The following is a 69,998-nucleotide window of genomic DNA, read 5'->3' as shown; positions in this document are numbered from 1 at the left end:
TAAATATCTCCTCAATATATGTTCCATTCTATATGCATCCGAAGAAGTGGGCTGTAGCCCACGAAAGCTTATGCTCTAATAAATTTGTTAGTCTCTAAGGGCTAGTCTACACTTACCGGTTAGTTCGACGGCTGCGGATCGAAGTTCCGAGTTCGATTTATCGCGTCTGGTCTGGACGCGATAAATCGAACCAGGAAGTGATCCCCGTCGACTGCGGTACTCCAGCTCAGCGAGAGGAGTACCGCGAAGTCGACGGGGAGCCTGCCTGCCGCGTGTGGACCGCGTCTGAACCGCGGTAAGGTCGAAGTAAGGTATGTCGAATTCAGCTACGTTATTCACATAGCTGAATTTGCGTACCTTACTTCGATTTGGGGGGTAAGTGTAGACCAGCCCTAAGGTGCCACAAGTACTCCTGTTCCTTATGTCTGTATAGATGTAGTTGTGAAATCCTCACTTCTGTATTGTTTTGTATGTTTATTTGCATGGTCTCTGTCTGGTTCTGTGATTGTTTCTGTCTGCTGTATAATTAATTTTGCTGGGTATAAACTAATTAAGGTGGTGGAATATAATTGGTTAGCTAATTATGTTACAATATGTTAAGATTGGTTAGGTAAATTTTAGTAGAATGATTGGTTAAGGTATAGCTAAAAATATTACTATATAAATTAGGGGCAAACAGGAAGTAAGTTGGGATTTGAAAATAAGGAAAAAGGAACTTGGATTTAAGCTTGCTGGAAGTTCACCCCAATAAACATCGAATTGTTTGCACCTTCGGACTTCAGGTATTGTTGCTCTCTGTTCATGCAAGAAGGACCAGGGAAGTGTGAGAGTGAAGGAATAAGCTCTCTAACATGGTTCATCGGAGATCAGGGCAGAAAACAACCCCTCTGGAATGTGCAGAATTAAGGTGCTCACTGAACACCACAATACAAATTACTCAATATCGTAACCACCCCCTTCCCCCCTGCCCCGCTGAGATAAAACAGGTAACACAGACATGAGTCCAGCTTAGCCCTTACCAGCAGTGTTCGCTTGCAGGATCCACCCAGAGTGCAGCAGAAAGCCCAGGAGCAAAACCAGCCCCCATGAACCTTGCCAGCCCATCTCAGCGCATCTGCGGCATGTCCTGCCTGCACGGCCTAGGAACAGGAGTCTGTCTGCTCTGTGCTGGTAGTCGCCTGCTGGGAGCCCGCACCCTCTGTTTGCTTTAGCAACATGGTTTCCTGGTTTGCTTCACTTTCCTGGTTCACTTCAGGTGGATTTTTGTCCTGGCACCTGACCCTGAAAGCAAGTTGCTTTTTCATGAAGCATGTCACGCCCTGCCACCAGATGCAAAAGCAGTGCAAATGAGGGAAGAGCGAAGTTAGATTCACCTGTGCCCAGAGGTGCTAGGACCAGGGGTGCTGTGGGTGCGGCCACACCTGCTGGCTTGAAGTGGTTTCCATCATATGCAGGGGTTACAGTTTGGTTCAATGGCTCTCAGCACCCGCCCGCTATACAAATTGTTCCAGCTCCCCTGCCTGTGCCCTGTCCCTTTAAGGACTGAAGGTCTGAGGGGACCAGGAGACCGCGCTGGCTGGAGCAGCAGGGTGTGTGGTGCTTTGAAAGGACACACAGCAGCAATGGGGCTTTTGGGGTACTAAGTTTAATCAAACGCCAGGTTTAAAACCATCCCTGATCTGGGTGTAGCACTGACACCCTGCGCAGGGCCCTCCTGAGCCACCCTCCAGGTGAACTTCCTTTACAAAGGGCTGAATGAAGAGGGGGATGAGTGACAGCCCCCCTCCGCACAGCACTAATGAGCCATGGGGTGCGTTTCTGGACACATCAGTATCCCAGTATGTGCCCAGCATAGGGTGACCAGAGAGCAAATGTGAACAACCGGGGACAGGGGGTGGGGAGGGGGGGTAATAGGAGCCTAGATAAGAAAAAGACCCCAAAATCAGGACTGTCCCTATAAAATCGGGACATCTGGTCACCCTAGCCCAGGGTGGCCAGTTACGAGTGACTGCAGCAGCAGGATGGGAGCCAGGAGACCTGGGTTCTTACTCGAATTCTGCTACCAAGGCCAGGTCTATGCTAAACACTATTCCTGGTCCAATACTGTGCCAATAGCGCTTATTTCGCTGTGTACGCTACAGCAGCTCGAGCACTTTTTGGTCAGTATAAAAGCTGTGTCTGCACTAGAAAGGTTTGCTGGTCCTTTTCTGATGTAGACAAGACAGCTCACTGCGTGACCTCAGGCCTCAGTTTCCCTATCTTTAAAATGTTTTGAGCTCCTCAGCAGGGCTGGTTGAACATTTTCAGTCAAACCTTTTCTTTGCTGGAAAATTGGGTCTTTGACTCAACACAAATTTTCCCAGGCAGGATCAGTTTTCCTCGACAAAAACTTGATGATTTGCTGGGACACTGAAATACGTTGGCAGTTTTCAGCTGGAAATTATTCGGTTTTCAAAGGGTTTGGCTGAATATTTTCGGTTTGGGGCAGTTTTCGGCTGAATATGTTCCATGTTCAGTTGCCAAAAAATCCCCACAGTTTTGGTTTTCAAGTATTTTTCAACAAAAAAGTTTGAAAAATTCCACAGGGAATAAAACCCACCAACCAAACACACCCCACATTTTCTGATCAGCTCTCGTCCTTGGATAAAAGGAGCAACATTCATGCAAAATATTAGAGGAAGTTCAGAGAAACTCAGCAAAGGGACTGAAGGGACCAACTTATGGGGAAAGATTAGATCTGAGAGCATGTCTCTATGACAGTCTTCTGCCAGCATAGCTATGTTGGGGTGATCTCCACCCTGAAAGCTGTGCCAGCAGAAGTACCTGGTGTAGACACACCTATTCTGGCAAAACCGTGCTTTTACTGGTCTAGCTTGTTTCACTTGGAGTGGGGTGGGGTGGAATAAGCTATGCCAGCAAAAGCTCAGCTTTGCCGGTATAAGCTGCATCCACATTGGGGTACTTTGGTGCTATCATGGTATGCTGGTATAGCCACGCCAGCAAAACCCTGCTAGTGTGGACATGGCTTGAGCCTTGAGAAGCATTGAAGGGAGTTGATGAGACTCAGGTACTTTGCGAAACCCGTCCTAAAAGAATTTGCTGTTGGCTGATGGTTAAAGGGAAGGTGAGAGCCACCTTCCTGCATCTGCAGGACTAAACAGCAAGGAGAGAGCATTGGGATCAAGCAGAGCGATGAAGCCTGGGGTTGAACATCGTGTAGATTTCCAAGCTGGGTGCTAGACCCTGGGAGAGCCAGCGAAGAGGGGGATGCTCTGTTTAGCCAGGACAAAGCAGGGAAGAGGCCTGCGTTGAGCAGGGCAAGGGAGGGCGGGGGCTTATTAAATAATATGTGCTGTTTCCATCTCGACTGTCCTTTTAAAAGGGGACATGGAGGAGTATGAGATCCCCGGACAAAGTGCATGCATGACACTGGCTTGGTACTCTTAATTCCAGTCACTTGATTACCCAGCCATCGGGCAATGCCTCTGGCAGACACTGCGGGCAGCTGTGGCTTCTCCACACACGGGGGGCGAGATCCTCAGCTGGCGTCACTCAGCTCAGCTGCAGTGAAGTCAATGTTACTGCGATCTACGCCAGCTGAGGATCTGGCCCCGGGTTTGCCCAGTTTCCGTGTGATTCATTGATCAGCCCTGCTGCTGGCAAACGCCCATGTAAACATTACACAGCTGCCAGTAATGGCTTGTTGCTCCGCCAAAGGGATTAGCAGTAAGGACTGCAGTGGAGCGGCCTTACAGCGCCACCCCGACTCCCCCGGCCCGGCCCTGCCTTGCTCCCCTTCCTCCCCACACCCCCTGCAAGCAGGGCAGGCCTTATTCCGCAGCCTAAGGGGAGCTCAGCTTCCTGTCCCACTGCGGGCGCTGAGCCCCGGGGAGCCTGGCCCCGAGTGCGGGCGCTGAGCCCCGGGGAACCTGGTGCTGAGTTCTTTGGGGGACCTGTCCCCTGGGGTTCTTTCTGGGGTGCTCCGTGACTGCGGAAGCTGCAGGGTGCTGCCAGCAAAGCCGGCTGCAGCCTGTAGCTAACCAGTGAGCCCAGCCTGGCGACTTTCCCCCCAGGTGTTTTACCGACATCACTTCCCCAGTGTCCTTCATGACTGAAAGCTGCTGTTGTGGCCAGAGCTGTTCCTTGCACAGGTTCCTCATTTCAACAGCTGATGACAACCAGCGCTATACACAGGACACCTCCCTGGGCTGCTGGCACCACTTTCATGCTTCTGGCCCCCAGGCAATCTGCAGCCACCGCTCCACTCCTACTGGGTTTTTCCCCCCCTCTATTTCCTCTTTCTCCTATTCAGACCCTGTAACATGCAAAGTGAGATGCATTGGGCGCTCGGCCCATCAAGGTCATTGGTGGAGGTCAGACAGCACCAAAGCGCCGGAATTGCAGGGACGTTTGGGTCTGGAAGCTGCTCCTCGCTTTGTGGCTGACCCGTCGCTACTGAATGGACTGAAAAGCCAATCTCCGGCCGTTCTGGAACTTTGGGGAATGTTCAGAACCTGCTGCAATTCAGATGAGGAAACTGAGGCACAACGCAGCGAAGTGACTTGCCCAAGGTGATGCAGTGAGTCAGTAACAGACCTGGGAATAGAACCCAGGAGTCCGGACCCCCACTTTCCTGCTCTATCCCATGGAAAACAACCCTCCCTCCTTTTAAGGCCTCTCAGGTTCCTCATTGTAAGCACAAAATAATACATACCCATAACAAAGAGCTGTGTTTATGTTTGTGTGTATCCAGGACATAAGGTACGGCCCTTGGACAGATCTTCTCAATCCCTAAGAATTCTTCCTGGTGATGGTCACATCCTTCTTGGTATTTTTATAGCAGTGTCCGGCCCTGGCTCTCTCACCAAAGTGGGCCACTGTCAGTCTCTCTAATGTACAGCTAAGGAACCTGAGGCAGGGAGAAGTTGAGGGCAGCATTTTCAAGTGGCCTCTGATTTGGGGTCTGATTTTTTTAGGTGTACCTCCTCGGGTGTGACTGTCAGAGGTGCTGAGCACCTGCAGCTCCCAATAGAAGGTCAGCCCCTCTGCAGATCAGGACCAAGATGTCATAAGGTGGTCACCAAAAACGGAGGCTCTCCAAATCAAAGGCCACTTAGGATCAAATTGTCCAATGGATTTGCTCGGGGTCACACAGCAAGCAGGACCCAGACCGCCTGCTACCACACCTGCCATCATGTTTGTATCAGTTGCAAGGGAAAGAAAAATCATAAGCACCTGGAGTTGGACTTGAGGTGATGGAGTTTGGTACAGACTTGTGCCCCAGTCAGTAAGAAGAAAGTAGCACGGCCCAGAGTAATGAGAACCAACCGGGATTAGGAGCTGCAGTTCCTCTGTCTGCCCTCAGAGCATCTCTCTCGCTCTTCCTTTCACTCTCCCAGCTCTTTCTCGGAGTTAGCCGCCTGATTTCTCAGAAGTGAGCGGTGATTTGGGGATGCCTTCATTTCTGGGTGGTCAACCAAAGGCAACCTAAAGGTGGCTGGATTTTCTGAACTGTCTCCCTTTCAGATGTCCCAGGTTGGGCCCCCACAAACAGATGCACCCAAAATCACTAGTTCTGTTAAACTGTGGCCACCATAAATGCTCACTGCTCTGTTTTCAGACCCCACAGGCGATGCCAGGAGGCAGGAGACCAAGGGCAAATGAAGCAGCGCAATCCCGTGCTTTCTCTCTGCCCTTAAATCTAGGGTTACCATATTTCAACAATCAAAAAAGAGGACGGGGGGAACCTTGCCCTAGCCCCACCCCCATCCTCTCCTTCCCACTTCCCGCCCCCTGACTGCCCCCTCAGAACCTCCAACCCCCCCGCGCTCCTTATCCCCTCACTGCCCCCTCTTGGGACCCCTGCCCCTAACTGCCCCCCAGGACCCCACCCCCTATCTAAGCCTCCCTGCTCCTTGTCCCCTGACTGCCCCCTCCTGAGACCCCCCACCCTAACTGCCCCCACCATGTTCTCTGTCCAGACAGCGGAAGGGCAGAGGGTTGGTCCCACACCGCACAAGATGTGGCAGGATCCAGTTTTAAATTTACCCCCTGCCCTTGCTTCACTGAAGGGGGGAGGGGAGAGTTGCTCTTGACTTGTGTGGGGTACCAGGGAGTGGAAGCCCCGACCCCGCCTGAAGTCACTGGTGCAACCCCTCCCGCTCCAGCGGGGGAGCTGCACCTGGCCCCAGGGGCTGCAGGGTCCGCCATTCCCGGAATCTCCCTCCCTCCTGCGGGAGGCTCCCTTGTCCCGCTCGCCGCCTTGGTGGGCGCGATGCGGCAGCTGGAGGGGAGGGGAGGGGAGGAAACCCCCCCGGTTTCCCCCCCAACAGGCAGCCTCCTTTGTGAGGGCTCGGCCCTGACGTGCTGCCCTGCCCGAGCTGAAGCCGTGCCGGGGAGCGTCCGAGGGCTGCAGGCAGCGCTGGAGCTGCCGGAGGATGAGTCGGAGCCGGCCCCGCACCAGCGGGCTGAACGGGGAGTTGTCCCGGGAGAAGTTTCCCTGCAGGCTCCACTCCGGCCGGCAGAAAGCCGGGAGCCCGAGGGCGCCCATGCTGGCGGCGCCGCAGGGAGGGAGGTTACGGACTTGGGTGCCCAGGGAAACTTCTCCCGGGACAACTCCCCGCTCAGCCCGCTGGTGCAGGGCCGGCTCCGACTCATCCTCCGGCAGCCCCGGCAGCTCCAGCACTGCCTGCAGCCCTCAGACGCTCCCCGGCGCAGCTGCAGCTCGGGCAGGGCAGCGCATCAGGGCCTTGGCACTCGCCACCTGGGGCTGGGGCCGGGGGGTCCTGGATGGGTCCGGGCTCAAGGAGCACCCAGCTGTGAACGTGGCGCCGAGCTCAACAGAACCCTTAGCGGCTCCTCGGCGAAGAACCTCTCAGTCCCTGGGACGGGCGCTCAGAGGCTTGCTCCGGCAGGGTTACCATACGTCCATATGCTGGCGTTTTTTAGATATTTTAAAATTCCTCCCGGACGGCCATTTAACAACTAAAAAGCCGGACATGTCCAGGGAAATCCGGACGTATGGTAACCCTACTTTAACCTCAGCAGGGCCTGACTTTAGTTCAGGCCTTAGGCCTTACACCAGGCCGCATGTCTCAGGCTCTCTTTCTACTACCATGGTAAAGAAATCTGAAGTCCAGGATTCACAGTAACCAAATTGAGTCCTCTCCACCCAGTCCAAACAATGCAAAAATACAACTCTCAGCCCCCTTCATCCTCCATCCCCTATTCCATCTGTCGGCTACAGCCACGGCATCTTACCTCCCCAGGGGAGTTGTGCCCAGTGCCCTTGGCTTTGTTGCTCAGGAGAGAAGTGAGTGTGGCGCCAAGGGCAGCTCCCCCAACAAATTCTTCCAGCACTGCGCCGTCCTTTGCAGTGCTGCTAACATGCAGACAGTTTGGGTTCTGCTGCATTGCTTATTTCCGTGATTTAAAGGACACCCCAAGTGCTGCAGCAAACAGGTTAAATGATTCACTACGTGATACCCTTACCAGTCGCTTAGTTATCTGGGAAGTGGTACAACCTCAAAGGATGGCCCTTAACTTCAGTCGGTCTCATAACTCTGGAGATGTTTTTCCATCTTGCTGTTTGGTGTGAACTGAAAGCAGATCAAGCCATGACCGTTTTCTTGCAGACTAGGATTGCAGATAGCAGCTCCCTGGACATACGCACCCAGAACACCATTTTATTTCTACGCAGCTCTGAAAGCACTCATTTGATGCTAACCTGATCATAGGGCAGACTCAAGAGAGCTTTGATCAGTTTTGGTAGATGTGCCGAATGCTTCTCCTGTGAACCTCTTTTGTTCAACACAAACACTTGCCTCCACCACACAATGAACTCAAACAATAGTCTGCCTGAAACGCATTCCCCTCATAGACCTTATGGCCTCAAGGGACCATCATGATCCTCTCCTCTGACCTCCTGCACATCTGCAGGTCACAGAATCTCATCCGCCCATTCCTGCAATAGGCTTAGAACCTCTGGTTGGGTTACTGAAAGGCCTCAAATCTCCATTTAAAGACTGCAAGTTACAGAGAATCCACCCTTTACTCTAGTTCAAACCGGCAAGTGACCCATGCCCCATGCTGCAGAGAAAGGCCAAAAAAAAAAAACGGGTCTCCACCAATCTGACCCGGGGGAACCCCAAATAGGGCGATCAGTTGACCCCGAGCATATCAGTTGACCCACCAGGTGGACACCTGGAAAGAATGCTCTGTAGTAACTCAACGCCCTCCCCATCTAGTGTCCAGCCATTGGAGATATTTGCTAGCATCAGTTGCAGATGGGCCATATGCCATTGTAGGCAACCTCATTCTACCACCCTCTCCACTCATGGCAGACCTTCTTTTTTTTCTTCTGAGGAGACCAACGTGGGAAACTTTCATCTCAAGATGCAGGATCCCTAAATCCCCTACAGTTTGGTCCTGCAGTGGAAGCTTCTTCAATAACTTATCGCCGGTTGCAAAACGGAATTTTTTCACCCCATGGACGAGGATCCAGATCAGGGTTGGCTGACAGGGAGATTTTAGCCTGGGTGCCAATGGGAAGCTTCCCATCTTCCTTCTGGAGGTCTTGGTCCCTGAAGTCCAGAGAGGAAATATCATCAGCAGCACTGGTTACTGCCTCTAACGCCACAGATCTGTTCAGGAGATTCCTGAGAAGATACATGCTCTCCTGTCATTCAAAGGCCCTGCTGGAATCTTCCACCTCAAAGATGATGCCACTACACCATTCAGGGCATGCGCCTAAAAGAGACCATTTCGGCATCTTTGAAGTAACAACCAACATGCTGAACTCTGCCTTGCTTCTCCACTTCAGAACTGCTGTTGTAATGTGTGAGAACTGGCTCCCCTTGGCTATCGCATCTTTCTACAGCGGGTTGAAGAGTTGGCCATCTAGTTCCCCTATGTTTGATCAAGGACAACTACACTACTGATACTGGCATATTCTTCTTTTCCTTGTGCACTTCCATTGAAAAAATAGAAGATACCAACTAACATGCCTTCCATTGGTTTGGGAGTGGCTGCGACAGCAGCTTTAGCAATCAAGTGGCACGTGTGAGACACACACGGAAAGCAATATACAGCGGGGGGATGTTTCCTTTACTCTGTTTACAACAATATTGTTCTTGCCAACCATCTGATTTGCTGAGTCAGAAAAGATTCCAATGGTATTTGCCCATGGAATATTGTACTCCATGAAAACAGAGTTCAGTGGTGAACACGGGGTCTCTGCATTTGGAATATTGCATTGCCAGGAGGTCATTTTTAACACGTCTAGCAACCTGATCAAAATACCGGCTCATGATGAAAACCTCGTTATTGGCATCCTTACTTTCCCCCCTTATTACGGTGAGGGTCCTGACCTGCCATGGTTCACAGCTGACTTTGTGAGATCATATGCTGACAGTTCTTTGGTGACACAGGTTGCTTTTGTTCTTCCACATGAAAACTCTCATGCAATGGCAGAGTCTGAGAACACGACCTTTACCAGCTTGGTGCAAGGATCAGCAAAGCGAACGGGAATTGCTTGGCAAAACGTTAATTCAGCAATAGTAACCTATTCGCTGAATGACTGTTTCTCTGGCGTAAAAGAGGAATTTATGTTCTGCTCTGCAGTTCCTGAAGCTGCACTGCTGCTACGTTTTGCAGTTGCAAGATGTTTCTTCCAATCATTGGAGCCAGAATTGCCCAATGCAGATATCTTCATGGCAGCTGTAAAATAGGCATGCTCCTCAGAACCCCTGCTTCTTCTGACAGAATAGATTTCATTGCATTTTGCAGCGCTGAGTATGATGCTTTTCAGCACTTGGAGAAGCCATAGTCTTCTGCCGTGTGTGCAGCGATAGTGATCCCAGGTGTATGCTGGATGGAATCAAACATTTAAGGAGAATGATAATGAAGAAGATGCAAAATGGTTAAGACTTTTTTATTAGGGTGAGTGCTAAGTAGGAAAAGACTCACTTCAATATAATTGTAATGCTTCCCTTAGTGGTATCTCATTCTTAGGATGGATGTCCTGTCAAAAGTATCCCTTCAAAAATGGAGAGATGGGGTAGAGGGAAGGCATCCATTCTGGTGGGAAGAAGGGGAGTACTTACGTTAAGATCGGGAATGCATCACACAAGCACTCAATGGCATGTAATTAAATATGATGGAAAAACCCAATTCACACATATTGAGGAATACCCTGTACATGGACTATAAAATGGAGCTGGAAAATGAACAGTGAACATCCAAGAAACAAAAAGCACTCTCTTTCTGTATCAAATTTTCCAATTATTTCGCAATAAAGATTTGCATTAGCTGCAAAGATCTTGATATGCAAAGATAGCGTTACAAGCTCAACCACCTTGCAAAGCTTCCCATACTTCAGTGCAGTCATATTTATAATACCCAAATATTATTTTAACTAAACAACTGTCACATTCAAATGATTTCAAAAGTAATTTGAATGTAGCTCATCAAGAACATTTTTATAAATTACCGTATAGATGGCACTTCCCTCCAGTTAAGAGCCATCATATTTTTGTAACCAGGGAGGTGTTCTGTTGGAGGGGAAAAGGGAACACACCTGAACATGTGGAGGTTGTGTCCAGGAATGAGAGAGTTTGGGGAGTAAATTATCGGACCAACTTCTGTTGGTGAAAGAGACAAGCTTTTGAGCTTACAGAGCAGAAGAAGAGCTTGCTGGAACCCAAAAGGTTGTCCCTTTCGCCAAGAGAAGTTGGTCCAATAAATGATATTACCCCACTCACCTCGTCTCTCTCTTATCTTGGGACCAACACAGCTACAACAACACTGCAAACAATTTTCTGTTGTTAGCAGCTAGACTTTGAATTGACATTACTGGAAAAATGTGACTCCTCTTCCTACGGAATTGTGGTACCATTAACATATGGACTGTCCTTGTAATGGAAAAGTTTTCACACCATGTACACAAGAGAAGCACCACAAATAGGTTAGGTATTTAGAAATTTGGTCGCCCCTTTTGAATGTACTCAGAGGAAGATGGTTCCCCTGCCCCAGGCAGAATCTTTAGCCAGGTTCTTTGAATATTAATCCTGAGTAAGTAATGTTAACGTTTTTATGATGACTTTTCCTTAATAAAAAGTGTCACTGGTAATTTGAAATCTCTCTGTTTTGTACAGTTTTGAGAACTACAGAAATATGCAGGAGCCAGAAATGACGATACAGGCAGGTTTTTTTGGGGGGGGGAAATCTCAATTAATTGCCCAAATAGTGAACAATCGTTCGTTGTTATTTTATTCCTCCTTGCCTGCCCGTCCTCCCCCCGCTTCACTCCTGCTTGGCTCCCCAGCAGAGGAAGAGCCCCAGGGCAGCGGGAGGCAGGAAGTGATGGTGCTGCGGGGTCTGGGGCCCCAAATCCCGTTGCTGAGGCGGGCCCCTAAGAACAGCAGGCCGGGAGATCCGTGTCCTCAGCCCCGCGGCTTTCCCCGGACAGTCCTGGGCCAAAGTGGTTTCCATTCTATCCAGGGTTTACAGTTTGGACCAATGGGCCTCAGGCTGGGCGAGGGCGAGCAACTCTCACGTGTGTCATGTAACAAGTTACACAACATAATGTTGCAGGGTTCCACACTGCCCTGGCGGGTCCCTCCAGCCCCAGAGATCCCCCCACCCTTCTGGGGACTTCGCCCCAAAGACCCCCCCACCCTTCTGGGGGAGGCCGCCCCAGAGATCCGCCCCCATCCCCCACACCCTTCCTGGGGTCCTGCCCCAGAGATCCCCCCACCCTTCCGGGGACTTTGCCCCAAAGACCCCCCACCCTTCTGGGGGGCCCCACCCCAGAGATCCGCCCCCATCCGCGCACCCTTCCGGGGGGCCCCGCCCCAGAGATCCCCCCACCCTTCTGGGGGGGCCCGTCCCAGAGATGCTGCCCCCTGCCTAGGGGCCCCGCCCCAGAGATCCCCGTCCGCACCCGTGGCTCTGGGGCCGCCTCCCAGGCTCCACCCCGTGCCCCGCTCGCTCCGCCCCACGTTGTGTAAACGGGCCCGGAGCAGCCGCTGCAGCCGGGTGGGAAGCGGGTTCCCGGGGCCCCGGAGCCGCCGCCCAGGTGAGCGGGGGGACGGGCGGGCTGCGGGGCAAGGCGGGCTGGAGGGGGGCTGCTCCCCACGGCCTGGCTGGGGCTCCGGGCTCCCGCAGGAGCAGGTCCCTGCTCGTGCACAGGCTCGACATGGGGGAGGGACCTGACCCGGGCATCTGTCCCTGCCGCCCTGCCCTGAGCCCAAAGTGCCAGGGCTCGCACGGGCAAATCCAGCCCTCTGCCCATCCGTGCCCCCCGGCTCCCCAAGCCTCGGTCCCTGCAGCAGCCATCCGGCTGTCTCGCTGCCCCAGCCTGGGTGCCCGGACCTCGCAGGGACAGGCCCGGTCTCCATCAGGGAGTCTGGCAGGAGTAAGGTCTGAGTGTGACTTGAAAGTGGATTGACTCCGGAGTAAGAGCGGGCACCGGGCACCGCAGGAGTTGGGCAGGAATAGCTCCTCCCTAGCAGCGCCTCCAGCATCCCACCCCCGTCCACAAGCCCTGAAAACCTGGACAAGCTCCGGCCTGCCAGTCCCGGCCGCAGGCGGCAGCTTGTAGCACGGCATTTGTTCTAAGGGTGAATTTTCTAGCAGGGGCTGGAGCTGCTCCAGTGTCCCCCACCCCAACCACTCAAAAACCATCAGTCGCACCCTCAAAAATGATGAAAGCAACTTAGAAATAATGAGACCTTAAAGAAGCACAGCACTGGTGTTCGGTGGCTTTGCCTTCTGGGGTGGGAGCCCCCAGGAACTCTCTTTCCAAGCTTTTCCCCGCAATCACAAGAGCTGGAAACTCCCCCCTTTCTATTAATGGAAGCGGAGAATCTCCCATCATCACATGACTCCAGAAGCTGGGACTTTAAGAAAAACTGCACAGGCTCCCTTGAGATAGCAACAAGTCAGGAGTTCTCTGCAGCAGTTGCCAGGTCCCAGCCTGCTGCGTCTAGCCCCCAGGGGCCTTCTGTTTGGCTCGAGCCAGGGTGTAACATGCCACAAGTTTACACACCTATTGCAGTTGAGGGTGGCTGGGGGCCAGGGCTGTCTCTGATCAGGCAAGTTCAAGATATGCAGCAGGGTTATTTTTTTTCACCCATCGAATTTGTGAGCTTGTATGCTCAGCGGCGGGGCGGAGCAGCCACCGTTGGAGCGATGCAGGAGGAATCAGACTGACTGCCCAACGTGCTCCCGGGGCGACTATCCTACGTCCCAGGCTAGGAGACCTGCAGGAGGGGATGGCTGTAGGGGACAGTCCGTCGTGAGCCCAGCACGATGGTAGGAAGGGCAGTAGTGCTGCAGGTGCCGTGTTTCAGACGAAATCCAAGGCGTGGACCCGACCTCTTGTGGTCATGAAAGAGGCCGTCGCATCTTTCATACATGACAGGTGTTACCCTGACGGCAGGTCCACATTCCCCTTTGAGTAATTAAAACCTGCCCGTCTCTGCTACCCCTGCAGCGTCAGTGGGGTTCGATATTCTCCACTTCCTGCCCGAACGGCTGGGCCGTGTTAAACAGCGGCCGGGTTCCAACCCAGAGCTGGCTGCCACTGCAGAGCGGGGACGTGAGGCTTGCGGTGAACGGTTGAGAAAGTTGCTTTGGGATCGGCGTCTGTAAGGCGCTATAAGGAAGGTAAGGTATTAGATTCCTGGTGGGGGCACAGAATGCTTATTGGCAACTGCGAATAGCCCCCGAATAGCACTGGAGGGTGGGCGTGATCTCCATTTTACAATGGGGGGGAGAGAAATCAAGGCCGTGGGGTTAAGTGACTTGACCAGGGTCACACAAAGGCAGTGTCTACTGAGAAACTCCAGAGAGAGGCCTACAACGTGGTGTGTGTTTCTCTGTCCACAGATAGTTTCACGCCAACAAGCTGCTGCTGGGAAGGTTGGCTGGAGCCGTCTCCTCTGCAGCTGGCCGGCGTGGCGGCTGGAGACTGCACGGGGTGTCGGAGCCGTGCCCGCCCCGTAGGACGGCAGCGAGCATGTCTCAGAAGAGCAGGAACCGGCAGGCCCGTGGCGGGGAGGAGATCAGCGGGGATGCAGCGAGGCCTGGAGCTGCCGTGGCGCCCCGGGGCCAGCTGAAAGGCAAACGGAAGGTCCTGGCAGAGCCCAGTGGGGCGGAGGTGTTGACCGTGGAGAAGAGGAGGAAGGAAGGGGAGGCGGCGGAGGGGGGAGGAGCTGGGAGCCTGGGGGAAGCCGTGAGGCAGGCGCGGCTGCAGGTTGCCCCCTCTGTGCAGGACTTCAAGTACAACAAGAAGCGAGTGCGCCTGGTCTCGCAGGGCTCCGACCTCAAGGATGCCGCCCAGGGCGTTGTGTACTGGATGTCTCGAGACCAGAGGGTGCAAGGTATGAGCCATCCCAGGACCAGGACGCGTCGGAGGGCAGGGGGAGAGACTATGAGGAGTCAGAACCCTTATCCCCTCCCCCTTGTCCCTAGAGCAAGTTCTTGCAATGGCACCAGTTGAGAGCCGCGGTCGCACGGCTGATGCAGACTGTGCTGGGCTCCCCATCCAGCATCATGGCCTAGCAGGTTTCCTGTTGGGAAGCCCCTCGGCAATGCCCATGGCTAGAGCGTGTGACTCTTGGCTGGCGTGTGCTGCCTCCTCCTCTTTCCCCGGGCGCCGGCTCTCCGTGGGTTTTCCTTTGGAGTTTGTGGCTTTAGACAAACCTCCCCTGCCAGGGGTGGGCTCAAGGAAAGATGGATTTTGCTTCGACACTGCGAGGGGCTTTGCACAGATGGGGAAACCGAGGCGCGGGGCCGCTCATTTCGGTGCCCAAGGTGAGCTGTGAAGCCAAGGTCTCCTGGCTCCCAGACCTGGGCCTGAGCCGAGCATTTGGCAGGGCTGCTCCGTAGCAAGGCAAAGTGTCCTGGGAATGCAATCACATGTTCTCTCTCTCTCCAGATAACTGGGCTTTCCTGTACGCCCAGCGCCTGGCCCTGAAGCAGCAGCTCCCTCTGCACGTCTGCTTCTGCCTGGTGCCCAAGTTCCTGGAGGCCACCATCCGTCACTTCGGCTTCATGCTGAAAGGCCTGCAAGAAGTGGCTGAGGTACCGGTTGCTTAGGAAATGCCACAGAGGGGAGGGTCAGTGCAGGGGCGGAGCGCAGGCCCAGGACACACAGCGATGGGAGCAGGCGTGCGGCTCTCAGCAACGTCCCAGCGTGAGCGAAGGGCCCGAGCCTGCCAAGAGCCGGGATTTTTCCAACGCTGTCTTCTCTCATGAGGGGCGGGGGGGAGTTGAACTTGGAATCCGTTTCCCTTCTCCTGGCACTACAGGGCTGCTCGCAGGCCCGACATCTCTGTGCAACACCAAGCGTTTGTCTGGAAAGCAAAGTCACGTCAGTTGCAGGGACCCGGCCCGCAGCCCTCCCTGGGATCTTTATAACCTGTTACTGTAGGCAGAGATTGGCAAAGCCACCCAAGGGATTGGGTGCTGCCACGAACGACGTGGAGCGCCCAATCTTGGTTGGAGCCCAGCTGGGGTGGTGCTGGGCAGCTCGGCCTGGAGGGGCAGTTACAGAAACCGGGCTCTTTGCCCCATATTCCCAGAGCCTTTCCCTTCGTTCCAGGAGTGCCAGGAGCTGGACATCCCCTTCCACCTACTCATCGGCTTTGCCAAGGACGTGCTGCCAGCCTTCGTGACGGGCCGTGGCCTCGGCGGAGTGGTGACAGACTTCTCCCCGCTCCGCGTCCCCATGCAGTGGGTGGAAGACGTCAAGGAGAGGCTCCCGGGAGATGTGCCGTTTGTACAGGTGGGGGCCTGGGCTGTGGGGGAAGGCAGGCGTGCGGCGGTGGGGCTGGGGGCTCTGTACATAGGCCGTTTCTCCATGCTGGCATGTGATCGCCAGGCGGTGGTGGTAATAGCGGGACTAACAGCTGGCTCCCAGCCCTTTAAATAGGGGGCTGAGAGGCAGAACAAAAGCGTCGAGAGCTGGTCACTGCAGATGGAACAGCAGGGGGCTACTGTGGCCCCAAGATCCGGGAGAGCCCCCCAACAATCAGCTTTGGAGAAGGTGGGGGACTCAAGCAGGTAATTGGCGGTGGGGCAGGGATCTAGTTCTGGCACTTGGAAGGTTTTTGAGCGTGAGGGTGTATATTGGACGGAGTCAGAAGGTTGGGGGCAGGGAAGGAGCTGGAGGGAGGGGGGAGTGAAGGAGATTGTACCGGGGACATGCGGCCACTGCATGGAGCTGGTGACAGCAGACGCAGGGAGTAACTCCTTACACGTACTGTCCCAGGGAGACATTTCCACTCGGCTCAAACGTCCCATTCGTATTCCCCACGAGAATCACTCCGGGACTGGGGAGGTTCCTGGCCGATGTCTGGGCCAAGAGAGAAACACACAAGACCCTTTGGGATGGGGTCAGCTGTGCTGAATTCAGCAACTATTTTTTTGTTAAAAGAGATTCTTTTTAGATTAAAAAAATCACCTGCCGAGCTATTGTGCGGCTTAGCTCCATCTTCCCCAAACCAGGGTGTGCAGAGACCTGGCTGGATCCGAGCGGGCGTCTCCTCCTGCTCCGAGGCTGGCCTGGTTCTAGTCAGTTTCATTTCCAGGTCCCACGCCCCAGGCTGTAGGGCTGGGGCTGCAGGGGAAGGTTGGCCTGCTGGGGGGAAAAAGTTGAAATTAAAAACAAAGCCATGGGAAGGTTTGGGTGGATCTAGGGGTCAGTCAGAGCTTGGCGGGGGTGGGGGATCATGTTTCTCATCCCCTGTGTAGCCTGCCTATTCCCAGCTTGCTGACTGCTTTCCAGGTTGATGCTCACAACATTGTCCCGTGCTGGGTTGCCTCAGACAAGCAGGAGTACGGAGCCAGGACAATTCGACGGAAGATCCATGATCAGCTCTCGGAGTTCCTCACGGAATTCCCTCCCGTCATCAAGCACCCGTACCCGTCCACAGCCCCGGCAGAGGTAACATCTAGAGTTCTTTAGCTGCATGGCCCTGCAGAGCATCCTAAACACTAGCTAAGCTTCAAACCCCACTGGAGGGTGGGAGTGATCTCTATTTTACAATGGGGGGGAGGGAAATCAAGGCCGTGGGGTTAAGTGACTTGACCAGGGTCGCACAAAGGCAGTGGCGGAGCTGGGAACAGATCAGAAGTCCTGATTTCCAATCCCCAGATGCAGTAGGGGTTAAAGGAACCTTCGCTTAACCAAAGGCAGATGGGGTGCCAGCAAGCTGTGCCCAGGGTGTATTTAGTAAGGGGAGGACCTGTCTGGTCCAAAGCAGCCATCAGAACCGGCCCCATTTGTCGTAGCATCCTGGGCAGGATGGTAACATTTGCAGCTTGGCTAAAGCCTCCTTGTGATTGTGCAGCCCATAGACTGGAACGCCTGCCGCGCCAGCCTGCAGGTGGACTGCTCGGTGAAGGAGGTGACTTGGGCGACGCCGGGGACGGCCGCGGGGCTGGCCGTGCTGGAGTCGTTCATAGGCGAGCGCCTGAAATCCTTCGGCACCGACCGGAACAACCCGAACAGGGCAGCGCTCAGCAACCTCTCGCCGTGGTTCCACTTCGGTGAGTGGCCCCCGGAAAGCCCCGTCGCTCTGATGGGCGACGGGCTTGAGTGATCTAGGTAATTACCCCTCCGGGCACAGTATGGCCTCTTGGGGGAAGTAAGTGTCCTGGGCCAAGGAGAGATGGCTAGTGAGGGGCCGTAACGCCTGTAGTTTTGCTTCAGTCCCCTTCCTCACCCCGGTGACTGTCCCCTGATGGGTTAACCACGGTATCTGGTCTGCCGGAGGGGAGAGCATCTCCCAAGTGGCTGATTGAGTTGGTCTCTGAGCCCCATGGCAGCCTGGGGGGTACAAAGGCCTGGCTGTTGGTGTTTCATGCTGCAGATATTTATATGAACTGGATCAATCCCAGTGGAGGGAACACTGTGCACCAGAAGGGGGTGAGGCCTGTGCCAGCTGAGCCCATGGTGCTCTCGGGTTCGATCCCACATGCTCAGGCCAGGCCGGCAGCACACCAGCTCCCATGGGAACCTGAGTACAGGGATCAGTGGCCAAACGCCCTCTCTGCTTCCCCGTCTCTTCTCCTCGCCCCGTTCCCGGACAGGCCAAATCTCCGTCCAGCGGGCCATCCTGGAGGTGCAGAAATATCGCAGTAAATACAAGGAGTCGGTGGATGGGTTCATCGAGGAGGCTGTGATCCGCAGGGAGCTGGCCGACAACTTCTGCTACTACAACAGGAACTACGACAAGGTGGAAGGTAACGCGGGGGAGCGGCAGTGAGCCGCAGCCTGCCGTACTCACGGTGCGCGAGAGCACGCTGGTGCGTAGGGAGTGACTGGGGTGGGGGGGAAGCTAGTCCTGCCTCTGCCCAGACCTGCTGGCAGGATTGGTGCCTCCAGCCCAGTGGCTCTATCACCCAACTATAGGGTCCCTTTCTCAGGGAGCCCAGCCCCCTCCCCCCCTCCCCGCTATGTGCTCCCCAGCCCGACCGTTGTGTTTTGAAGGTGCGTACGACTGGGCCAAAACCAGCCTGAAGCTCCACGCCCAGGACAAGAGGTCTCACCTCTACGAGCTGAAGCAGCTGGAGGAGGGGAAGACGCACGACCCGCTCTGGAACGCTGCCCAGGTACCAACCCGCCTGAGCTTCCGCCTCCCCTCCTGGATCCATTGGGTGTTAGCACCGAGCACCCCAGACAGCTCCAGTCCTGGTCGGTTCCTATAGCAGAGCCAGCCACAGAGCACACCTACTTCGCTGCACCCCTGGCCAGCGTGTGCCCTTTGAACATGGGTTACAGCAGATATTCCCCAGCCAGGTACACGGGGCAGAGAGTTCCACCAGCCAGATGGGGGCTGCAGGCGGGAGTTTGGTTCTCTCCATTGAGGGACACTGCCAGTAAGGTAGCCATAAAACTCCTAGTCAGATGGGAAACTGAGGCCAGGTCCAGGCAGGCCCCGCCCCTCACTCTTCACCCCAGATTCCACGCAGGTGTATCTCATTCTCACCTCCCTTCTCTCCCCCAACGAGCTGGGGACCCTCCCCCTCCCCAAGTTCTCCTGGGGACCCTGGGGGGGCGAGGCTGTTGGTGGCTCTCACGTCGGTGCCCACGCTGGGTCCCCCCCTCTCTGCAGCTCCAGATGGTTCACGAGGGGAAGATGCACGGGTTCCTACGCATGTATTGGGCCAAGAAAATCCTGGAGTGGACCCGCTCCCCCGAGGAGGCCCTGGAGTTCACCATCTACCTCAATGATCGTTATGAGCTGGATGGCCGAGATCCCAGCGGCTACGTAGGTTAGTGACTCGCGCGTGGGAGTGAGAAACCCCAGAGAACTTGGGGAGGGGGATCCTGTCTGTGCTTGGCTGTGAGGGGGCTGCCAAGGTCCCCTTACTGGTTAAAGGGCCTGTCCAGCTCCCTCTCCCTCATTCAGCCCCCACCCCCGTATCCCTCCCTTGCCAGGGCTTGTAGCAGGCGGCCGGGGGGCCTGTGAACAGGTGAGGCAGGGTACAGGCAGGGCAGGGCGACCTGACTGGGTGTTCTGTGCCGGCAGGCTGCATGTGGTCCATCTGCGGGATCCACGACCAGGGCTGGGCCGAGCGGGCCGTGTTCGGGAAGATCCGCTACATGAACTACGCCGGCTGCAAGAGGAAATTCGACGTGGGGCAGTTTGAGCGCAGATACGATCCCCGCAAACTGGGCCAGTAGCCTTGCGGGTGGGGTGGGGTGGGCAGCTCCTGCTGAAAACAGGACGGCTGGGGCTCGTGGGGGGGGTTCTCTGCTGGGCCTTCGAGCGTTTGCATTTCCCCCAAATACCATTGACAGGCCCGTGCCTCTGAGCCGAGAGCCAGCAGGGACTCCACTGCTCTTGCCTCTTGTCTACAGGAGTCCTCCAAGGCAGCGGTTCGGGCGCAATGCCGGGAGCTGGGGCAGCAAGTCTCAGCTTTTCCCTGGATGCCCAAAGTTTTCTCTGGCACAGCCCCAGCTGTGCCACCTCCCCCTACTAGCTGGGGACAGCTCTAAAAGCTTCTTTGATATTTCTAGAGGGGACAGGTTCGCCAGCCACCCCGACTGCTCGGGGAGGAGACACTTGCTTTTCCAGCCTCGCCCTCGCATGCAGCAGGGAGACAGGCCTGGCTCTTAGAGCTCAGCGATGCTGGGCTTGTAGCTTAGCGCTTCTGGATTGATTGCGTCTAGAACGAGCTGCTGGCAGAGGTGGGGGAATCTCAGCGCAAATCCACCGCTGCCGGCAGGATCTCAGCTTTCACGCAGAGCAGGGAAGATGGGAGCTCCCGGGGCGACACACACGGACCTCAACTGGCTGCGTTACCTCTAGGGGCTTTCCTGCCCCACCACAGGCAGAGATGGATGCTTGTCTCACTCCAGGCAGTAAGCAGGCAGGGTTTTCAGAGTGACTGTTAAAAGCCCAGTGACCTGCAGCAGGGTCTGTGTCTTAAATCTTACAACACCCAGCCCTAGTGTCCATGTCATTTCTGCAGCAGCGTTTCGATGGGATCAGAGGAAGACAAGAACTGGGGCTGCCCAGCAGCTTAGCAAGCAGCAGCTCAGTTGAGAGCGACGGTCCACCAGCCTGGATCTGCTCTGACAGCCTGAGACCCTCTAGGGATTGGGACAGTTGGGGACTACTGGCTACCCCCAGCAGTTAGTGCTGCATGAGGCCGTGAAGCGGAGGCCTAGACACGGTCAGCCCAGCACGTTTTCATTCGTTAAGTGTCTAGTTTCTGGAGTGTTCCTAAGCTCTCTGCTGCAGTCTTGTTTTCAGAGCGTGCACCTTGACCAAACGCAGCTCTTTGCAGGAGTGTGTCTCCCCTGACAGCCGTGGAGTTAGGGTTTCCCCCGTCAGTGCTAACATTACCCAGAACACTAGGGGGCAGTGTTGGGTCAAAGGTAAAGCCAAGAACATACCTACACAGCCTATCCTGAACTGTGCAGTTTAATCCAACGGGAATATTGACTTAAAGGTAAATTAGAACCTCTCTTCCTGCATCGCTTGGCTTTCTGGGCTGGTCACCCATCCACATCAGAACCAGGCCCGATCCTGCTTAATAACACAACTACAGATAGAACCTCTCGAACCCGGCACTCCCATGTCCGGCAACTCCGTGGGTGCTCCTGGGCTGGAGCACCCATGGGGAAAAATTAGTGGGTGCAGAGCATCCACCAGCGCCAAGCTCCCCCCTCCACCCTCCTCCCCCCACACCTCTGTGGTCCCAGCCTGGGGCAGTGAGGGGCACGGACAGGGGTAAGGCTGAGATCACAGCTGGGGGTGGCTGTGAAGCCCTGGGCTGGGGCTAGGACTGGAGCCCCGCAGCTGGGATCCTGGGCAGCAGGAGAGGGGCCGGTGACCAGGACCCCGGGCAAAGGGCCGACGACCAGGACCTGGTGCCGACATTGGAGCCCCTGGGTGGGGGGCCGGCAGCCAGGACCCCGGGTGCAGCGGGACTCCCGGGCAGGGGGCCACGCTGGGCACAAAGCCTGGGGGTGCTGCAACACCCCCTGCACCCCTACTTCCTGCACCTCTGGAGACGGGCTGGCACTCTGCATTGACCTCCCTTGGGGTTCAGCACCGGTCAGGTCCCGAGGGGGCCGGACTAGAGAGGTTCAACCTGTAGTTCCCTGGTTTCCAGCAGCAAGTTGACCTCGGTTTTTTACTTGTCCACCGCGCTCTTTTTTTAAATTAAAGGAACACAACCAGCATGTGAGCGGCACTCTGGGGAAGTCAGCACTGGCGCTTTCCTGGCTCTTAGGAGCCAGATCTTTGTACTTTCTTTCAGCCAGCTTTAATAAACTCCAATACAGCAGAGGTCAAGCAAGAGCAGCCAATGCGGTCCTTCTTATTAACGTCGTTTATTAGGGACGGCATTTTCATTGTTATGCTGTACAATAATACAGTGGAGAGGAATCCAATTGAATATCATGTACATTGTATCATATGACCCTTCTCTATATTTACAAAGAGCTTGTACACATACAGTTACACTGATTTAGAGTGGTAAGTACGGTAATAGCTTGGCAAACGGGTCAGTAGCAGCTTCATTAGTGTTGTGCATCATTTTGCGTTAAAACCCTCCGCTGTCTTGAATTCCCAGGCGGGGTTCCTGTCTCAGCCAGAACGGTCCCACCGTGAAGGGGGACAAAACCCACAAATCCACTCACTGTCTTTTGAAATATAATCAGTGCTTCTAGGAACCGCTGAGAGGCTTAGCCACCATGGAAACACCCCACCATGTTAAAGTGCTTCAAAACAAAACCCCATCGAACGTTCTGTTGTGTTGTGTCAGAGCCGGCACATGGGAGGGAATCGGTCCGTCAGACACCACCATGGGTCTGGACAGTAGTGCCAGGTCTCAGACCAGGCGTGGCTGACACTTAAGGAGGGATTTGACAGCTGTAGGAGAAGTGAAAATCGTCCTGCAGTTCGTAGGACGGGATCGGCTTTCGTCAGGCACAGCACATGCAATGTTCGGAGCCAGCCGGAGCTTGCCGGCCATCAGCGGAGTACAGCGGCGTTATTAGGCTGAAAGCTAGGAGGTGACACGGGGCGTGCATGTGACGAACAGGAGGGTAGCTGATCGCTGCTGCTGCCACCTCTGGGCTGGGGCATTTCGACTGAATACAGCTTGGCTGGGGCGGTGTCAAAGCAAGCTCACAAAGCAGACCCTGACTGTCAGTTCTCAAGTTAAGGCACATGCAACAGGTCAGTTCTGGGCGAGCTACAGGTGCCCTGGGCTTTGATCCCACCACCCTTCTGATGCAGAAATGGGATATTAATGCTAGCGTCTCTCTGCTTTGCATTGAATTCTACCACCTCTGGAGCTCCTGCACTCTCAGTTCCCGGTTAAACCACCTGCCAAAACCCAGGCCTGCCCTGAATAATAACCTACCATTGCTGCCTGCTCCGTGGGGTAACACCCTCAGCAGTCGCTCCTTGGCTTCCAGATACATTTAGTATGGAGATCTCTCACTGAACAGCTGATCTGAACCTGGTTCCACCATCAGCCTCAGCCCCCACCTTCCAGTACTCTGCCCCGGAGAAACACCAGCGGTCCCACCGAGCTGCCGCTTACGAAGAGTCACCCAGGTTCTTGTCTGCTGCCCTCCAGCAGGAGAGGAAACGGCAGCTGCAAGGAAGTCAACCTACCTACATAACTGCCAGGCGCGTGGCGGGGAGAGGCTGCTTCCTCGAGCGCATCCTGTCTGAGACAGAGCCCAAACGCAGCCAGCCTTCCCCGGCCCTCAGACCGCCCCGGCCGTCTTCCCTCCTTCCAAGGGCACTTGCAGCCTGTTTCATTTCGGCCCCAGCCTCTGCAGCTCTCCCAGGGATTCACCACTGGCATGAACGGGGCAAGATCCACGAGAGGCTAGAGCCCCCCCCAGCACCGCCCTGAAGTGCCAGCCACCAATCAGGGCAGGAGCTGAGGGAGAGCCGCCACCATCACCCCCACGACCCCCCCACCTCTCACACGTACACGAGTCAAACCGCGCCTTTCGACGTACACGACTACATGGAGTGCCCAGCCAACGGCCGCGCTGGAAACGTGCCCGTGTGCCGAGGGACACGCCCATCTTCCATAAACCGGAGCCGAGATCAGCCACTACCTGCAGAGACCACAAGCCCCACCGTGCAAAGACGTCCACTCACCGCGTGCAGCCCCGAGGGAGCACTGAATACCCCAACGGGGAGTTGCTACAGGCTGCAGCTCCATATTGAAGACACTCTGGACACTCCCCCAAATCCCACCAACTACCAGTACGCTGCCCGTCCGTGCCACGCCACAGGACTCTGCCCGGGCTCAGCTGGGTGTCAGGACATCCACTCCCAGGAGCTTTCCCCAGACGGAGCTAGCATGCTGGAGGAGCGCAATTTGTCCATGCCAGGCAGAAAATGCCTCCCGTACTGCTGGCGATGGACACGAAGGGCCAGATTTTTAAAGATGTGGGGTGTCGTGCTCCCATTGAAATCAACGCGAGTTAGGCACCTAAATAGCTTTAAAATCTGGCCCTAAGTGACCGACTCAAACGAGAGCAGCTCATTAAAAAGACAGGAGCAATTGCCTTTAAAAGAGATCAACTTAAAACAACACTATATACACACACACAAAGATCAGCCCAACTGAGGGGATACACTGAGAAGAGGAGCTGGCCTGGGGCACTGGCTCTCTGGGGGGGGCTCCGGATGGCAAATAAACAGCTTTACCCCTGCTCTGGGGACTGATCTGATACCAGATCTGAGGAACGCTGGGCCGGGGGCAGCCAGTGGGCACTGTGGACGACCACATCCCTCCACACAAACACATGGCTCAGCAGGGCAAAGTGGTTTAGGCAGTGACTGAGGAGCGTGGGGTCCTGGGGAGAAGTTCTGGACCGGGCTAATCTCCTGACTACATGGCGCTCCGCATCACAAGGCCAGCTCTACCCAGTGCGCTCGGGGGCGGCTCCTTTACCAGGTTATTGGCGGTCCTGCTAGACACGCTCATTACTCAGTCACTCCAACGGGCACCCGATCCAGGGGGATGAGAAGTGCAGCTCTCATCTCAAAGCCAAGGGAGCTGGCTGAAGCGTGGGGCCTGCTCAGCTCCTGCTCTGTCTGCCTCCCTGAGCGTTCTGCTAGCAGGAGGTGAAAGGTGCAAGTCACAGAACAGCCTGGGGCCACACAGCATCAGGGGAGCCCAGCACAAACTGGCAGGCCCGACACACCAACACCAAGGTCTGGAACGGGCCTGGCCAGAATCCACTGCAGGGAGGACACATTACACCGAGGGTGCAGCATGGATGGGAGAAAGGCTCCACTGAGACTGACCGTGGCTTCATCAAGCTCCGAAATAGTGGGGGTGAGTGTCACGTGGAGTCACCTGAGTGCCCAGCAATGGGCCTGGTGCAGGAGCCCCCACTCCGCCTGGCACCCCGGCATTGAGCTCTGGCTGTGTTCAAACTGATCCTTGCTCCTGGATATAAGAGTAACTGCCCAGCCCCCCCGCCCCGGCAGACAGACCTGGGTGAACACTGCCCCCAGCCCAGGGTAACAGCAGCACTCGGCAGCTCATCTCCTGCAAGGTCAGCAGAGAGAAGCCGGCTTCAGGCCAGCTGCTTCCTCCGGCTCAGCTAAGGCGTTTCCTCTCCCCGCGCTGGGCATGCAGCTTCCTCATTGTCTGTGGCCTCCCCGCCTTCCGGCCCAGAGAGCGGAAGCCCCTTGTTCACCTGCTGCCAGCGCCAGAGCATCGCACAGGGCGATCTCCCGGCACCTAGCGCTGTGGGAAAGGTGGCGGTCACGCCTCTGGGCCGACAAGCCCAGCCCTTCACTCAGCAGGTGGGAGCTCCGTCAGCACCAGGCACAGTCTGAGGAACCGAACATCAATAGCAGAGACGGGGGCTGCTCCCGACAGCGACTGGCACAGATCTCTCCCCCAGCCTGCAGGCAGCTAAAGCAGGGCCGGGTCGAAGGGAAAATCAGATCAACTCCTTTGTCCCATACAGTCCGCGTGCACTAGCCTGATCTACCAGCCCAGCAGGTATCCACAGTTCGTGACGGCTCCCGCCAGGCAGAGGACAAGGCGCTGTTTGCTGCTGCTTCTTCCCCCCCACCCCCAAATCAAGTCATATCAGTTCTGAATAAGGGACAGTTAAAAAGGTCACGTCAGCGGCAAAGGATATGGCGTGTTATAGGCAGAGGACTTGGCAAAAGCCCCTTCTCTTTTGCCCCAAGGCAGCCAGCCTAGGCAGCGGCAGGACTCCAGGTACTCCCCCGTGGAGAGCTGAGCTAGACAGGAGCTTTCACCTCCTAACTGGTGGAAGCTCCTCAAGAACCTGGCTAAGCCAGCGTCTGGCTGAGCTCCTCCCTAAGGGGCCAGGGGAGCACACTGGCATACAAACGCTCATTGCGCTCGGAGTGTGGCACAGACAGGATTCGCCACCGGACCCTGTACGAAGGCAGCAGTGTGTCCACCTCTGCAGGATCACAACTGCAAGAACTAGCGTCCGGAGTCCACCGTCCCCAACACCATCGTGTAGAGAGCAAAGAAACCGGCTCTCTTGAAGCAAACCAAGCCGATCCCGTCAGCGCGTGAGGGCCAGCTGCTCCGAGATCTCCCACAATTCAGCCCTCCCACGGGCTCCTTTATTGTGAAAGAGTCAGGTTAGTCCTTAGTTTAGTCTCTGGTGACGAAGGCCACGCACGCAAATACATCCGCTGGTCTCCACTTCGCCCTCCGCCACCACACTCATGTCGCGGCCACTGCCTCTGGCGGCTCCTCCTCCTCGTAGTCCGAGATGTAGGACTCCATGCTCTGCTTGGCCAGCAGCTCTCTCCTGGCGTGCAGGCGCTCACACCGGGGGCAGCAGCCCGATTTGAAGCAGGATTTGTGGTAGCAGGCCTTGCACTCTGAGGGAGGGAGAGAGAGAAAGCAACGCCATCAGTGCAGAGCTGGGGCCTAGCCACATACACAGGCAGCGTCGGCACGCTCCCCCTTCCGGGCACAGCCTGCCCACACCCAACGGGAGGGACGCTAAGTCACTGGCCAGGGACGGAGCGTGTTACCAACGCCTTGGATGATCAGCTCTCAAGGTGTTACAATTCTGACTGGTTCGCCTCTTACGTGGTTCTTAAACGGAAAGATCTTTGGAGTAGGGATGGCGCCCAAGTGATTGGAAAGCACCCAGCCCACCGCATGCACTTGGAAACCAAGGAATTTGGGGGACTTCTCTCAGTTTTGGACAGCAATGTTAGATAGGTCAATTTCACTTTGCATCTCATCCCTTTCCCAAAGGTTTCCTGCCCTGCCAATGCCAGGGTGACCCTAAACAAAAGGCCTTCACTGAAGACACTTGTGGCAAGAGAGAGTCTAATTTTAAAGGGACAGCCACATTTGTAGATTGCCAAGGGCGGTTTGGTTGGCTCAGGAGACTGGTGCCGGCATACGGCGCTACTGTGCACGTGGCCATCAGCACAGGTCAACAGTGACCAAAACCAGTTACCAACTCCAGGGCGTGGGGGCTTCAGTAAAATGATCGGATAGTCTCAGTCCAGCGCCACACGGCCAAAGCGCTTTGGTTACCGGACTCCTTGGCTAGTAACCTTAAAGGCACCCAAGTCAGAATGGCCATGAAGATTGAGACTTGTGCCCAGTGCACACTCCAGATGTGTGTCATGCATCTGACCTGCTTACAAGGTGTAGGGCAGGCCGCAGCCACCGTGGAAATGACTTCTTGCACCCCCACTTAGCATGCTGCCCATCTGCGTGCAGCTCTCCCGCAGTGCCGGCTAGTGTGCGCTGGGTGCAGTGCACTCTGGGATGTTCTACTGGCCACCCCCAGATACACAGGCCCAGTTCTGGCCACCCTGCGAGGGAGCATGTCAAACCGGCTAGAGAGAGTCAGCTGTGTGCTGATGCAGGTCAGAGGCGTAGGCTGAGCATGGCTTGCTGCCAGGTGGCTAGACAAACGTCAAACAAGCGACGTGCAGACAGGCCATGCTTAGGGGCAAGCCAAGGCACTCGCGGTTACAGCCTTGGACAAACCCTGCAGAGCAGTGGATTCCTGACTCTGCCGGGTCTGTACCAGCTCGGTCTCCAGAGCAGTCACTGCAGCACCTGCCACCTGCACTAAACTCGCTCCAGGAGACGTGGACCCAGCCCAGCCATCGCCCAGGGCCAGCGATGGCTCCCAGCGCCTCGCATGCCAGCGTCTCACCTTCACACGTCCTGCACTTGTTCAGTTCGAAGGGGAAGATGATGTCCTCCTCCTTTTGACAGAACTCACAGATGAAGCCTTTGGCTTGGCACAGCTGTAACAACGGAAGGGGAGAGGAGTGAAGAAGAAACGCCCCGGAGAAGAGGCAAATGCACCCGATTTCCCTGGCAAAGTCAGAGACAGAGACATCTCGCGCTCAGAGACATCTCGCGCCGAGAGTAACGTGGGAATCAGAGGCTCATCCCATTGCCGGGATGCGACGACACCAGCTTCGAGAGCAGCTTTCGTGCAGCTGTTCACCCACCCGCTACAAGCTAGGCCTGGCTGCTGGACATGACCCACGAGCTTCCAACCTTTCCAGGGGGCTGGAGACATTGTCTATGCGAGACGCCATAGGCCAAAAGCGTTCCCGGAGCACAGGCAGCTTCGCTGATGGCACTATCTCCAAACAGCCGGGCCGCCTGTCTGCTGGGTGGCGGTGGAGGAACCAGGCATTCTGTATCTCTTCGATTACACACATACCCGCAAGCGCTTCGGGGCAATGCCCATGTCTTGCTGCGTACATGGGCTGTGCCAGAGTATTGTCAATGATACCATAATACAACGTAAGTAGTAGCGGTTATACCAAAAGATGTACCATAAACACACCCACAACGGTGTCGTCTGCGCAGTAGGTTGCACGCACAACCCTGCCAAACTAGTGGCAGTCCAGTTAATTTTGTCCCCTTTGACTTCCCAGTAAGATTGGGAGTTCCAGGACAAGGACCCTCTTTCAGTAGGGAACGTCTCAGAGGCCAAGGCAGCCTCTCTGGTCTTTTGCCCCAAACTCGTGCCCACAGGCGGTGAGTGGCATTGCTGCCCTCGCATGGGGGGCCCACACAGCCAACAGCTGCAACTCAAGGAGACCCATTTGGAATGTTTTTAAAGACAATTAGTGAAGTCACCCATCACACAGAAAATTAAGGCCATATCTACCCTCTAAAAACCACTTTAAGGAGGAACCGGTTACACTATAGTTGCCAATGACAGAGTTAAAACACTGTTTCATCTTCAGTGTAGACGGGACCCTGAACTGGCTACAGTCCTGGAGAAATCAGGGCTGCAGCCTGGCTCAGGGCTGTGGTTAGGTCCCATCTACACTAAACAACGCACCAGTGTTCTCACCACCTCAAATGTGTCGTAGCCAGGTCCCCACTGTCGTTTTGGCAGTGTAGCTCAGCCTTGAGGGAGGAGGTGAAAGCAAATGTTACATCTCCGGCCCTGCTGGGATCCATCTCCCAACCTCACTTCATCCCTCCCCGCATTCAAACTGGGTTTAAATTTCATCTCTTAAAACCAAATTCATTAGAGAAAAGGAGAATAGTTAAAACAAGCACAAACACTGCAACACGATCGAATGGATCAGCAACGACAGGGTTAATCAAAAAAAATGAGATGGGAAATCCGCAATTCAAAGGACCCACTAGTGCCCCCCAGATTCCTCTTCCCCTGCAGACTGGAGCATCCCTTCCTATTTCTGTTTGTTATAGACTAGAATCATAGAATATCAGGGTTAGAAGAGACCTCAGGAGGTCATCTAGTCCAACCCCCTGCTCAAAGCAGGACCAATCCCCAGACAGATTTTTGTCCCAGATCCCTAAATGCCCCCCTCAAGGACTGAACTCACAACCCTGGGTTTAGCAGGCCAATGCTGTTATCTGGAGTCACAGCTGCCTGGAAACTCTCAACTTGGTATTTCTTCACCCAGACACACAGTCTGTTTTAATGCAGGGCTTTTGCATCTAAGCAGGTCGTTAGAGGGACTGTTTCTGTAAGATCGCACATGTCTAGCCCATTTGGGAATGAAACGGAGGGAAATGCCCAACTGTTCAGGCCCCTGGGGATGCAGTTCACATGCTGTTACCCACAGCCGTGGTGACGGTGACCACGGATCTCTTGGCCAGGCTACATGGGGCGCTGTATGCCAAGAGGGAAGGTGCTCTGTATGCTGGATACCATTACTACGACTATGCAGCATCCTCCAATTGGAGGCTCTCAAAGGCACGCCTCAACCACTCCCCTGCAGAGTAGGGAAGTTTCTTGTTTTTACTGGTAGGGAAACTGAGGCATAGAACCGCGACACAACTTGCCCACGGTCATGCAGGAAATCAGTGGCAGTGTTGAAAGTAGGACCCGGGAGTCCTGACTCGGTGCCCTCCTCTAACCACCAGCCAAGCTGCCTCCCCATCCTGAATGTGACAAAGCACATCCCAATGCGTTTCAGAGGGGAATACAGCCCAGTTTTATATAGCAGACATGGAGACGGCAAATGGGTGCACTGCAGGTTATGGGAAAACGCAGCTTCTTCCTGAGACGGAACCAACTGGCTGTGTTATTCTTCAACGCCGATCTCTTGTGCCAAGGAAACTCCTCTGCACACACACAGGATAACAACCATATGAGTAACTGGAGGAGGAGAACAGCTAACACAAAATGTGTTTGCCCTCAGCAGCTGTTCTGGAGATCCTGCTGCTGCCTTTATAAAGCCAGCTCCCGCTCCTTGGCGGTTTATACAGTAAAGTCTAATCCAGTAATAATAAAAAACATTCTAGTGAAGAAGATGATAAAATTACCCACCATGCATCTCTCAACGTGCAGGGTACCTGCCTTTATGAGCTCCGTCAGGCGGGGAACTAGCTCCCCCTTCTTAGTGGCATTCAGGTCATTTAAGGAGTAGAGGTGGAGATCCTCCGTCAAATGACCTGGCACCGTGTCGAAGGAATCCAGGAGCCTGCAGGGATGGAGACACCGGAGCTCAGCGCCAAACACTCTATGGAGAGTGTGAAGTACGGCAACTTCGCTGGGCCAATTACACTGTGTGACCCACCCCCACGCGGGCACTGCCACCTCTCTGGAGTCCACTCCCTCCATGCAGGGCCCTAGGAAACCCAGCAATAGCGTCTGCCTCCCAGTTCATCCATGCACCCTGTTCTAGCTTAGCGGGTTCTGTCCCAGCCGACACCCGCACGTCCCACTCAGCTCCAGGGTCCCCATTAGGGTGCTCGGGCTGCTCCAATCCCTGCCAAAGCAGCTGTCCTTTCCCCTGCACAGGTGCCGGGCGAGCCCGAGTCTAGACAGCAGCCAAGTGAGGGAGGCACCCAGACAGCAGAGCCTGCTACGACTGAGGCACACGTCTCTGCTGACTCTGAGCCGTTTGAGAACCTCCCCTCCCTGAAACTGAGCCCCTCCCAGGGCCTGGTGGGTTTTGGTGGTTAGTAGGAAACCGTGGGCCAGTTACTGTATCTGCACTCCTTGTGCCCCCTCACGGCCACTCAGCCCGACTCAGTCACCGTCAGCAAGAGAGGCAGTAGCTACCGCGCAAGGCATCACCATGAAAGGTGCAGCGCCTTTGGGAAGTGGGGGATCCCAAAGGGACACAGAGGAAGCACAAGGGTCAGTCTCAAACACCCCTCTTTCTCCAGCAAACGTCAGCGGAAGCTAGACACACACCCAACCGCTGGGCCCGTCTGTGCTTGGCCTGCTCTCAGAATGCTCCATGCACTGGAGCTTGGCCTGCCACAGCGCGGAGCGTGGGAGAGACTGGGGTGAGGCGGGGGGGACTGGTCTCCGATGCCGCTGAACATTTTGCCACGATCCTTGAAAGCCCCCACCCTGCAGAGGTCTGGGCAGCAGCTAACATGTCAAGCTGCCAAGTGACAGCCTGCCAGGAGATACTGAAACTGATGCAAGTTAAATTCTGGTTGGACCCTGGTACTCACTCTTTAGCTAGTCGGCAGGTCTTAAACATGTTCTTCAAGCGAAACAGCTGGATTCTCAACAGCTGGGGAAAAACAGAGTATAAAGTTGTCATTAAACAAACAGAATTGCAGGCCTCAACCGAACCCATTCTAGTCTGTTTCAACTCATGCTCTTGTGAAGCGGTTTCTGATGCCAACCAGCTTTGGGTTTCTTGGCATTGAAGCAGTTAAACAGCTGGGATAAAACCAGGAGGGCTAGCAATCCTCATGTTTCAAGGCATAAACTGAAGACCAGCTGGAAGTCAGGAAGAAATTCCTCTCTACCATGTACTATTGCACAGTGAACAAGATGTGCAATGGAAACATGCATTATGGCGGTTTTAAGCCTCCCTCTAAAACATCTGCCCATCAGCTATCGTCTGACAGGATCAGTCTAGAGAAATCCTGATGGGGCTTAACAAGTAACAGTCTCTTCCCTCCTTACTTCAGATCTTCTGGAACGTCCGATTCCATACGTCACCTACCAGGCCCCTTAAAGGGACATTACAAGGAATGAAAACAGGCAGGTTTTGCCAACAGAAAGGTTGCCAGGAGCTGGACACTTGCAGAGGTTACTCTAAGCAGATGTGAGAGGGGCAGCATTTCCAGTAGGTAGAGCCCAGGACTGGTGGCTTCTATTCCCAGCTCTGCCACCAACATGCTGGGTGACCGCGAGCAGTCACTCAAGCTCTCTGTGCCTCAGTTTCCCCCGCTGTAAAATGGAGATGATACCTACCCACCTTTGTAATATGCTCTGAAATCTATGGACAAGAGGCCCCATATAGAAGGGTAAGTAGCAGCAGCAGCCAGATATTCTGGCCCACTAATGAAAGAAGAGCAGGAGATGGCGTGCCCACCACAAGGCACCAATGCCCCCACCCTGTGGGTCTTACTCCCTGCTCCATGGGTCATTGATGGGAGTGACAACTGCCTCTCAGGGGAAGGCTAAACCCCTCAGTCTCTTTGGGAAAGCACAGGACATGGCCTTACCCTGACTTGATTCAGAGCCTTCACCTTCCGGTACAGAGCGGCGTTGAGGTCCTGCACGCTGAAGAGCGGGTCGCTCCAGATCTTGCTCAGCAGGTCCCTGGAGAAGTTGCTGACGTAGTACTTGCTGAAGTCCCACTTACGCAGGATGCGGCTGGGAATGACCATCTGGGTGTTCTCGTGGCAGCACTGGCAGAAGTACTTGCCCAGATACTCGCAGTACCGCAGCCGTTTGATGTAATCTGGCAGACCGGAGAGGGAGTTTAACTTCTGCCCAGCTGGCCCAGGCCTTGCCCAGCTAAGGACCGTGTTGGCACCTCCCCAGGAGCCAGAGGTCTGTGTTTAATCAGCAGCAAGGGGAGCAGATTGCGAATGCCTGACACGGGTGGGTGATGTAGTCTGCAGATGCTATGGGTATGTCTACACTGCAATTAAACACCCACGACTGGCCCGTGTCAGCTAACTGGGGCTCGGGCTTTGGGATCACAGGGTCCCAGAGCTTGGGCTCAGCCCGAGCCTCCACACTGCAATTAAACAGCCCCGTAATGTGAGCCCGACTCAGCTGACATGGGCCAGCCGTGGGTGTTTAACTGCAGTGTAGACATACCCTAAATGTCCCAGCAGACAAGGCACCTGTTTCAGCTCAGAGCAATGCATACTGGGATCTGTGGTCTCCCTGCGGTCTATGAGGCCCGGATCTGCCTATGGATCACATGCAACCATCCCTGGCTATACACTTAGGACAAGCAATTGCTTCAGAGGCCTCTACTGGTAACACACAGCAGGTGAATGCTATATCAAGGCAGCTGTCTGTATGGGGCCCCTTCAGCCTGATCGCCTGTGGGATTTCGATGGAAAGCAGCTTCGTTACATGAACTGAAGAGGAATGATCGGAGCAGACACTAGGGGCTCCGCAGTGCGAATGAGCGAAGCCACCCTCACTTACTTGACTCTGCTCAGTGATGGGGCCAGGGACTTTAATACTTTCAGAGAGGCAGACTGGCTGCCCCCGGCCTGCCCTGTCCCCATGGCCTCCTGGGGGAGCACGCTGCTCCATCCACAGTGCATGCTAGCACACAGGCTCCCCTTTGACACCAGGGCAGATTCATTCACTGGGAGATGTTGGGACTCCCCGAGCCCTTTTCTGCTCGGCTCATCCAGAACACCCCGTCCAGTTGTGGGAGAACATTTCATCCAGCTCTCTGGAATCCAAACCCTCCGTTCGGATCCGGCCTAGTCACGGAGGTGTCTTTCCTGGCACTCCACAAAGCTACGCCTGAGCTGAGCAGGCTCGGGTGTAGGGGCTGGGGTCAGGGTGCCCACAGCTCCAAAATATACATCACCATAAATCAGATCTGCGTATTCTGAAACGGATTCACACGTGCCCATTACATGCTGCACTGCATCACACTCTATGATGGGCTTCCTCATTTTGTGAGCCAGTCCCTGTCTGGATTAGGAGCCGTCCACGCGCTACAAAGTGTGCTCGGGAGCACAGCTGCCGGCGTATCGCCCATTCCTCTTCTTCAGCTACTAGCTACGTGTTAGTTACAAGGCCACTCGTGAATTCAGGTTCTGTCCATTGGTAACTCGGTTCCCCACTTCTGTCTTCTTTCATGGTTCGTGTCAGGCCTTCAGAGAAAGCTGCACCAGCTTCCCAGGTGCCCTGCACTGAGACTCCCCACAATCCCCCAGCTCATTGGCATCCACCCCCCTCACCCCCCCATTTGACTCCCCATCTCTATTGCCCCTTCCTGTCTCATCTGCATGCAGCACCCCCCACCCTCAGAGAGGCCGAGTTTCCTGTCATGGTCAGAGTTCCAGCACTCACCGGGGTCTGTCCGGATGCCGCAGCCTGCGCACCGGTAATTCTGCTTGGCTACAGCCACCTTCCTCCTGCCCAGAGAGAAGGGGGTGTTAGAGCTGGAGGGGCTGCTCTCTCCTGGCTCAGCAGGGCTGAGGGCAGCTGGGTAGAGAGCACTAGGCCTTCCCCTCTCACCCAACAGCTGAGTGCCAAGTGGATCCACTGAGACCGTAAGCTTAGAGCGTCAGTTCTTTGGGGCAGGGGCTGTTTTTGCTCGGTTCTGTACAGCACCTAGCGCCACGGGGTCCTGGCCCGTGACTGGGGCTCCTAGAGGCTACAATAATACAGATAAATAATGAGCCAGGTGGCTGGATCTGCCTTGAAGCCACCCCGTGGTTTCAGCAGGATATGGCGAAAGCTGCAAGAGGCAGCGCCCAGCGACTGGCCAGGGGGGTGGACACAGCTCCATGCGTGTGGGGGGCACGGGTGGGCAGCACCAACTGCAACTACCTTCACCTGCTTGTGCCCTGTGGATCCTGATGCTCCCCGCACGCCCCTCAGCTGATGAGCGAGGTGTCGGCAGCCAGGCACTCAACACCAGCCAAGAGCACAAGGCAGGTGCCAGGCACAGCAGCTGGCACCGGGGTGCAGGCACCAGCGACAGTGCCAGGGAGTAGTGACACCTCCCTTGCAAGGCACCTACAGACAACAGCTCAGCAGGGCAGGTGGGCCCCCCTCATGCCCCCGCTAGGACACAGGCAGGGGATCTATTGTAAATGCAGCCAGGAACGTGGGTTGCAGATGTCCTTTCTGTGCCATGTACCCTGAACGCCACCAGAGGGGGGCTGGACACACAGGGCCCTGTAACAGCAGCGCTTGGGGCAGTTTTGCACTGTTGGTGTGTTTTTGGAGGTCCTACAATAATTCTATCACAGAGCACTGAGTACACAGTGACAAAGGGGGAAGGGCAGGTCTCATTTAAACACACACACAGCCAGGCTTGGAGGACTAGTGGTTAGTGTCGCACCAAGCAGGGCTCAATTCCCAGTCCAGATCTGAAACAACAGGGGCTTGGAGGGGGTCAGAGACGTCATCTCACGGCGGAAGCAGCAGCCCATCCAGATGGCTGAAGTGGAGCTACAGGGCTGTGACTGGAGTGAATTGCCCAGGCCTACCCAGCTGGAAGGATGCAGAATTGGGGGGAAGGGGAGAAGCAGAGAGGGAGATCGGAGGGGCATGGAGAGCCTCTGTGGGACCAGAGGGGGTGGGCAGCCCACGCAGCTCCTTACGTTGGGGCTGGGTGAATGTTGAAGATGATTTGCGGCCGGGGGGGAGCCCATTCCAGGTTCCCGCGGACCCGGATTCGGAGCTTGTAGATGTCGGCATGCTCTCCGTCGTCGGGTGAGATGGGCAGAGAGTCCGGAATTGGCAGGAGCTGCAAGAGGCAGGTGAGAGGGTCAGACACTGAACTTTACTGCAGAGGCAGACACCGGTCTGCCCTGCTGGGCAACTCCAGCGCCATCCTGAGGGAAATGGCGTGCTCGTCCCCCACCCCCACCTCCCCTCCAGGAGTGGTCTGTCTCCCGGGGGAGCTGGAGAACAATTCCCATCCGATCCGAGTGCCCTGCTGTACTATCACAACACATGCAGTAGTGGGCTGGCACCCCATCTTGGGAAGTGCCTAGAGCCTCTGAGGAGACAGTGGGGGCGCAGTGCTGTCCGCTCAGCCTGATGCTTTCACCCTAGCTGGACCTCCCTTCCCTACTCTCCTCCACATCCTCCCAAGTTTCTGTGTACCCCTCTGGTGCAAGGTTGTCCCCAGACCATTACGGGGCGCTGCTCCAGCCTCTCTGTGAGCAGGGCACGCTTTATGGGCTCTCACCGAAGCGAGCAGCAGGTATGTCAGCGCTAGGGGTTCACTGGGGCATAGGCTGCATTCCAGAAGCATGAAGGTCTGCACTTGTCCCAAAGAGGAGGACACCCAGAGGGGAGGCATCAGCCACTCCAGGTTGTACCAGAGGTGTCAGGACTCCAGGATGAGGATCACACCTGGGTTTGTAAGGACCGAGCAGGTCTGACAGGCCCAGAGCTCATGGGAGGACAGAAATAGCTGTGAGGGAGAACGGGGCAGCTTCCAGGCCGCTCAGCACCCCAGAGAACCACCCTCAGCCCGTGGAGGGCAGCAGGCTCTGGGGTGACCTCCAAAGGCAGGTGGAGCGGAGCCGGGGGTCATGAGGGATACAGAGCAGGATGAAGTCACGTGCTAGCGGAGATGGCCGTGGGCAGTAGCACTGTGACTGACTGCTTGAGCTCTATGCTCTGGGACTCTAGGCCCAGCACCGACTCTGCCACTCTCAGGCTGTCGCAGCCTTTGCTGAGTGCAGCGGAGGGGAGCAGACTGGCTCCTCGACCCCCATCAGCAGTCTGGGTGACCTCGGCGATGAGCTTGGAGCGCAGTAGCTGCCCTGTGACTGATCGATTAGATGGACACCAGGGGTGGCTCTTTAGCTGCACCCCCAAGGGGACTTGCGTGGGAACTAGAGAGCAGAACCACACCAGCCAGAGGACAGGAGCCCCGCAGCACAAGGACAACAGAACATGCCTCACAAACCACCCCGAGTTAGAGAAAACCAAGCAGGTGACAGTAAACCTCAGGGATCCCCTCCAGGCTCAGGCGGACAAGGCTGGGCTGGGGCCAATGGCTGGGGGGCCAGTCTTTTATTTTAAACAGTAGTCCGACAGTCATGCCCCACAATGCACTGCTGCCCAGCAGGACCCCTGCTCAGCGTGGGGGTGGCAAGGCAGTGATCCGTGACAAGCGGGTATTCTATGTAAGCCTATAGGGCACAAAGAATAAAGCAAGCCCCAGGTTCATCCCCACCGGCTCCGCGGGGCAGTGCTAGCGCACAGACCTGCATGCTATTTACACCACGCGCAGTGCCGCGGCGTCCTTAAAGAACGCCCCCGAAACCCCTCCGCTCCCGTCACACTGACCCCTCTGACACTGATCAACTCCAGTACCCCAAAACGGAGCAGTCTGGCAGCGTCTACCTCAGGAGAGGCCTAGGCACTAGAACAGTGACAGCCTGTGGCTCAGGATTGAGGGGCCTGGGCAGAGCTGGGTATGGGGAGCCCAGATTGGAGAGGCTGTGGGTCAAGACTGCGGGGCTATATGGGAAAGCCCTGCACAGCGCCTGCCCATGCTATACGGGCGCTAGCTGCCACTTCCGTTAGCATGGCGACCGCTCGCTTCCCAACACGCCAGGGAGCAGTCTTCTAGCCGGTCACCGCTGAGGGTTCAAACAGCGACGACAACAAACTCCACGTTCAGCCGAGTTTCTCACACCCCACGCCAAACCGCGGGGCAGCCGCAGCCATGCCACCCGCTGCTCCATGCCACGGGGGGGTGTTTAGTCCGGGCGGTTAGTACACTCCGTGACGTGTGCCCCACGCACGCACCCCTCGGGCACGCTCTCCACTCCCAACATACCCGCCGGAGCTTTTTAGAGAGCTGCCTTTTCTTATACCACTGGGGACGCTTAAAGAGCTTTCTGAGAGACCATCTCGGGCCCTGAAAACCAACAGCAAACGACCCGTCAAGGCGCTGCGTGGGTGACACCCCCGGGCTGCTGGTGAAGGCCGAGGGCCGCTGTGCTTGACTCTGTGCTGCTTCAGGGTGCTGATCCTTGGCCGTTCCCTAGATCTTACCCACCATCCCCGTCCTCCTGCTCTCCCTATTCATACACAAGGACTACAGGAGCCAGAAGAGTGCAAGGCACCCGCCTGGCAGCGCTGCAGCTAACTGTGTGGAAGGGACACAGCTCTGGGAATACGTGAGGGACGCGATCAGTGCCTTCCCTCCTCTTCTACAGCCACGGGGAGATGGAGACAGGCTGCAGCCCTGCATTCAGGACCAGCAGAAAGCACCAGATAGGAGCTTCATGCAAAGGATTCCCTCGCTGGTGTGGGCGGTGGGTTCTCTGCCCTCTAGTTTTAAACGAATCCCCTTGATTTCATATCCAGCTTCCGTGCTCGCGCCCTCTATGCATCAGTGCGACTGCCCCCAGCGAGGCCCCTCCCCACACGCCTACCTTCTGGGGGGCATCCTGCTCTGGGACTAGCCAGTCCAGTTCAGAAGCGGCTGGGAGCTGCATCCCTTCAAACTGCTTCAGCAGGCCCATGGCCACGGCCTCTGCTGAGTTCGAATGGAGGAAGGAGTGGGATCTGCACAGCAAGAGAGGACGATCAGCACCACAACAGACAGGGCATAACCCGGCACCCCCAGCCAGGGTGCAAAGGAGATCAAAGCCTGGGTCTCCTGACTGGTGACCCTCCCAGCCCCACTTGTGAAAGTTTGCACTGACAATGACAACTCATCTTAGAACATATTGTCTCAAGTAAGACCCACAAACTACATACAGGAATCACTTCTCCCACACGGCTACCTCTTGGGTGGGGCGCACCCAGGGCATAGCACTTCGGGACGGGGCATCACAGAGCCTGCAGGGGGGTTGGGAGGCAGAATGGAACGAGCAAAGCTGGAATCCGGACAAGACACAGGAGAACACACAGTATAAAGTGACGTGATCTTTGCCAGCAGGGCCTACTTTTACATGTAGTCCAACAGGCAGAGAGGGCCCCGCCCCCAGCCTTCTGGAAAGCTGCCAGCGATAACAGACCAATGATATTTCCAAGGGGCTGTGATGACCCATCCTCCCCCTCAGCTGGGAAGAGTAATGAGGAGGCAGATGGCTCAGTCTCCTAGGGAGGAGGAGTGCCTTCACCCACTCAACAGCGCCTCCTCTGGCCAGTTAAGGAGTAGCACTGATGAGGAGTCCTGTCCAGCTCCTGGTTGTAAGGATGGTGACTGCAACACAGGACTTCAAGTAAGACTACAGAAATGGGCTGGTGGGAGATTGGGGTGAATCTCAGGTCTGACTGGGAGCCTGGTGGGGGCAGGTGGGGAATGTATGTGTCCCCATCGCCTTGGGCTGACTTTCCTCATTCACCGTGGTTCCTGGTCCCAGCCCCTTCTCCTTCCACTGACAGTTTATTAGAGGAGTCGGTGGCAGAAGAGACCTATTTGTGTGGAATCTAATCTATGCCCAACCCACAGATCGGTCCCTCATGCCGGGAATTCCCAAGCCCCTCAGCATTCAACTTAAGTTTCCATTTGCCCATCCCCCCCCCCCCGGACTGTCCCCAAAACTGAGCCTACTGAGCCCCGGTGAAGATCAAAGCCTCGCACTCTGGCGGTGGGACATACATGGATTCCGAGGAGAGGAAAGACTTCCTGCTAGACGCTGCATCCCGCTTGATGTCCGCATCTGCATCAAGAAGAGAGAGGGCGGAGCAGAGAGTTACTCCTATTTTAAACAAAGGCGAAGCAGTTTTGCATTACAAACCATCACACGGTTGTAAAAGCACGTGAGCTACAGCACCTATTTCTACCAGTGACAATAAGCAGCAGCTAGAAAGTCCGGGATGTGAACTAGTCAGTCACCTGGTCAATCTACAGGGGAGAGATGAGAACCTGTGGCTGAGAGATGAAACTACGGTGGGGTTAGAGTGGAAATGTTACGGTTTGTACAGGGCACACACTAGCTACTAGCGGTTACGCAGCTTAGAGAAATCCACACGCACACAAACTTGGGGCTGGGAGGGCGGGACACTGGGGTTAGTTAAGAAGTTTAGTAGCTTATTAGGTTTTATGCACAGCATTAACACTGCAAGGGATTGGCGATGGGACACAGGCCCTTCACCGCTACTATTCTGGTTCCAAACCAGCCCAGCTCATACGCCGATGGCTTGTCAGCAGCCCAAGTGGCAGGAGTTGGAGACCTGAGTTCATCTCCCAGTGGCCACAGGTCAATGTCACAAAAGCCACACGGCAAGTGGCAGTGGTCGGCAGCCTTGCTGGCCACCCTCTGCTGAGGCACCCAGGATCAAACGGGCCACAAAGAAGGATCACTTTCCACCCTACAGGGGAGGACCTTAAATCTAGGTGTAGCATCTGTGCATGTTGCTACCACACTCCTCACACTGCCCCCTTGCAGATCTCTAATAACTACTGAACACGGACCCTTAGCTGGGCTGGCCTACACCACAGCTAACCCTTGGCCAGCATAACAATTGACCACTTATTCCTACTTTTTGCTATCTGTCCATACGCCAGTCCTGATCTATGGCAGCATTTCGCTGCTCATCCCCGGACCTTCTCTAGTGAGGGACTTTGTCAAAGACTAGCTGAGAGCCCATAATAATTATGCTCACGGGTTCCCTTTTAGTCAAGGTTCAGTTCATGCGCTCAAAGAATTGTAAGAGCTGGTTTTGCTGCCACCATACAACAGTGTTTAAACATGGTGGAACGTGGCCACTAGACGCTGGCAACTGGACCCAGCCGCTCAGCAATTCAGGCTCCTCGATGTCACAGCTTTGGGGGTTACACTGTACTGGGAAGTGACGGCAGCAGAACTCCTCTGGGGTTTGCACTCCAGCCCCTAGAAGGGGGCTGGTGAAACATCTTGACACTGAGGATCAAATTCAGCCCTGAGGTAAGTGGGTACGATTCCCACCAGTCATGAGAATAATCCTGCTTACATCCAGACTGGATTTGGTCCCATTATCCCTGGAAACCCAAGTCAGCCTTAAAAACACTGTTGATTTGTGCATCTCCTGTCTGTACTGTCCTGCCAAGCCCACGAGCAGTGTGAGGCAGGGCTTGGCTAGGGAGGCTTGGACTGCCCTATTGGTGGAAACTTGGGTTTTAACACCAAGGAACTTAGAGAAAAGGGGAGAAAATATGATAGATCAAGACAGGAAAGAGGCCAACCCTCAAAATCCATAGGGACCCCCTCAAGGAAGGTAAGAGGAGACCTAGAAAGGCAGCTGGGTCTGGTTAATAGGTGTGTAGTTGTTGGTTCAGCTCTCAACTCCTCTCCCCCAAGTAGGCTGGGTACTGAAATAGACGAGTTGCTTGCTGATTGGTGCAGGACTCTTGTCAGTTTCAGTCCCAGCTCCCAAGGAGGGAGCAGCGGGGCACAGCAGAGGGGCAGCACATACTGGCAGGGAAACCCAGAGTGCCCAGCCAGCACTGGGATCTTTTCAGCAGGGAAGGTGGGATTCTCCATGGGACAGTCCTTGGGAAGGGAAAGGGCGTGGGGCTTTCCAAAGGATCAGGACAGCTGTTTGTATAGCCAGAAGGTATGACAACAAAGTCCCTGATCTCAAATACTCACAACCTAAGAAACAGGGGTGCATGCCTTAAACGCTGGGCTAAATCTTAAGTGTCTCCTTCAAGTATCTTTCTAGACTTGAGTCAACAGGGAGTCCAGGATAGAGGATTAGCCATAACCCTTTAGCAGCAGGAAGTTACCCGTCTGATACCTGTTGCTAGCAGGTGGTGCACTCAGGACTAGGAAACCCATGTTATCTACAACCCGGTAACAACCGAAGCTTTGTAGCTACACAGAGAGAGAGGAAGTGGCCTCCCCACCCAGCAGAATTGCTGCCTGAATGGGAGAGGAAACCAGCCTCTCTTGGTCCTTATGGAATGGCTCTGAGAGATCCCAGGCTAAGACAGACCCAAGCAAACAGAGGGCGCACATGTACAGCATTGTGTGAGCATTGTAGGGTGAGCAACCTGGAGCAGGGCCAGCACATGCAGCCAGGGTGAGCAGTGTTCAGCAGGCATCTCGCGGGAGGATTCAAATCTGAACCCCACCTCCCCAGCAGGCTGAGGTGTCAGAACTAGGAACCCCTCTGCCCCCCTCCCCACTCCAAATATGGTATCTTCCAACCTAGGTGTTTCCAATTCAAGTGACATGCTTTGGGCACAGCCACCCAAAATGCCTCTTTTTTGAGATGGAGTGACCACATCTGCACGCAGTATTCAGGATGTGGGCGTATCATCGATCTTATTATCTATCCCCTTCTTAATGATTCCCAACATTCTGTTCGCTTTTTTGACTGCCGCTGCACATTGAGTGGATGTTTTCAGAGAACTCTCCACAATGACTCCAAGATCTCTTTCTTGAGTGGTAACAGCTAATTTAGATCCCATCATTTTATACGTATAGTTAGGATTATGTTTTCCAATGTGCATTACTTTGCATTTATCAACATTGAATTTCATCTGCCATTTTGTTGCCCAGTCACCCAGTTTTGAGAGATCCTTTTGTAGCTCTTCGCAGTCTGCCTGGAACTTAACTATCTTAAGTAGTTTTGTATCATCTGCAAATTTTGCCACCTCACTGTTTACCCCTTTTTCCAGATTGTTTATGAATATGTTGAATAGGACTGGGCCCAGTACAGACCCCTGGGGGACACCACTATTTACCTCTCTCCATTCTGAAAACTGACCATTTATTCCTACCCTTTGTTTCCTATCTTTTAACCAGTTACCAATCCATGAGAGGACCTTCCCTCTTATCCCATGACAGCTTCCTTTGCTTAAGAGTCCTTTGGTGAGGGACCTTGTCAAAGACTTTCTGAAAATCTAAGTACACTATATCCACTGGATCCCCCTTATCCACATGCTTGTTGACCCCTTCAAAGAATCCTGGTAGATTGGTGAGGCATGATTTCCCTTTACAAAATCCATGTTGACTCTTCCCCAACAAATCATGTTCATCTGCGTCTGACAATTTTGTTCTTTACTATAGTTTCAACCAGTTTGCCCAGTACTGAAGTCAGGCTTACCGGCCTGTAATTGCCAGGATCGCCTCTGGAGCCTTTTAAAAAAATTGGCGTCACATTAGCTCTTCTCCAATCAACTGGTACAGAAGCGGATTTAAATGATAGGTTGCATACCACAATTCAAGGCTACAGAGGGAATCAGCCTTTCACTAGTGCTGCATTGGCGGAGAAAAGCTCTCGTGACAGTGCCATCCCTTTAAAAGCAAGGCCCCAGCTTTCTCTGCCTCTCACAGCCTACGCACGAAGATTCTGATGCCTTAGCACCTGTGTCCCTAGAGAAGCCTTTAACACCTCTGATCAACGGAGCTATTGTCTGTCTTGGAATCGCAGTGGGCTGGGAGCTGCAGAGAGCGCAGGAGAGTGGTCTAATCTCATCTCTTGGGTTACAGCAGTTATGTGGTCAATACTTTACCTTTAATGGCTGCAGCACTTTTAAACGGAATCACTGCTCTGCTGTTTGACTTGCCAGGCCAGACGCACCTCTGTTGATGTTCTAGGCACATCACAATGTTCCACCGTAATGTGGCAACACAGAGCCTGGGCAAGCAGCCAAGCAACTGAGACCTTCGCTATATTTTCCCACCTATCTGCCATCCAGTGCATGCGTCGCCAGCTCCTTTCCCTTTGCCACTCAGACGACATTATTGGTTGTTCCCAAAGGCCCCTGCATGAAGGACGAGCTGAGGAATTCTAGAGAGCAGCTCACAAGGAGCCAGCTACATGCACAGAGCCCTGGGAGGGGAAACAGCTAAAGGGTAGTAGCTGGTGGATTAAGCTGGGGGCTGGTGGTTTGGTGTCTGGTCTGAAGCCTGCCTGCTGATGCAGCGTGAACTGAGTTTTAGCAGCAGCTTTTGAGCCTCGGCTCTCCCTGTGGGCCCTTGACACGCCCAGGCGACGCACACGGACAAGCGCACACACACACACACACACACACACGCGCGGCGCAGTGCACTCTGGGGTACTACCTGAAAACAAGGAAGCCATTGACACTGACAGGCCGTTCTTGGACATTTGAATCAGGTTAGATCCATCGTTACCATCTGCATAATACGGTGATGACAAAACATTTCGCTTCAGTGCTCGGCCCGGCCACAGAGAAAGGGTATCAACACAGAGGCAAGAGAGCAGGGCCTGCTGGTGCCCTTTGGGAGACATCCAGGGACAGCATTCAAACACCCTCCTTGGACTGCACTATCAAGTCAAACCTCTGAGCTACAGGGGGCCAAACCGGGGTTATGCTATCAACATCCATGGAGAGAGGATCAGGAAGATTGAGGGTGTCCATCACAGGGGCCTTTGAACCGCCCCCAGTCCAACCACCATTGTCCCAGCTGAAGACTGGAGAGTGCTTGGTTAACGCACCTTTCAAGTCAGCCAGAGGGGGCACTGCTGAGCAACGAGAAGGGTCTATCCTGACCAATGCAGGAGGGAGGTGAGGGAGAGGGCTCAAGGCCAGGTCTCCTGCAGCACAGGCGCTGACTGTGGGTGCTCCAGCCATGGAGTACCCCCGGAGAGAAAAATTAGCAGGTGCTGCTCAGCAGCACCCAGCAGCAGCCAAGCTCCCCCTCTCCCCCCAGTGCCTCTCCCCTGCTGGCAGCCCCACTGAACAACTCCTCCCCCTCCTTCCCAGCACCTCCTGCCTGCTGCGAACACCTGTTTTGCGGCGTGTAGGAATCTCCGGGAGGGAGGGTGAGGAGCGGGGACGGGGCGCACTTGGGGGAGGAGGCAGGGAAGAGGCGGGACGGGGCAGAGCAGGGGCGGGGACTTGGGGGAAGGGGAGGAGTGGGGGCGGGGACGACGGGGAGGGTGAGCGCCCCCCAGCTAGAGGGGAAGTCGGCGCCTGTGTCCTGCGGGGAGCACTCTAGCCCATGGGAGCCAGCCTGACTCTGTGTGAGCGAAGTACCTTGGAGGTCAGGGTCTGTACACAGCCATTGCCCCTGCTACAGAAAGACAGGGTTTAACAATGGGAGCGGACAGTCCCGAGACTGATTTGTCCAGTCCGTGGCTGGTTCAAGTGGGAAGAGCAGGACAGCGCAGGTTGGCATTCAAATCCTTTAGCTCCCCAACCTCAGCCTGACCATTCCCAGCCCGGAGGACTTTACACGTGAAAGGGATCTCTTGTAGGAAGCCAGCAACACAGCAAATGAAGGGGCTGTTAAGACCCTAATAGAGCTCTCAGAGGCAAATCATTCAGCCTTTATGTGCGCACAAGCCCACCTATCCAAAGGGAACCCGTTTACCGCAGTCCAGGGGTGGAATCAGGGGTCCCAGCTCAACTCACAGTTCAGCGTTACTCTAGAATGGCCATCTCTAAATGCAAAGGGACGTGCTCCTCCTCGGTGTAGCCCCAAGGAGGAGGTTGGCCCCAAATCTCCATCTGGTGCAGCTGCCACATCTTACCTCTTATCTCGTATTCCTCCACGTCCTCTGCTGAGCCCGAGTCAGACAGCCACATGGAGTCACGGGAGCTGAACTGGGACTCACTGTCTGTAGCCACGAAGCCTGGAGGGACAAAATGCAGAAGGTCTGAGAGACGTAGCCCCAAAGTCAGCAGAGGTAATTTAAGTGCGACACTGAGAACTGACAGAGGAGTTGGCCAGGGCGGGTAGTGCTGGGTGACTGGGGTGCCAGCGTGGACCCAGAATCGTCCTGCACTTTGACACCACCATGGTGTGTACATGATAAATACCCAGACAGACCCAGTGACAGCAGGCCCTCCACATTAGAGTCACCATCAATTCAGAGCTAGTGTAAGGTGAATTCCCGCAGCGCCCTGGTGCCTGACACAGCATCTCAGGGACTGACAGGAAACGAGCCCCTGCTCTCCCCAGCCTGGCCCCGAAAGCAGCACTCACTGTCGGAGCCCACTTCCCGGTAGGCAGGGAGCACGTGTTTGGTGCGGATCTGCTGGCGCCGGATGCGAATCTTCTGCTTGAGCTCCTGGATCTCCTTGTCACTCTCCTCTTCCTCCTCCTCCAGCCGCCGGTTCATCACGTTGCATTTCATCAGCTCGATGGCGGCGATCAGCGACTCAGAGATGCTGAAGTGAGCATTTTCCTGGGAGGCAGAAGCCAAACCATTGCAAGAGAGCCGGGAAGTTAAGGTTCTCCGTAATGCAGCATTACATCCCCTACACCCCGCAGTAGAGAACCTGCTACGTGTAGAGGCGGCTATCTGGGATTTCCCACAGTAGAGGAAGACTTCACTAATAGGTGCTGACTCCGTGGGTGCTCCGGGGCTGGAGCACCCACAGGGAAAAAAACGTGGGTGCTGAGCACCCACTGGCAGCCCCCACCCCCAGCGGGCCCTGCCAATTAGCAGAGCCAGGGGTTGAGCAGCCCCCAAGCACATTGGAAAGTTGGCACCTCTGACTTTACTTCCTAATGAAGCCAAGGAATCCAACCCCTCCAGTCAGGCCATAGCCCTTTATGTGCACATGGAGTGCCCTGTAGTAATACTCTATGTTAGCCTGGTGTTTTCTGAGTGCTTCTTACTAGGATAGAGGTTCTCAAACTAGTGGGTGGGCCCCCCCCTCTGCGGGCACAGAATGTATTTTGGGAGAGCGTGAGAAGCTTTAGGGGACCAAAAAAAAACCCCCTTGCTCCGCACATTTTACCCACAGCAATGAATAACTAGCAAAGCTGATTCCTCCAGATATCTCAGGTCCTCAGATGGTGCCGCGCATTTGACTCTAGAGGGCGCTCTGCATTGTGACGGATTTCGGGTACGCCTGCCGAGCATTCTACATGTCGTGGCCGACGGTACGTCATGACGCGGTGCGCACATTTCACTGTGAGCGTCGGCCACAATCGCAGTTTTGCTTTTGCAATGAATCGGGGTGTAAACTATTACAGCCACAAAGAAGGGGGGGGGGGGGCACGATCAAATAAGTTTGAGAACCACTGTGCTAGGAGACCAGCTGGATCCAGACAGGAAGGAGACACCTCAAGATGATCACCTATCAGACCCCACTTCAGAGTTCTCGAGGGATGACACCAGAACTATTTGTTCTGACAACTCGGGCTCGATCCCCATAGCCCATGGGAGTAGTTTGACTGGGGGCCCAAGCCCGCCAACGCAGAGAGAAGCCTAGTGGAGAACAAAGAGTCCCAGCTGGCTTTGAAAGGACTCTTTCGGGGGCAAAGGGACAATCCAGACCGAGACACACGAAGCTGGTGGGGTGTCTGAAGAATCTAGGTCTGGGTCACCATTACAGGATGGTAGCACATTAGGGGTGACAGATGTGTGTTGGGTATTTTTAAATCCTTCTCTCTCATGTTGTATTCCAACTGCTAAGGAAAAACACTTGGTCTGAAGGAGGCTGGGGTCACTCTCATGGTCACAGGTGCCCAACGCAAAGAAAGACAAGAGCCTGAAACCCAGCTGGGCCTTCAGGGCAGCTGGTGTATGCAGGGTACCACGAGCGTGTCCCAGTCTCAGAGGGGGATTCCTTCCTGGGACAGGGGAGGGTTAGAGGCCCAGGACCGGAACTGGGTGCACTCAGAGACGAGAAAGGGGACAGAGGTGCCGCTAGCCCTGCCACTGTGACAGCCTCACTCTCCAATGTTCCACCGCCCGTGGGTCACACGGCACCCAGCACCCAAAGAGAGCAGCTGGCTTTGGTTTTTCCCAACTCAACACGAGTTGCAGGTTGCGGCTCTGCACAGTTGAACAGCACAGGATCACATCAGCCAGGGAACAGTATGGGGCTTATAGAGAGGAGCATCACTGTTCCTGACCTGCACTCGGGGGGGGTGAAATGCTCTGTGATCCTTATACCTGAAACCCTCCCCCCCCCACTTCCCGACTGCCTAAGGCTGGAGCAAACAGCGGATTGACTTCAGGGAAGACAGCAGCACGCAGTGCAGGGAGCCGTGCTCGCAGCCCCGAGCTATCAACACCAAAGGGCAAACGGAAGTGTGAAAGGAGACCGGCAAGTTCTCTGCGCAGCTCTAAGCCTGGAAACACTGCGGCACTAACACTGGCTTTTCGGTAGGGCTGCTTGCCGGTGGAACCAGAGTCACTGACCCAGCAACCAAGGAACCCCTGCATCACTCCCCGGCTCTCTCTCACCTTCTCCAGGTCTGCACAGCTGCCGAAGTCCTGCTCAGACAGGTAACTGATCAGGGACTGTCCTTCCGAGGGTCTTCGGAACATCCCTTCCCCCGAACTCAGGTACTGGCCAGCATCTAGGAAAGCAAAAGACAAGCAAATGAGGCAGAGGCATTTTGCAAACCCACAACACTAAAGAGTCAGAGATCAGACCAGGCACGATTCCATTACACGGCCCCAGCCGGCCCGGGGACATGCGGCACCATGCTGGCCTTAACACAGGAACTGCCAGACTAGATGACGCATGGCTGGAGCCAGTCGAGCATCCAGCCTCTGACAGTGACCACCAGAGGAAGGGGCAAGATCCCCACAGTAGGCAGGTTGCAGAGGGACAGTCTAATCTGATCCCTACTGGGGAGAGATCACAGCTGCTTAACTTCGGCCACTCAGCTCTGCTCCCCAGCCCCTCACAGCTGCTCTTAGATTTAGAGAGAGGCAGAGATTTCAGAGCACTGGCCTCACACACACACACGAGACACCATGCTCACGAGCAAATCCACACATGTGCACAGTCAAAAGCTGCCCCGCAAACATGCGAGGACCCAGCCCCCGAACCCAGCCGTAGCAGTGGTTAACCCTTTCCACTCACCCCCTGCTCAACTCACCGTACTCCATGTAGAGGGAGCTGGGCGTGCTCACTTCGCTGCTCTGGGTGGAGCCGGACACATGACTCGGCACCCTCGAGGCGTCACTCTGGGATTCTTTGAGAGAGACAAGAGCAAGGACACTCGTCAATAGCAGAAGGGCCCATCCAGGTGATTAACCCCAGCCCCTCAGGACCCAGTGGAAGGGAGCAAACGGGACATCACAAGAACATCCCCCACCCAAAAAAAAAAATAGAAAAGGAATCAAAGGGGGGAGAAGAGAAGCCAGCTGATCCCTAGGGAGAAAGGGGGCAGAGAGCTATACTGTATCCAGGCCAGTTCCAGGAGGGGGCAGTCCCGGGGCGAGGCACTTCAGGCAGCTAAAAGGCAAGGTGGCAGACAACAGGCAGCAATTAACAGCTTGCCAGGATTCATCTCCAAGAGCTGCTCCTCCGTTGGATCGGCAGCTCCTGCGGCCCCGTTGCGCTCAGGAGGAGAGGGACAACGGGACAGCGTGCAAGAGCCGGGGAAGTGCAGAAGTCATTTGTTCCTCCAGCTAATGCAGCAGGGGACAGGGGCAGAACTAGGAAGGAGGCCCTGCTCGCTCCTCTGGTGGCAGGGCTGGGAAATACAACAGAGCCTGTTTGGAGCACTCAACCCAGAGTCGGGGAGCACACTGCACCCCCTAGCCTTCAGCAGCGCCCCCTCTGACAGAGAGGAACCCCCAGATGGTCCTGCTGGGCCACAGGGCGAGTGGCTAGGGTAAGAGCAATGGGATCCCGGGGACTCAGTAGTCCTGGAGGATGCCTAGGACAATGTGGGGGGAATCAGCGGAAGGAGGTGATCTCCAACTCCCTCTAGCCTCTGATTATAGCTGGGGAGAATGGAGCCTTCCATGCACATTGGAGTCCCTGACTTTGCAGCAGCCAGGGCCTAAGGACTCCGGGCCCTGCAGCCAGCAGAGCCCGGAAGGGTTGTGAAGGTGACCTATACATGCTGCGCCCGGCGCCCCACCTTCCGCATGCACATGTGAGGCAATTCACGTCCTCACACGGGCAGAGCTCTTTGAGGGACTGCCTCTAGCCAGCCTAATCAGAGGTGAACACCTGCGGGAGGCTGCAGTCCCGTGAGCCAGCCCCTGGGATCGGATGGGCTGCGGCAGAGACCAAATGACTTGAGGACTGACTGATCCCAGAAGGGAAGCCCTTGGCTGCCGCTGGCATGAAAATGACGACTGAACACACACAAAGGAATGGGGAGAGCAATGGGACTGGACACGTGTGAGGTGGAACATGCAATAGCTCCAGGCACTGGGAACAGGGAAGGGACCACTGGTGTCAACTCAACCGGCACAGCAGCTCGCACTGCCTCGCTGTACCACTCCCCCAGTCCCACGCTTATGGCTCCAGGGCCCAGGGCACGTGAGAGTGAGAACGCCTCTCCTACTGAACGAGTGTCGTGCCGGTGCAAGGATCAGACCCACAGGCCTGGGGACTGACCGGCTCTAGGCAAAGCACAAGCAGCTGCTGAAGCTGCCCGGCAAGCATGCTTTAACCCCAGGTGGGAGGGTGCTCAGTCTCCAGTGCCAGCTGGGAGGTAGCTACCAGATGAGACCACAAAACAGCTTCCAGGTGACCACACCTGACCTGGATGGGGTTTGAACCAGTGCTCTAGGGGCAGACACTCCGTATCTCATTACAAATCCCCAGAACTCCGCAGACCAGCCCTGCTCAAGCACAAGCTTCCAGGAACTCATCTGCCACAGAGCAAAGAGCCACCAAAAACTGGCACAGAAACAGCCCCAGGGCCACTGCCTGGCCCAGTGCATAGAACTGATCTCCAAACCCTAGGGGAGCTGCCAGTTCCCCGAGCAGCAGCAGCACCACTACACAGCACGCTGAGGCAGGTTTTCTGAGAGCCCACAGAAGCCAGGCATCGTAACCTGCCAGCTCCATGGAGAGCAAGTGCTGCAGCAAGCGAGGTTGGGAGGGGACAGAATCTTGCGGAGATTCTGTACGAACAGCTGGCACGGCTGGGTGCATCGGCCAGTACGCCCCACCTGGGACACCTCTGCGGACTGCTCGGATAATATCCTCAGTATTTCCAGCCAAGGAACTCACCGGGCTTTGTAAACATTAACAGTTCAAGCCTTCCTATGTCCCAGAAGGAATTAGCCCCATTTTATAGAGGGGAAGGCGACCCGAAGCGTACAGGTGAATGGCCTGGTTTGCTGAGATACTGAGCACCTGCAACTCTGTGTAAGTCGGGTCGTAAAACAACTTTCCCTGGTTCATACAGCAAATCCGAGCCCAGACGAGAACCCAGGAGTCTGATCTGAGCACTACACCACAGCTGTGGGCAGAGTGCTTGGTACTGAGAGCACCACGTGCCCAGGAAATGCTGCTCCCAGCTCTGCTAATCCGATATCCTCCCACCGGGCAAAAGGGGGAGAATTGCTGACTATTCAGAAGTATGGGCCATCCCTCCCTATCCCTTAGCCCCGCACAAGGGGTACAAGCTAGCCTGGTTTCCAAAGCAAAGGGGAGAGGATGGGAGCCAATCCAGGGACTTATCAGAAAACGCCACATAGTGCCATGCAGGGAAGCCAGGAGCAATTCCTGGTCCAGCATGTTATGGCCCCAAACCAAGCAGGGATCCTCATTTAGGTCACATGCATAAACCTGGGGCTCCCTCAAAGCGCCATCGGCGACTCGGGGAAAGAGCGGCCTTTCTAAGTTGACACCAATGTGATAATGGAAATCCTGAACTCAATGCAATGATCACTGATGAGGGGGTGTCTACTGGCTCCCAAACCTGCCACTGGATCTTCTATTATAATGGTGATATCCCTGAGGCCTCCTAGGCAGACAGCGAGGAGGAAGAGGAGAGCATTACGGAAGGAAGAGAAAACAGAGAGAGACTGGTTACTCACCGAGACAGGAGCCCCATTTCCTACCTGAAGGCAGTACCTGAGCCCTGAAGGGGCATCCCCTTGGGAACCAGCCTGGCCCCCCAGTACCCACCCGAAGAGGCCCCAAAAGGCCCAGTACTCACTCCCACAACGGGGAGCTGTTAAGGGAACGCACACACCCAGTCTATTCTACCAATCGAATCAGACGAGGGCTCTACAGTTACAACACAGGACTATCCCTGCATTCTGGGACCCGGTCCCAGCCAGGGCCATATCTGCAGTTCAGATGAGACCCTGGAGAGAGACGGTTCAGGGAGTCCCTCTGGGGGCGGCGAGGCTAGCACCATAGCAGCGCTGCCAGTTCCTAAGCCCTTAGCGAGGCAGGGAGAGAGGAGTAAGCCAACACCTTCCGCCAGCTGACCAAGGGAAGTGAGGCTAGACACCAAGGCAGGGGCTGCTGGGTGTTCAGGGCTGGGTCCCAGAGCTCTGCTGGGGGAGGTAGGATGCTTCCCTCTCCATCTCTGGGAATGCAGAGAGCTCTCTGTGCAATGGATAAGCAAAAAGGCAAAGGCCGGACTTCCCCAGCTAGCTGCATGTGCAATCACTCCTTGCCTATTCCAGGCATTGCCCAAGGCCAGGCCAGCAGCTAACTTCAGGTCCCCAGGCCCCACTGGAAGAGAACATTGCAAGGCCTTTAATTAGCTCGTTCCCTTCCTCCTTGCCCAGTGCTCATATCACCCCCTAACGATGTACAACAGTGATGGTGATGCCCACTGAACTCTCGCCCCGAGATCAACGTCCCACCCACCGAATCCCTCCCCAAATGCCGCCCCGCCATTACCGGGAGTTTTCCCAGAGGCCACGTTGGTATCGGAGTGCGAGCGTGCATGGCTTCTCTTGAGGATCCCTTGGGGGGTTGATGCCTGCCCCTCCGAAAAGCTGGACCTGCGCAAGAGGCTCATCCCCCTGCTCCCGCCGCTCGCACCCTGGTCCTCCAAGGAGGAGATGGACTCCGGCTTCTGGGAGCTGCTGGATGAGAACAGGTTGGAACTGCTGCTCTTGTTGCTGTTGGTGGTGCTACTGCTGGCGCTGCTCTGGCTGCTACAGGCCCGGCCGCGCCGCCCCAGGTTCCCAATGGCCAGATACTCCGGCCCGTCATTGGCGTCGCTCTGGGTGTCATCCTGGCTACCCGCCCAGAGGTCCTCGCTCTGGCTGGTCACGGTGCTGGTGCTCATCTCGCTGACTGAAGAGAAGGAGTCTCTGGGGGAGGTAACACTGAGCCGCGGGAGGCCAGGTTGGCCCAGAGGGGATCTGTCCTCAGGCAGCAAGAGGGGTACGTTGTACAGGGCATTTTCCAGAGGCTGGCTCGTGCTGCTGCACACGGAGGAGCTTGCTGGTCTCCTGTCTGGACAGAGGCAGGAGGGAGAGGTCACACACGAGTGCACAACAGCGCAGACGAGGGCAACAAGCACATGGTTCAACACACCAACAAACCCAGCGCACGAGGACACAGTCAAGGAATCGCTGTTTTTATTAAAAATCCCTTCCTCCCTATCACTCCCCTTGGTCTCCCAGGCATGTGTTGGAAGCTGAAAACCAAGGCCCATGTCCTCACTGAAGCTTAATTTCCATCCACCACACTGGGGTGTTATTGCAGGGTTGCTCAGGAAGGCTGGGACACACAGGAACACTGGTTTGCTGTTGTCGGGTGGTGCAGGAAGGCCAGGCACAAAACCTACTTTTATTGTGCGGTAGTTTGGGAAGTCCTGGCGTGTTATCGGCAATTGCTCGGGCAGGCAGGGCCCTGCGTGGCCACAGTAGCATAACTTGTAATTAATAAATTAATCTATTAAAATACTAAAATATAAGAGACTAATACCTGATAGGTAACAGGTTAAAAAAACAAAACAACACAACAAACAACAACAACAAAACACAGCTTAAGATTTAAAGCTGAAATGTAAGAAACCTATGGACTTAGGCCTGTCAGATATTTAGCGTAGCCAAATTAGGCTTTAGGATAAGTTAGCCATGTTATAAAGATACATTAGCATAAGTAAGTTAATAAATCTGCTGAGCTTGTGTCTATGTTTGTATGCTGAGGTTTTGAATAATAAGTGCTGAGTTTGGATAATTGTATCTAGAAGAGATCAGTAGACACCACAACATGACCATTGGTAGCCAGGGTGAACTGTTAGAGATTTCCTTAAGATAACTGCATGTTACCACAGTGATAAGAGGACATAAATGTTAGTAAGTTGAAAGAGGAACTATCCAAGTAGCCCAGGGGTTTTCAAACTGGGGGTCGGGACCCCTCGGGGGTCATGAGGTTCTTACATGGGGGGGGTCGCGAGCTGTCAACCTCCACCCCAAGCCCCGCTTTGCCTCCAGCATTTATAATGGCGTTAAATATATAAAAAAGTGTTTTTAATTTATAAGTGGGGGGGGTCGCACTCAGAGACTTGCTATGTGAAAGGGGTCACCAGTAAAAAGTTTGAGAGCCACTGAAGTAGCCTGTCACGTGACAAGTCCCCTGATATTACAGGGTGACAGTCCCAAAGATGGACATAAGGGGGTTTAACTCTCATGCATATTAATGAGCTTTGGTGGGCATATGCATAACTTCTCAATACAAGCTGGCAGATGGCTGGAGGTCAGTTTCCTGACCCTCCATAGGAGCCGGCCACTCCACCATTCTTCAGGCTTCCAGCGGGAGATGCAGGTGTTATTGGGAACGTTGGGGCTGGCCGTGGTTTTCTCTGACCATTGCAATCTATGCAGAGTTATGTTAATTGGGGTGTTCTATCTGATCTGATTAAATGAGATGCTTGTTTCCTCCATGCGCCTCAGATCTCCAACAATGATGCTAGGCCACCTGGTGGTGTTAGCCCTAATGTTTTAAATACTGGAGGAGCCCTAGAGCTCCGACTTTTGTCTAACACTAGAGTTGAAAAGGGGTTATCAATATTAGTCACTCCCATAACCAATAAAGGCTACAGGAGCTTGCAGTAGGGTGGCTCAGGAAGCCTGAGCGACACGCGCATGTTGTTGCAGGACTGCAGGGCCTGACTTTTGAGAAAAGAGCTACCCTGCACTATGCACTCTGCAAACAGACCCTGTATGAAAGAGAGTGGGTCGCATTCTGAGCATCCCACGTGCAGCCGGAACACACAACCCCCACTCCTGTTACCTGACATGCTGGTGGAGGCTGGTTGGTGCAGACTGGAGAAGGATCCGAAGTACCTGTGGTGTGTATAGTCCATAGGAGGGATATATACAGAACCAGGGAGGGCCGTCAGGCTTTGACTCTTCGTCACAGGCAATGGGGCCTCACTCCTTCTGAGAAACTGAACAGATGCAGCACTGTTAATAAACCAGCGCTCCAGTGTTAAGCAACAAAGGGAAGCGGACACAGAGCCCTGAAAGCAGCAACTGTTGAGTCAAAGAGGAATCAACGAGCAGTGCCCAGCGTGAGTGCCTGTTACTAACCGGCGAGGACAGCTGCAGCTCTGGTGTCAGGTGGGATGCTGCCAGCTCTCTACTAGAGGGTGAAAAAGCCATAGTAAAAAAGGGAACCAGCCCATTGTTCTCAGTTAAGCAGCAGGCTCTCATGTGGAAACTACCAGGCTCTCAGTGTGATGATCCAGGGCCAGCGGAGGGACCTGACGCACACACGGCCATCAATCCTGCTGCGCCATCCAGTGGAGAGGACACAGCCACAATTTAATGAACAGTCACCAGGGCTTCTCATCTGGAGACCTCAAAGCTCTTTGCAGAGAACGAGGTGGGGTGGGAGGGGGAGGCACTGTTCACCCTGCTGTACAGACAGGGAAACTAGCAAAGGGGTGAAGTGACCAGAACAAGGCCATAAAGGAAGTCAGTGGCAGCAGAAGCACAAATAAAACCCAGCTCTCCTGGGCCCTGAGCCCACCCTCTCCCCAACAGGCTGTATACACCAGTACATCAGTGTCCTCCCAGCGGCAGTCCTGGTTCCTGTTACTATGCCAAGATATGAATGGGTAACACACATCACATTCCACCTGTAATTCCTAGGAAACCCACACACCTAGAACTTCGAGGATATTTTCAGAGGAATGACTGGTTCCTACCACCCCCCTCTAAAATGTGGATCTTGGAAGCCAATCAAAACAGGACGTGACCCAATGCGAGCCCTGAATGTCCAACTTGATTAAACAAAGGCACCCCCATGCCCACTGCACAGGCATCACTGGCAGAGAAGCCAGCTCCTAATCAGCTGTTTCCCATCTCTCTTCTAGCCCCTTCTGCGAGGAACCCAGCCAAGGAGTAAAAACCTTCTCCAAGAGGCTGCGTGCTCTCTGCATGAGACACTGTGCGAGGGAATCACTGCTCAGCAAGGAGAGATGGAGATAAAGCAGGGGCCCTTCTCACCATGGACGTGTCAATCTGAGCCAGAAGTCTGGGGTTGTTCTGCTCCACAGCCTCCAGGCACTGTAACATGGCTGTCACATGGGCATCACTGAGCAGGAAGGCAGCGTCTGGAAGCAAACAGCTGAAGGTTGGTCACGCTGGTGAGAACCATGGTACCCCACTGCTGCCCTCGGCAGACAGGGATTTGTGGTGTGATGCAAAGGGGACTGTGCAATTATTTATTACGTGACACTGGAGACAACCTCCCGGTCCCTCCCTGAGCCAGAGCCTTGGCCAGCTCCTTTGCACCAGACAAACAACTGCAGAACAGCCTCTCTGCTGCCATGCTAGCTAGGATAAGATGACAATCATCGGGCATGATCATATGGGATCAGGAAGAAAGACACGACCGCCCCATGGCAACAGCTGTCCTAGGCAACAGTCAAGGGGTTTTCTCACATGGCTGTACAAGAAGTAACCAGGGCTGGGTATTGCCGGGCCAATCAGGTTCTCAGAGAGTACCTGGGAAATTGGGTAAGCTGGATACAAAGCCAGCTGAAGTCCATGGAAAAAGGGCCAGTGGCAGACACAAAGCCCACTGATATCCATTGGAAAGGTGCCAGTGACTTCAGTGGGCATTGGAACAGGCCCTAAGCTGGTACCCAGGGCTCAGGGTCAGAGTCCCTGGACAAGGCAGCGCTCCAGACCCAGTGGCCAATCCTGAGCTGGGATATTCCTGTTTGATGCTGCTGTTATCCCAAAGCCTTTTGGTTCCTTTGTTTGAATTAGAGCTGGTGGGAAACAGTTTTCCTGTCCTGCCAGAATTTATCATTTAAAACCATTTTCCCCTCTCGAATTGGGAGGAAAAGTCAAAGTCTCCAATTTTTGCAAACCAAAAATCTGGAAAAAAAAATTGGATCAGGTCAAAACGTTCCATTTTCTACCTTTATTTTACTTCTCTCTCACAGACACCCCCCCCCCCATAACAAAATTCTAAAGAAGTCATTTTGAGCCAAAAAATGAAATTTCTTGTTTAGAAAAATGTCAAAATGGGTTCTAGCCCACGAAAGCTTATGCCCAAATAAATGTGTTAGTCCCTAAGGTGCCATAAGGACTCCTGGTTGTTTTTGGTGATACAGACTAACACGGCTACCTGACAATTCTGACACTCTTTTGCAAACGATGCTCAAAATGGGCAATTCATCGAAACTGACCCTTTCCCGTGAAGAGTTTTGGTTCTGATGAATCGGTATTTTCCAACACAAAAGCTTTCCATCAAATACTTCCCAGCCAGCTCTAATTTCAACCTAGACAGACACAGGGTGTCTCAGGAACAAAACCAGACCATGTATCTCTGCTGCCCCCACCTGCTTACAGGTCGTACCTGGCATTGGACATTGCCAGAAACAGGCTCCTAGACTGCAAGGACCATTGGACTGATCCCTAGCAGTGCTATAAGGAATCCTAATTCCCCACCCCCACCCCAGCCACATTACACGTTATGGAATCCCCCAGACCCTGGCAATCTCTGGGCTACAGAATTTCCTACCCTCCCCCATCCCAGCATTCTATGTGCTACCAAAGCTCTCACGTGGCTGGAGAGAAGGGCATGCCTAGATATTCTCACGGGGGAAGGAGATTGTCTCCACGGTGCTGTTTACCTGAGTAGAATTTCCTGATGTACTGTCTGTTCTCAAGCAGCGGCTTCAGCTGTGCGGAGAGGCAGTGGAACTGCAGACTGTGCTGTAGCCACAGCTCTGCTATGGCTTGATCACCTACACCATCTGCGCTTGGCTGGCCATTCTCGTGCAGGCTGATGAACTGGAAATAGACACCACACACAAGTCAAGTCAGAGAGAGACTAGTGAAAAGAACAGGAGTACTTGTGGCACCTTAGAGACTAACAAATTTATTTGAGCATAAGCTTTCGTGGACTACAGCCCAATTCATCAGATGCATAGAATGGAAAATATAGCAAGAAGACATATATACATACAGAGAACACGAAAAGATGGAAGTTACCATACCAACTCAAAGAAGCTAATTAATTAAAACGAGCTATTATCAGCAGGAGAAAAAAACCCTTTTGTTGTGATAATCAAGATGGCCCATTTCAGACAGTGGACAAGAAGGTGTGAAGATACTTAACATGGGGAAATAGATTCAATTTGTGTAATGACCCAGCCACTCCCAGTCTCTGTTCAAGCCCAAATTAATGGTATCTAGTTTGCATATTAATTCAAGTTCAGCAGTTTCTCGTTGGAGTCTGTTTTTGAAGCTTTTCTGTTGCAAAATTGCCACCTTTAAGTCTGTTACTGAGTGACCAGAGAGGCTGAAGTGTTCTCCTACTGGTTTTTGAATATTCAAACTAGATACCATTAATTTGGGCTTGAATAGCGACTGGGAGTGGATGTTTCAGAGAACTCCAAGATCCCTTTGTTGAGTGGTAAAAACTAATTTAGACCCCATCATTGTATATATGTATAGTTGCGATTATGTTTTCCAATGTGCATTACTTTGCATTTTTCAAACTGAATTTCATCTGCCATTTTGTTGCCCAGTCACCCTGTTTTGTGAGATCCCTTTCACTCTTTGCAGTCTGCTTTGAATGTAATTAACTTGAGTAATTTTGTATCATCTGCAAATTTTGCCACCTCACTGTTTACCCCTTTTTCCAGACCATTTATGAATATGTTGAATAGGACTGGTCCCAGTACTGACCCCTGGGGGACACCACTATTTACCCCTCTCCATTCTGAAAACTGACCATTTATTCCTACCCTTCGTTTCCGATCTTTTACCAGTTACTGATCCATGAGAGATCCTTCTCTCTTCTCCCATGACTGCTTACTTTGCTAAAAAGCTTGTCAAAGGCTTTCTGAAAGTCTAAGTACACTACACCCATTGAATTATCCATGCCCATATGTTTGTTGACCCCCACAAAGAATTCTACTAGATTGGTGAGACATAATTTAACTTTATAAAACCCGTGTTGACACTTCCCCCAACAAATCATGTTCATCTATATTTCTGATTATTCTGTTCTTAGTTTCAACCAATTACCCTGGTGCTGAAGTTAGGCTGTAATAGCCAGGATCACCTCTGGAGCCTTTTTTAAAAATTGGCGCCACATTAGCTATCCTCCAGTCATCTGGTACAAAAGCTGATTTAAATGATGGGTTACATACCGCAGTTAGTAGTTCTGCAATTTCATATTTGAGTTCCTTCAGAACTCTTGGGTGATACCATCTGGTCCTGGTGACTTACTATTTGTTCCAAAACTTCCTCTATTGACACTTCCTCAGATCTGTTACCTAAAAAGAATGGCTCGGGTGTGGGAACCTCCCTCACATCCTCTGCAGTGAAGACTGATGCAAATAATTCGCTTAGTTTCTTTGCAATGGCCTTGTCTTCCTTGAGTCCACCGTTAGCATCTCTACTCTCCTGTGGCCTCACTGATTGTTTAGCAGGCTTCCCGCTTCCGATATACTTACAAAATTTTGCTGTTAGTTTTTGGGTCTCTGGCTAGTTGCTCTTCAAATTCTTTTTTTGGCCGGCCTCATTATACTTTTACACTTGACTGGCCAGAGTTTACGCCCCGTTCTTGACCTGTTCCAAGGCCTAGTCTTGCCACTTAGCAACAGCATCATCAGAAATGATGAAGCATCCCTGATCTGAACAGTGGTACGGTCTGATTGCTGTAGCCCCTCCCCCCAGTGCTTATCCCCATCTCTTAGCACGTTTGGTCCCAGCTGAGGCCGCATGCTCTTTGGAGAAAGGACATGGTCTTTTGTCTATCAAGAGCTATGCAGATTAGCCCTGCCATATTTGTGACCTCAAAGCACGTGACAGTGTTTTAGATTTTGTATGAAGAGTTTAGGACAAAGCGGGGGCAATTGGTGAAGGAGCTGCAAACGACCCTGAGGAATGCGAGACCAAAAACATGTTTCTCATAGACCACGTGTCATCCATGGTCTTGGATCGAACTCTGCCAAGCCTTCTGGGATGCAGCTTGTACAGAATACGAGGCTGCATTCTTCTGATCATCCCCCTTAGTTTAAGGGGCACTGAATTCACTCACAAATTAAACATGATAGAGGGATTATAACAAATTGTCTCCTCCCTCAATCTGTCAAAGCAAGACAAGAGGATCACTCCAAGGAAGCAAACGGCATTTGGGGCTGTATAAGATGGGGCATTGCCAGCAGATCGAGGGACATGATAATTCCCCTCTATTCGACATTGGTGAGGCCTCATCTGGAGTACTGTGTCCAGTTTTGGGCCCCACACTACAAGAAGGATGTGGAAAAATTGGAAAGAGTCCAGCGGAGGGCAACAAAAATGATTAGGGGGCTGGAGCACATGACTTATGAGGAGAGACTGAGGGAACTGGGATTGTTTAGTCTGCAGAAGAGAAGAATGAGGGGGGATTCGATAGCTGCTTTCAACTACCTGAAAGGGGGTTCCAAAGAGGATGGAGCTAGATGGTTCTCAGTGGTAGCAGATGACAGAACAAGGAGTAATGGTCTCAAGTTGCAGTGGGGGAGGTTTAGGTTGGATATTAGGAAAAACTTTTTCACTAGGAGGGTGGTGAAGCACTGGAATGGGTTACCTAGGGAGGCGGTGGAATCTCCTTCCTTGGAGGTTTTTAAGGTCAGGCTTGACAAAGCCCTGGCTGGGATGATTTAGTTGGGGTTGATCCTGCTTTGAGCAGGGGGTTGGACTAGATGACCTCCTGAGGTCCCTTCCAACCCTGATATTCTATGAACTCCCCTACCAGGGTGTCTCAGCTGCTCCATAGCAGGCAAGCTGCAGCCTAACGCTTCAGTCACTCAGTTAATCGTGAGAACCAAACTGTGCACCCTAGTCATGCTTTGCTGGCCAGGGAAAGCAGCAGCCTTGAGATCTCCAAGCCAGCTCCGTCCTCCAATCCCAACCCCGCCAGAACTCACTTTCTCCACGTGATGAGCAGAATGCGGGCTCAGCCGGCGGATGTCTTTCACAAACTGCCAGTAATCCTTCTGCCTGCAGTACACCTGCCCGGAAAACACAGTTAGACTCTGCCTGATAAACCCCGCCACAACGCTGACAGGTGCTGAGCGACCCACGCAGTTAATGCGACCTTCGGCAGCCTCTCGCGAGGTCGCCGCACCGCTCAGCTGACAGCACGATGAGTCACTCGCAGGTGTTGATATGGGTGAGAGAGAAGAAGGGTGGCCCAGTGGTTAGGGCATTAGGAGACCTGGATTCAATTCCCGACTCTGTCACAGACTTCCTTGCGTGACCTTGCAAGTCTCTCTGTGCCTCCGTTCCCCATCTGTAACACGGGGATAATGCACTGCCCTGCCTCACAGGTATGTGGAGAGCATAAACTCATTAACCCTTTCCTAACACATGCAGGATGTGACTGAGTCAACCATGCCAGTAGGACACCCAGTGCTTTCAGTGCCAGCACATTCCACTGAACAACTGCGGAGTAACTTAGCATTTCCCACCCCTGGGGTGCAATAATCTGCTCTGGGAGACACAGGGCAGGAGATGAGCAGTGGGGCCCGGGATCTGCATGACCCTAGAGCCAGCTCTCAGGCCCCACTGCAAACATGCTGCTCTGGGGGGAAGTGGTGAGCAGCTTACTGAACTACACCTCCTCTGCCTGCTCTTGCAGCTAACCATTCCTCACACAGCCGGCCATAGGCGCAATTCTCAGGCGGCAGGAGCAGCGCACTGGTACTCTCTGTGTCTCATCTTGCAACACAGCCTAACGGGGCCCCTGAAGAACCATCAGTGGATGTCCCCTGGCACTCAGCAGCCAGAAGCCTTTTTGCAAACAGGCACAGGGAGCAACAAAACGAGAAAAGAAAAAAAAAAAAAGGAAAAGAGAAAGTGAAAGAGCAAGAGGCCGTAAAGAGAGAGGAAGAATATGGACAGGAAAAAAGCCAAAGCATAGCAATTGCATGGCGGTCTGGTGTGAAGGGGAGAGGGTTAATCATTAATTCACTGCCATGGGGCCCAACATAAGGAGGAGGCTGGCAATTAGAGCCTGCACTGCTGCTCAAAACCCAGGTGCCAAACGCCCTGCCGGACGCACCTCCTGCCCTGCCAGACAGAAAAGGAACAGCCCAGCTGTGCACCGATTTTCAAGGGGCAGAAGCTTGCAGGAGGAAAGCAGTTGGAGGAGAGGACTGGCAGTGAAGAAGTCAACGCAAGACCCTGCACAGATCCCACCTATTTGCAGGTTCAGCTGGGAGCCTGGGCATATTTGACTCTTAGCACAGTGAAAGCGAAACAAGGCGCAATCCAAGCTGGGAGGGCAGAGCCGTGCAGAGTCCGGCAAAGCGGGAGACAGGAAGTTTTGCCCGGTCAAGCGGGCTCATCGCAATAACGACCTTGTTGGCCCCATGCAGCACCAAGGTGACACCGCACCAAAGCAATGGGGAGCGGATCACCGTTCTGCCCATTAGGAAAGCAGCGCGGGTTCGAGGCTGCAGCATGAGGAAGGTGAGGCAGTGTGGGGAATGTGCCAAATAAATCCTTCTCTCCACTCCAGCCCCAGATACCTCTCAGCTTCAGGGTGTCAGAGTGCATGGGGCAGAGAGATTCACGCGGAAAAGTCAGACCTTTCTCCCCCTTACCTCTGCCTGGTTACTTCATGACCACCATCACCATCTGCTTCATGCTTCTGTGCTCTACTGCGCAACCCAGGGGAAGGGCTACCGTTAAGGCTGAGACCTGTGTCTTAAAGGGACAGCGTCCCATCCCCTTGCAACACGGCCATGGTTAATTTAAATGGTGAGCTTTCGTGACAGGAAGGAGGGAAATGAGGATGTTGACTCCTCTGGAGTCAAGTGAAACTTGACTCCCCCACGCCAGCCCTGGGACCACAATTGTACGACTGAATCAGAATCCCTCCCCACAGGCTGGTGAGTACAACACTCTCGTAAAGTCCCAACCTAGCAGAGCTAGTGGGCTTGGTTGCTCAGAGGGAGCGGGAAATGTTCTCCAGATTCCAGCTGCTTTGAAGGTAAAGCAGATCTGGGAACAGGGACATTTGAATGCCGTTTGCCGGGTTAAGTTGCACGCTTGCCTCTCTTCACTTGTTCTCTTGAAATTTTTGCTGAGTTCAACATTGCATAAGTCACTGTTATCAGTATTCTCTTTCTTAACAGCAGCACAAACTGGGAAGAACTTTCTGATCAGACAGCAGTGCAAAAAGAGTCTAACTTCAGGGAGGGACGGAGGCCAACACAAAAACATCCTGGCAAACAAAGCAGCAGAGATTTTGTGTCTTCTAACACTGCAAGTCACCAACGGCCTCTCCTGCACTGCTAAGCAGCTAGGAAGCAGGCAATTGCTTGGGGCCCCATGCCACAGGGGCCCCATGCCACAAGGGCCCCCCTACCCCGGGAAGCTAAGTTGCTCAGGCTTCGGCCTCGCTGGCAGGGCTCAGGGCCCCAGGCTTCAGCACCATGCAGTGGGGCTTTGGCTTTCTGCTGGCCCTGCTTGGAGAACCCCCTGAAACCTGCTCACAGTCCCCCAGGACCACTGATATAAGCAACAGCAGCCAGGAAGCAGTGAGTGCAAAACAAGAGAAATCATGTTTGTGTGAAGCATGGATGCAGGAGTCAGACTGATTTATTATCTCATAATCAAGAACATTAAGGAATAGGGCTTCTCCTCCCAGACCAGGCTAAGAAGCTGCAACCCTGCCCAAGACCCCACATTTCAGCTCCATGTTAGCAGACTGCCTCATTACAAATTCAGCATGGTCATTGCTGGGGGATCCAACAGGCAGAAACAAATGGGTGGGTGGGGCCAGGCAGCTTCTCACAGCAGAGATCACCAATGCTTAGCAAAATGTGGCACGAAATGATAGGAGAGGTGAAGTGACAGGCAAGCGGACAGGCACTCAAATCCAATAGCTGCAGGAGTTTTCCCTAGTGTGATGAAGCCTGAGGCAAGACCATTCCCTGGGTTGATGGCTGCCTATGTTCATACTGACAATTTACCCACATGCGAGGATTTCACTGCATTGTACAAATATTAACCCTCCCTATCCCCTTCTGAGTAGGGCAGGATCATCACGGGAAATCTGAGGCACAAAGAGAGGAAATTACTTGCCCAAGGTCAAACAGCAAATCAGTGGCAGAGCTGGGGATAAAAACCCAGGAGTCCTGACTTCCCGTCCTGCTGCAGAAAACAATCCCCCCATTAGAGCTTTAGCCCCAGCAAACTTGATGCTAATAAAACCATCAGCCTGCTGCTTCAATGCAAATAAGGCTCACTACAGATCATCTCACTCGTGGTTTCCAGAAGTCATGCACCAAAGGATTCTCTCGGTAACCAAAGCGCCACCTGTTAAAACAGCAACATGGTGATAAACGCCAGATTGCCCCACGTGCCAAACCCTACCTTATCGTGGATGAGCCCGTGATAGAGGATGCTGTGCATATCCCTGCACAGCCGCTCCAAGCCGCCATACTTAGACCAGACGTTTGGGTTGTTGCTGGACACTAATCCCTCGACGGTGGTCTTCAAATTGCCCAGCAGTTTCCAATGCTCCTTTCTGCACATGCAAAAGAACACACCATGCCAGTTAGTTCCCCTCAAATCGAACAACCATACAGTGATCAAAGTTTAGTGGCCTGACAACAGAATTAAATGCTGCCCAAGTGGGCCTTGATGAAGTTAAAACCTTTGGGTAGGAGATCTAGAAGCCAGCACGGCATGGGCATCTGTACACACACTGCTGGGCTGTAGGCCTCCTGCCCGAGGGTTTTAAGTTCACTAGACGCTAACTAGTGTATTGACTGCTCCACTCATGAGTATGCCAGCACAGGCTACTGAGTGCAAGACATTGCAGGCTTGGAGGGGATCAATACAACAGAGCACTGCATAAGAAAGATGAATGCCAAAGCTGACTCAGATTCCATCTGTGCTGGGTCATGTTAGCATGCTCCCTCCCTTAAATACTGATGCTATATACAGATCTCACCCCTGCGTGCAACCCTCAATACAATCTAGTGCTTGAGCACTTCCAGGGGGGAGACACTGTCTCTTCTTCACAGAAACACCATGAGAGAGGAGTTCAAGATGGTATCTGCTGATCATTCAAAGGATATGCAAGTGTTATGGTCATTTCTTAATCCAACTCCAGGATCAGGTGACTAAAACATCATAATTATACAGTTAAATAGAAGATTGGTAGGCTAAGTCCAGCCCTACTGTAAGGACAATATCAAGAGCAGCTCTCACAGTCCCCAAGTTCTGTACTGAGTCCAAGTCGAGATTTTTTTTTTTGTTTTTTTAACTTTTTAAAGAAATTGTGTTCCAGTCCGGGTCAATGTAAGCCACACATCCTGGGTAACTTACTACTTCCCTTCTCACAAACACTGAGCACCTCATCATCCCATGGAAGGCAGGAAATCGTCATACCCCCATTTTACAGATGAGGAAGTGGGGACGGGGAGTTGGCCACGGTCATGCAGGAAGTTGGCCACGGTCATGCAGGAAGTCAGCAGTAAGTTCGGGAATGGAACCCAGGTGGCTTGACACCTAGATCCCCAGCATTACCCACTAGACAACACTGCCTGAGAAATATAAATCCCTAAGTAAACAAGAGATAACTATTGAGGAATATTTGCTTAATGCATAAAAAACTAAATAAAAAGACTAGTCCCAAAGGCTCAGTTCACATTTAGCCCTCAAATTGTATTCTGTAAAAGCAATCTTTCATAGAACTATACACCAGCAGAAATGCTGCCACAGACATTTTAGAAATCCCAACAAACATCCCTGCAGTGTTTGTAACTGACGCATTACAGCACAGTGCTAGTATGAGACTCTAAAAGTGAAACTGACCAGAAACTAGCCATGAAGTGATTATCTATACTCACTGCTCAAGCTGATTAAAATGTAAAAAGGGGAAAAGAAGGACAAATAATGAAAAATAAATTAGATTTCTAAAATGCTTCCATTTTTAATGTGAGGCAGTATTTGCAGCATAGATATGGACACCTGTTTTTAAAATGTAAAATAATACTGATATTTGAACCTTTGAAAATATTTTTTTCTCGGCCACAAATAGTGTCTTTGTTGGAACTATTACATTATTATCTCAATACTGGTTATGTTTACAGTGAATCAGCAGATGAGAGAAGCACTCAGCTCTCTTCCAGGCCTTCTCTGACAACCCCACAATTTTTAGTTGTTTATTGCCAGTTTAAATTGCTGAGAGGGCCTATTCATTTTGCCAAGGGCATTTGATAAGGAAAGGAACAGCACATTAACTCAGTGACAGTACAGTAATTCATCAAGAATTAAGGGCAGGACCAGTTGCTTCTCAAAGACATGCAAAATAACAAGCTAACACAGCACGTAGTGTGCATGTTAATGCACTCAGAGCTTCAAGATTTCCTACTGGCAGTATTTCATGTTTCAGGGTGCAAGCTGATGGTGTTTGGGAGGCAGGACGGCATTCTAGCCCACCCTTAAAGCGTATAGAGCTCCACAACTCCCCAAACGCCTCAGATCTGTGCCCGTGCCAGAGGCAGGACATTAGTCTAACCAGACCAATAGTCTGAGCTGGCACAGGAATGCCTATGCACAAGATATGGTTACTAAATATTACACGACACACAGACAAGTCCAGCAACTTGAGTGCGCACATAGCGTTTGCTCCCAGACCCTGACTTTACACTAGATCCTCCTTGGCAGCCAAGCTGCCTTAGGAGCAGCCTAGTTGTCAGACAGTTTAGCCACGGCTTCCAAACACTATTAAAAGAAAACAGGGCCTAACTCAGCTGGGACTGTGGGGAGAGAGCAGAATTCTAAACCAGATTCCAGGGCCAGCCTCCTTCTTTGGATCCTAACTGGTTGGCTCATTTAGAGACAGTAAAAAGCTTAACGAGTCTTGATTCCACCAACCCATTCTTCTAAATTTACACAGAAATTTCTGTCTCGCCACACACCAGGTGAGCCTACTTTGCATACTGACAGGGGAAGGGAGCAGAGGCCCTCTGGGCACAGATCTGTGCTAACCTAGCAGCTGCATCCGTTAAGCTCTGTCACCTGATCAGCTCCTCTCTGGGATATTTCCAGGACTCAGTCAGATTGGGGAAGTGGGAGTGAAAGCACAGCCAGAGCCTGAATTTAGATCTTCGAGTTCGTGATTCCAGGAAACTCCCTTTTAGTTATTATTATTGTGCTATAAAAAGTATCCAACACACACATATTGCAGAGGTGTGTCCGCTACACATCAGAGCCTTGGGAAGGCCTGTAAACCCCATGCCCTTGTTATGCAAACCTGCCTTGGCACATCCTCTCCAAAGGTAAAACAACTGCATTCCAACAGAGCGGAGTCACTGTTCTCTGCTAACACAGAATTAGTCCTTCGGCCTTGTTTTGTTTAAAGCACTGTGTCAATGAACCAATCAGCTGAACAAAAACAGATGTAAAGGGAAAGGTAGGAAGTTATTTGGTACAAAGATGAAAGAGAAATAGACATTAAAAATATCTCTAATCTAGTGACAATTTTACAGTATACCACTTTTCATCCCAAAGGATCCCAGAGCACGTCACAAGCTAGACATGCAAGAATCTTCGCTCATCATTGAAAAATGCAGCCACCTCTGGGGTGAGACGTGCCATCTCTGTAACAGCACACAGCAACTCTGCACTACAGTTTAAGATAAGGAATTAAAAATTCTACACCCAACTGCAGGTGCAGGGGGAATTCAGAGAGGCAGAACTGAGCTACCCACATTGGAGTTTGGTCTGGACCTACAGGATAACGCTCCTAACTCCTGTAAAGACTGCAGTGTGGGAGATTTGTTTCAGAGTCTCATTTGCTGAGCCTGGCAGGAAGGCCTGGGGAGCATTGAAGTGATTGAGCGCTTCCCCATTTGAATGGGTTTCCACTCAGCCACTCTCCAGCACCCCCCCTCTGACAGATGCTCAGAGGAGCACCAATAGACACCAGAGAAAACTAAGCCCAGCCCTACTGGGCCAAGGGCATGGGGAATTGAAATAACCCCAGAAAATTCCCAGGGGACTCCCAGCCCTCTGAAAAAAAGCCATCTACTTACTGAAAGAGTGAGGGGAACTTTACCCGGGTCACATTTCAGGAGAGGTCTTTCCCCTTTAGAAATCACATGTCACGTTTAATACATATTTTGTGATCAAGTAAAACACAGCCAGTCATGCTCCCCAGGCAAACAGCTGAGCACTTCTGCAGAGACTCATACAGTCGGCTCTCAGTTCAGCCTGCTCCTGAAATCGTTTGTTTCTGCAGCTGTAGCCTGCTCTCAGGGTAACTGGTGTGTTCTCACAAACAGTGAAGGTGACTTGGAGTGAGCAGGAGGGGAGAAAGGAGACGGAGCTGGAAGAATGGCTCATTCAATCAATACCAGAAAAGCAAACCCATTTCTCAGAGCTGCAAAAGCATTCCAACCAAATCTGGGAAATGACACATAAGAAAGTAATGTCAGGTTATCTAGGCAAGACTCCTGGTGTGAATGATCTCACTCCAGAAAGGGAGGGGTAGGTCAGGGAGGCAATGATACAGGTTTGATACCAGGAAGCAGGTCAGTGGACTTTGGTCTGTCTGCAGCCAGCAGTGTTTAGCATTTGTATACAGTACTATGGCATTGCCACAGTGACTAAAGACATATTCCTGCCCTGAATAGCTTCCTACTTACACCAGTCACAAGACGATGGCACACAGGGCACGGAGTGGGATATACACAAACAGAACAAACAACTGGGGGCCAAATTCTTAGCCTGTGTAAACTGGTGAAGCTTCATTCAAGTCAGAGCTACGCTGATTTACAGCACCTGATGATATAGCTCAAGATGTTTAAGGAAAGGCTGGATTCTTATTTCCAGAGCACCTGAGGTGTACACAGCACTATGCAAGAGATGTGTGATGGGTTCTGTCACAGAGACCCCCTTGGGACTGTCATCTGATGTGCTGAAACTACCTCTGGGCCCATTTTCTTTGCCAGCTTGGGACTTCAGAACCCTGCCTTGTTGAGCCAGACACGCTAACCTGTGGCAACACAGACTCTGGGTCTGAACCATGCCCCCAAAGCTGCAGACTTAACTGAAAACAGCTCAGCATGTACTCCTATCTCCAGCACCCAGACACCCAGCTCCCAATGGGATCCAAACCCCAAATAAATCCGTTTTACTCTGAATAAAGCTTATTCAGGGTAAACTCAAACTGTCCGCCCTCTATAACACTGATAGAGAGATATGCACAGCTGTTTGTTCCCACAGGTATTAATCACTTACTCTGGGTTAATTAATAAACAAAAGTGATATTATTAAGTATAAAAAGTAGGATTTAAATGGTTTCAAGTAATAACAGACAGAACAAAGTAAGTTACCAAGCAAAATAAAACAAAAAACGCAAGTCTAAGCCTAATACATTAAGAAACTGAATACAGGTAAATCTCACCCTTAGAGATGTTCCAATAAGCTTCTTTCACAGACTACACTCCTTCCTAGTCTGGACCCAATCCTTTCCCCTGGTACAGTCCTTGTTAGTTCCAGCTCAGGTGGTAACTAGGGGATTTCTCATGACTGGCCACCCCCTTTGTTCTGTTCCACCCCCTTTTATAGCTTTGGCACAAGACGGGAAACTTTTGTCTCTCTGGATCCTCACCCCTCCTTCTAAATGGAAAAGCACCAGGTTTAAGATTGGTTTCAGAGTAGCAGCCGTGTTAGTCTGTATCCGCAAAAAGAACAGGAGTACTTGTGGCACCTTAGAGACTAACAAATTTATTAGAGCATAAGCTTTCGTGGGCTACAACCCACTTCTTCCAGTATCATGGGACATGTTTACATGACCTGTGAGACCCCAAGCCTCCATTCTTCCTGGGCTGACTTGCAGGGCCCCAGGAAGGTTTGCAAGTAAACAGAGCCATTCACAACCAATTGTCCTAGTCAATGGGAGCCATCAAGATTCCAAGCCACCATTAATGGCCCACACTTTGCATAATTACAATATGACTTCAGAGTTATGTTTCATATTTCTAGTTTTAGA

The 69,998-nt window shown here is 53.5% G+C and overlaps 2 protein-coding genes across 3 annotated transcripts; one reads left to right on the top strand and one right to left on the bottom strand.

Moving 5' to 3' along the window:
• The first annotated feature begins 12,002 nt into the window (after positions 1-12,002).
• LOC112111060 (deoxyribodipyrimidine photo-lyase-like) lies at positions 12,003-19,702 on the top strand. Its single transcript, XM_026650124.2, has 11 exons — positions 12,003-12,076; positions 13,496-13,668; positions 13,891-14,384; positions 14,942-15,087; positions 15,608-15,790; positions 16,793-16,951; positions 17,358-17,556; positions 18,100-18,252; positions 18,500-18,621; positions 19,125-19,284; positions 19,542-19,702. Exons 3-11 carry the CDS (start codon positions 14,021-14,023, stop codon positions 19,694-19,696), a joined length of 1,641 nt encoding a protein of 546 aa, XP_026505909.1. The 5' UTR covers positions 12,003-12,076; positions 13,496-13,668; positions 13,891-14,020; the 3' UTR covers positions 19,697-19,702.
• A 2,155-nt stretch (positions 19,703-21,857) lies between these two features.
• Positions 21,858-64,517, bottom strand: RUBCN (rubicon autophagy regulator). Of its 2 annotated transcripts, XM_024206332.2 has the most exons (20): positions 64,364-64,517; positions 60,907-60,990; positions 57,616-57,775; positions 55,976-56,082; positions 54,756-54,912; positions 52,407-52,970; positions 48,676-48,771; positions 48,032-48,147; positions 45,814-46,015; positions 45,359-45,460; positions 43,924-43,998; positions 39,528-39,588; positions 38,353-38,485; positions 35,551-35,696; positions 34,289-34,353; positions 32,461-32,699; positions 31,453-31,514; positions 30,311-30,464; positions 27,695-27,788; positions 21,858-26,387 (listed from the first exon to the last, which is right to left on the bottom strand). In XM_024206332.2, the coding sequence occupies exons 1-20, from the start codon at positions 64,400-64,402 to the stop codon at positions 26,227-26,229; spliced, it is 2,817 nt and encodes a 938-aa protein (XP_024062100.1). In that variant the 5' UTR covers positions 64,403-64,517; the 3' UTR covers positions 21,858-26,226. The 2 variants fall into 2 exon arrangements, with proteins under 2 accessions (XP_024062100.1, XP_026505907.1); XM_026650122.1 differs by lacking the exon at positions 43,924-43,998.
• Between the last annotated feature and the right edge of the window lie 5,481 nt (positions 64,518-69,998).

The sequence above is a fragment of the Terrapene carolina genome, unplaced genomic scaffold, assembly GCF_002925995.2.
Source record: "Terrapene carolina triunguis isolate 2854851 unplaced genomic scaffold, T_m_triunguis-2.0 Scaffold88, whole genome shotgun sequence".
NCBI lineage: Eukaryota > Metazoa > Chordata > Testudines > Emydidae > Terrapene > Terrapene triunguis.
Note: the sequence above shows the minus strand (reverse complement) of the source record. Positions and strands in the feature narration are given on the sequence as shown.

What these genes read in the sequence shown, in the direction of transcription:
- LOC112111060 (XM_026650124.2), top strand. Translation starts at nt 14,021, where the DNA reads ATGTCTCAGAAGAGCAGGAACCGGCAGGCCCGTGGCGGGGAGGAGATC. An exon ending in GAACTACGACAAGGTGGAAG is followed by an intron (nt 18,253 to 18,499) that starts GTAACGCGGGGG and finishes TGTGTTTTGAAG; the next exon opens with GTGCGTACGACTGGGCCAAA. An exon ending in CGCTCTGGAACGCTGCCCAG is followed by an intron (nt 18,622 to 19,124) that starts GTACCAACCCGC and finishes CCCTCTCTGCAG; the next exon opens with CTCCAGATGGTTCACGAGGG.
- RUBCN (XM_024206332.2), bottom strand. Translation starts at nt 64,402, where the DNA reads ATGCACAGCATCCTCTATCACGGGCTCATCCACGATAAG. An exon ending in GGAGGAATACGAGATAAGAG is followed by an intron (nt 43,999 to 45,358) that starts GTAAGATGTGGC and finishes CGTATTATGCAG; the next exon opens with ATGGTAACGATGGATCTAAC. An exon ending in TTCCTCTCCTCGGAATCCAT is followed by an intron (nt 38,486 to 39,527) that starts GTATGTCCCACC and finishes CTTGCTGTGCAG; the next exon opens with ATCCCACTCCTTCCTCCATT.